This window comes from Schistocerca cancellata, chromosome 6 (genome assembly GCF_023864275.1).
Source record: "Schistocerca cancellata isolate TAMUIC-IGC-003103 chromosome 6, iqSchCanc2.1, whole genome shotgun sequence".
Taxonomy (NCBI): Eukaryota; Metazoa; Arthropoda; class Insecta; order Orthoptera; family Acrididae; genus Schistocerca; species Schistocerca cancellata.
The window spans coordinates 456,522,698-456,594,786 of NC_064631.1; positions in this window are offsets into that span (position 1 = coordinate 456,522,698).

Genomic DNA, 72,089 nt, shown 5'->3' on the forward strand with positions numbered 1-72,089 from the left:
TAGACGCGGGGCAGTCGGCAAGTGCTGGCTGCTGTTGTGTGTGACAGTGTCCTGAAGGCAATGGGCTGGGTTCCACAAACCGACATAAAGTGTAGTGGCCTGTCCCGACTAGGTGGTCTTCAAAGGCGACTGTTTGCCCACACAATTTTTAGCGTTTCCTTGTAACTTCTAAGAAACAAAGCCCTGAAAGTGTCGTCAGGCAGATGTACTCTGAGCGTCAGCAAGAAATGGCCAATCGTAGTGCCTACTTTCTGCTCTGAAGGCTGACTGGCCGAAATATCAGCAAATGAAATGAATATCGTGGAACTGTGGGCAGCTCGCGTAATCGAGGAGTTTATCGGTGGCACTGGTAGGGTGTAGGAGGTAAGTTTGAGCCCCCTGGGGGTGGGGGTGGAGGCGTATTTCGGAAGTTCGTAGTCAGGAACCTGTAAGGTTCTTCTCGCGCATGGAACTTTCAGAAATTGTTCGAAAGTGAGTTCCCTTTCGTACACATGCGAGACGTTTTAATCTATTCCTCGTTTCAGAGAAGGGGGGGGGGAGGGGGGGGATGTTGATGATAACGAACGTCTATGGGCTGTTAACTAAGAGGCCGCCTAACAGAGTGTGGAAGGACAACTGGCTGGCTGGTGTCGTGTAGTGAACGAAGCGGGCTTGGCGGGGGTTATTAGAAGAAGAATAAATGAGGTTTTACTCAAATAGAAATCTTAAATGTGGAGTTTCGTGTGTGTGTTTACCCTCGTTGGCATTAGACGTGCTCCTGTGTTGTTCACAGAAGAGTTGTGAGAAAACGCCTGGCAACGGCGTGGTGACTGATCGCGGTGTTTGTTGTACAATCCAGTTGTCGGACTTGGAAGCTTTTGAACATACGCAGATGTCTTCAGGGCACTGCATAGCAGCCTAGCGGATGTGACTATTTTAACCCTGTATCGCGGGTCTAAGCGAGGATGGCGGTTCTTATGTGACTTAATGGCCTAGGTGTAGATGGGCTTAAGAAGGTCCACCGACATGAGTTTGTGAGGGAGTCAGCGGAGCAACACGTCGCATGTTTCGTATGGCGCTCCGCACGGCGCTGAAGTTCGTGGACTCTGTTAGAGGCCGTGACGGCACTTCACCAGATGCTGCAGAAGTTCCGGGACGACAGCCGTGAAGGAACACTAATGACGTTAAGCGCGAGGAATAAGTATGAGGAAGAATAAGGAGATATACCAGAAGAATGTACAGATATACCACCCAGTGCTATTCAAGGAAAAATTGTTTGCTCAGTTACAAAATTTCACGGAATTTATCGAATAAAAAAAGAGGCGATACTGTCTTTAAAAAGGTTTTTGCTCGTGAAAAGTGGTCAACTTATTTCAAATCACATCATAATGAAGAATTTTATTCGGATTATATTCAAATTCGAGTTACTTTTCTATCCCAGTCCATAATGCCAAAGTCAAAAAGGTGTTTTGTTTCATAAACGTCCAGTGAACAAAATATCACAATAAAATGCAGACCGAAACAATCGGAAAGATGAAGTAATTTAAAATTGTTGCATCAACAGTTCCAAGAAATAATTTCCAAGAAAAGTAACGTTCTTCATCTACATCTACATCTACGTGGATACTCTGCAAATCACATTCAAGTGCCAGGCAGAGGGTTCATCCAACCACCTTCACAATTCTCTATTATTCCAATCTCGTATAGCGCGCAGAAAGAATGAACACCTATATCTTTCCGTACGAGCTCTGATTTCCCTTATTTTATCGTGGTGATCGTTCCTCCCTATGTAGGTCGGTGTCAACAAAATATTTTCGCATTCGGAGGAGAAAGTTGGTAATTGGAATTTCGTGAGAAGATTCCGTCGCCATGAAAAACACCTTTCTTTTATTGACTTCCAGCCCAAATCATGTATCATTTTTTTGACACTCTCTCCCATATTTTGCGATAATACGAAACGTGCTGCCTTTCTTTGAACCTTTTCGATGTACTCCGTCGGTCCTATCTGGTAAGGATCCCACACCGCAGCAGTATTCTAAAAGAGGACGGACAAACGTAGTTTAGGCAGTCACCTTAGTAGGTCTGTTACATTTTCTAAGTGTCCTGCCAATAAAACGCAGTCTTTTCTATGTGTTCCTTCCAATTTAAGTTACTCGTAATTGTAATACATACGGTTGGTATTTAGTTGAACTTACGGCTTTTAGATTTGACTGATTTATCGTGTAACCGAAGTTTAAAGAGTTCCTTTAAGCACTCATATGGATGACGTCACACTTTCGTTATTTAGGGCCAACTGCTACTTTTCGCGCCCTTCTGATATCTTTTCTAAATCGGTTTTCAGTTTGTTTTGATCTTCTGATGACTTTATTAATCCATAAACGACAGCGTCATCTGCAAACTACCGTAGACGGCTGCTTAGATTGTCTCCCAAATAGTTTATATAGATAAGGAACAGCAAAGGGCCTATAACACTACCTTGAGGAACGCCAGAAATCACTTCTGTTTTACTCGATGTTTTCCCGTCAGTTACTACGAACTGTGACCTCTCTGACAGGAAATTACAAATCCAGTCACATAACTGAGACAATATTCCATAAGGACGCAATTTCACTACGAGCCGCTACGTGTCAAAAGCCTTCCGTAAATCCAGAAATACGGAATGATCTGAAATATCTTGTCAATAGCACTCAACACTTCATGTGAATAAAGAGCTAGTTGTGTTTCACAGGAACGATGTTTTCTAAACCCATGTTGACTGTGTGTCAATAGACCGTTTTCTTCGAGGTAATTCATAATATTCGAACACAATATATGTTCCAAAATCCTGCTGCATATTGATGTTAACGATATGGGCCTGTAATTTAGTGGATTACTCCTACTACCTTTCTTAATAATGTGAGTTCAAACGACAAATGTCAATACTTAATTACAGGAGAGGAATCTGTGGCGGGCCGCGTATAAATATGAGCTACAAATTATTGTTATGCCTTTATAAATCTATCTGATACGACCAAATTTATTGAATATCTTTTCGTTTTCCATCCAAGTAGCTTACTTTTTTAGATTCGGCCTACTAGGGACCACGCGGCTCGTCTTAACTCTCAGCTAGGGTCTTCTGTTTTTTCTTGGCCCAGTATGCCTTCATATTCTGGCTGTGAGCCTGATTCTTCTCTTCTGTTCACTCAGGTTTGGTGGTGCCTGTACACTTCTTGCTTGTAGGAAACAGTGGGAGGACTCCCTGCAGGATGGCCTGTCGGTATTGAGTTCGATTCTCGGTTGTCTTCTATGGGATCTGCAGTTCATCTGATTTAACAGAGGTGATCCACTTTGGACGCCTTCCCCCTACTTGTCACTGTGAGAATTCTGTTGGTGAGCCTGGAGTGATTCTCTGACGATTTTTTCCAGAGCACAGTTGAAGAGGATGCAAGAGAGGCCATCCTCCTGCCTGACTCCTGTCTGGATGGGAAAGCTCGCGGAGAGTTCACCCCTGGACTTGACTTTGGAGGTGGTGTTCCTTAGGATAGCTTGGACCAATCTGGTAGTCTTCCCATCTAGGCCTAGTTCCCACAGGGTAGAGAAGAGGATCTCTCGATCTAACACCCTTGAGTAGATATCTGTTTGTTTTTTTTACTAAAGAACTTTTGGTTTATTTTAGCATAAGATTATCTTGAGGAGAAGACAGAGAATTTAAGAAGACTGACCACTTGGTTGCTATTGCAATTGCTGAATTATTGGGCTGTTTACTGTTTGTTATTATTTTAAGCACGTTTAAAGATGATCTCGCAAAAAATAGACTAAACTTTTTTGTTAATGAACGACTGAAACTACCCATCTAAATCTTTCTATTTAAAATAAGTATTCCGGCTTCCAGGGCAAAATGTCTGGCTAAATATAACGCCGAGTCTACCTTCTATTCTTGTACCTGGCAAATCCAGGTAGAGCTGTATTTCATACGAAACTCCTCTGTGTGAAATGCGGATTTACATTTTAGACGTGCATCGATACAGGTTTCACGGAAGTGACTGCTGCAGTTGAGTTTATCTTATTTTTCCTGCATTTACTCTAGTGCGTTCTGCGTATTTATTGGCTCTAATTCTAGGAACCCGATGACACGTCATGACGCACAGAGCTGCAGTTTGCGAGACAGAAACGTGAGTCACACTTGGGCAGACCACGTCCATACTGCGAGTAATGCTGCACTGAACACAAGCCATTGCGTGTGAGTTTCTCAGATGGGTTTTTGGGCAAATTTTCACAAATGTGCCTGAGATATTTAAAAGCCAGGCAAAAAACAGTATGCGTGAAAAACAAATAGCATATATAACTCTTTACAAAGCATGGAGACGAACAGGATTGCCAAAATACGTTTTTTTATTTGTTTTCCAATACAAAGTTGTGACAATGCAATCAGAGAAGGTAATTGTGACTATGTAGGAGAATACATAAATAGTTTTAACAGATAAAACAAATTTCAAGACCATACCAGGTCGAAGAGTCACTGAAATACTGCTTTGCGCTGTCTTCGTCAGTGGTCTACAGTGCAACTGCTAGTATAAATGTATGGTACATCTTCACACCATTACTAAATGTCCTGTTAAATTTACAATGTTCTACGCAAAACTGGTTTTCAGAGAGAGCAAACAATCAGCCACTTCCTTGGGAGTTAAAACATTTGCACGAAGAGATACTTGGACGGAGTCTGGGGCTCTTGCGGCCTTTTCACAGGTACAGGCACACTAAGAAGTCTAGCAGTTCAGCACAGCTTTTCGTACGAGCTGACTGGCGCTCACATCAAAGCAGTGACCAGCTTCACTGAAGAGCCAAACAAACTGGTACACCTGCCTGATATTGTGGAGGGACCCCACAGGCAAGCAAAAGTGACGCAACACGACGCAGCATGCACTCGACTAGTACCTGAAGTAGTGCTGCAGGGAAGTGACACTATGAATCCTGCAGGGCTGTCCATGAACCCGTAAGAGTACGAGGGGATGGAGATCTCTTCTGAGCAGCACTTTTCAAGCGATCCCAAACATTCTAAACAATGCTCATCTCGGGAGAAAATTAGAAATTTGTGGCAAGTTCCTATGGGACCAAACTGCTAGGTTCATCGGTCCTTAGGCTTACACACTACTTAAGCTAACTTAAACTTATTTACACTAAGGACAACAGATGCAGCCATGCCGGAGAGAGGACTCGAAACGGGGAGGGGAGGGGGAGGGGGAGGGTGGGAAGGCGTGCGAGTCGAAGCAAAGCAAGGCGCCTGAGACCGCACGGCAACCCCGTGCGGCTATCTCGGAAGAGTTTGTTGGCCAGCGGAAGTGTTTAAACTCGGAAGTGTTTCTTGGGGCCACTCTATAGCAGTTCTGGATGCGTGGGGTGTCGCATTGTGCTGCTGGAATTGTCCCAGACCGTCGGAATGGACAAAAACATGAATGGATGCAGGCGATCAGACAGGATGCTTACGTAAGTGCCACCTGCCAGAGTCGTATATAGACGTATCACGGGTCTCATATCACTCAGACTGCACACGCCCCACACCATTACAGAGAGTCCACCAGCTTGAACAGTCCCCTTCAGACGTGCAGGGTCCATGGATTTATGAGGTTCTCTTCACAGTCGTACACGTCTATGTGCTCTATACAATTTCAAAGGAGACTCTTCCGACCAGGCAAAATGTTTCCAGTAATCAACAGTCGGATGTCGGTACTGACGGGCCCAGGCGAGTCGTAAAACTTTGTGTCGTGTAGCCATCAAGAGTACACGAGTGGGCCTTCGCCTCCGAAAGCCCATGCCGATGTTGTTTCGTTGAGTAGTTCGCGTACTGACACTGGCTGATGGCCCAGCATTGAAATCTGCAGCAGTTTGCGGAAGCGTTGCATTTCTATCACATTGAGCGATTGTCTTCAATCGTCGTTGGCCACGTGCTTGCAGGATCTTTTTTTCTGGCAGCGGCGATGTCGGAGATATGATGTATTACCGGATTCCTGATATTCACGGTACAGTCATGAAATGGTCGTACGGAAAGATCCCCTCTTCATCACTATCTCGGAGATGCTATGTCCCATTGCTCGTGCGCCGAGCATAACACCACATTCAGACTCATTTAAATCTTGACAACCTGCCATCATAGCAGCAGTAACCAATCTAACAACTGCTCCAGACACTTGTCTTATATCGGCGTTGCCGACAGCAGCGTCATATTTTGTCTGTTTACATACCTGTGTATTTGAATACGCATGCCTACACAAGTTTCTTTGGCGCTTCAGTGTATGTTTCGCGTCAGGGTGGCTCGCTATCGCGTTTCGTGGCAAATTACGTATTTTTAAGACTGATGTGTTAATGAGAACCGACAGAGAAATTCAACATCTCTTTAATGTTTTGATGATGCAAGGAACGGGGGACGTTAAGTAAGAAACATGGTATTTCTTACGACTGTTGCAGCCATACGATCACTGCCGTTTTAGGACGAAATTTAAACGTTAAAAATACACAGATTGTCGATGACTATTACTTATTTTGCTTTTTTCTAAAGGATCAACGTCTGGGAACACTTTTCGAGTTATGCAATTCGAAGACAAGCTCTTAAGTTGAAGTCTGCGAGTGAGATGCTGTGGGTGGATTTCGTTCTCTTCATTGCGTATAAAAGCAGTATGTGCATATAAGTCTAAATATCAACACAGTCGTAGTTGCAGACTTGTAAAGACGCGAAAATTTACTTTAGGAAACAGAAGTCTACGAGGCTAATTGTACTGTAAAACTAATCACGCAAACATCGCTCACTAGGTGCATAAGTTCTACCGTAGCCTCGTTTACACACTGTCAACGTCACCCGAAAACCCACGAAACCGCGCAACTCCTTGCAAGGTGAAAAGCAGTATGGTAATTTGATTTAACTACAGATTCATTCTTTGAGTGTTCCTCATGGAAACAAAAAAGGATTTTCATAGGGAAAATTTTGAGAAAATTATTGAGACGTTTGTTTCTCTGCTCGCTTATGATGAATAATTTCTTCAGTCATATTGCTTAAAAGCTTTTTTCTTCTTTTTTCGTTGTGTTCAAAGTTTTGAAGCACATAAGTAGAATACTAAGCATATCAAGACACCATCGCATGAAATAAACATATAGACTAGCCGTCCTGTACACATACGTTTATGTTGATGTGTCTGACCGCTTTGAAGTTCCCAATCTGGCCATCGTGCAACTTTTCATCCCTTTAAATACAGCTACTCTCCATTTTGTGAGTCCGCCCCCAGTCACCGAGTGGTGAGCGCGACCGAATGTCAATCCTAAGGGCCTCAGTTCGATTCCCGACTGGGTCGGAGATTTTCTCCGCTCAGGGACTGGGTGTTGTGTTGTCCTAATCATCATCATTTCATTCCCATCGACTCGCAAGTCGCTGACGTGGCGTCAAATCTAAAGACTTGCACCCGGAGAACGGTCTACCCGACGGAAAGCCCTAGTCACACGACCTTTACATTTCCATTTTTAGAGGACACGCCACCCTACAACTTTATTTTTTTAAGGGAAATTAATAGCTATTTCAAATATTTAGAGTGCTTACTTGAGATCCCAAAATGATTTGGCTGTAGTCGTACTACAAGCACGTCTAAGAAATATGGACTGCCTAAGGAGTTGCGGCACACCAAAAGATGTCAAAAATAAGCTGTGATTTGTATCACTATCAAACAAAACTATATTTACTCCGAACTTTGCATAAAGCAGACTGGTAAAAAAAAAAAAAAAAGTTGCAAGAAACGAAATAATTGGCAGCCTGTCGTTGGAAACGAATTACATAGCCTACTGACTGTGTAAATACAAATTTAGAGAATACACTGAAGTCATGTTAAATACAATCTACAAGCTTCAAGGAAATAGGCGTTGGCTTACAACAAGATATCCCTACCATTGCACCTCATCAAGAAGACAGTGTGAGCTTTTATTTAGAAAATTCAAGTAAAAGGCTACCCTGATCTTGAAATTACTAGAAGAAGCCTCATACAAGCAGTAAGGGAAACGTTGTGGTGCTAGTGAATTTTAATGGGAATATGTCTTGTAGTAACATTTATTTTTTAACAAAATGTTAAAATCCAATTTACCATAAATTTGTTTCTTTAAGTTCAGTGCAAACTTTTCTATCATAACTATTAACAAATCTGAATGAAATTTCTGCATGCATTACTGTTATCGAAAATGTTATTTGTTTATTTTATCATCACATTTATGTACCGACAATTAAAGAAAATTTAAGGTTGAAATTTTAAATAAACACTGAAAAACAGTTATTAATATTTCACAATAAGTGAATGCAAAGAACCGTTGAACTGTGCCATGCGACTGTAACTATGATACAAATTGTGGCATGTGAAAATTGTGGTGTTAGTAGAGAAAATTGGTTATCAAGAAGACTATTAAAATCATATTAGAAATTCGAAACTCGGAAACCGATGAAGTTATCGACTTAAAAACCTGGGTTTTGCTACATCTTTACGTAATGACACAATTTTAAAATTTGGTTGCTATCGGCGAAGTAGCAGACAAGCTAAATTTTTGTTGGAGTCTTCCCTTAAGCAGTGCGCGATATATATTGTATATTCTATGTAAGGCTACGCCGAACGTAATTTTGGTAATTCATCTGAAGGCAACATATTCTTTGCATTTCTCTTGCGCTACCAGCCGGCCGTGCTGCACTACGTAAAGACGTCTGACTCTGCCGTTTCACCACGACTGCATAAGCTCTCTTGCTCCCCTCAACAGGGTAGCTACAGTCTGCGACATGTGTTCCTAGAAATTAATTTTAACCTTTGCTGTAAGGTTGCAAAACTGCGACCAGTCACTTTTCTAATGATAATTTTTTTGCCTTTACTAGTTTCAAGCTAGTTTGTCCATCTAACGGAGGGAGAAAGTATGGATTTAATTGCACGTCATTTGCCTGCATTTCCGCTACAAAGACTTTGTACTCGGTGTCTGCCCATACATATTTTGATTCTAAGAATCTCTCAAGGTGAATATTTGCAAAAATTCCCTCGAAAAGATCTGGCTTCGGTAACATTCTGCGTGGTTCCTGTTTGTTCTATATCGTGTCTCCCTACCACTTTCGCGCAACGACGCTCTGAGCGTGTTTTTTAGGGAATTGACTAGTTTGAACCTGGGACCTGTTGCTGGTAAGGAGACGCCAGACCACACATGACATGTAGAGTTCAGAAGAGTTCAGTGAGACTAGCGATGATATAACTAAATACTTAATGATTTCAGCGTCAGCTGCACTGCACTCCCTGTAAAAGAATCTTAATACTAACTAAATTTAGTGGAAGGTGTTCAAGGCTTTCCTATTTTTAGTTAGCTGGTAAAATAACGTCGAAAAAGCAGCTAAGTTTACCATTGGAAATTTTATTCTACTCACAAAACATTGTTTATAAATTGCACTATTGATAAAAGGAAATGTTTTAATACAGGATGATAAAAACCAACTGCGTTCAACAAAAATGTGAACGAATATTCCCTGAGTGGGCTTCCAAGTTCTACAATGGATCAAAGGATGACCTATGCCATATCACATCTATAATCTAGGTTTAAATTAAGTTTCACAAAAGAGAAAACTATCAAAATGGTCTACAGTGACCCTCAATTATCTTCAATTACTTATCTAACTTGTCGTAAATTACAGTGGCTGATGTGGCTTCTCAATAACTATATAACAGAAAAATCATCGCGTTTCAGATTTTTACTTTAAGTTGCAAATGTGAACACCGTGAGCTTTAATTGACGATCGACACTAGTATTACGCAAAAAGGGGGTGTAACAGATGAGACTTCTACAGTTCTGAGTGAAGCTTTATGCGCTGTTATGCGGCATCGCGTGCGTTCATTACCTTGTCGGTGTTCGTCAGGGGGCGGCGGACAGCACAGCTCTGCTCACCTCGCCGTCTCAGAAGCAACTCTCTCCTAACTTCTCCTTACTACAATTTACCGAAGTAGGTTTAAAAAAAATATCTGGCTGTGTTTTCATCTGACTAATCAGGGTCTCAATGTTAACCTTAAGCTCCACCTACAAAAATTCTGTCTATCCAATGAGAAACGTTATACTTTTCGTGGTGGGGCAATGTTTTTAAAGTTTGCAGTGTAACAGAGACGTGAAAAAGTCTCACGCTAAAACTTGTGGCTGGGGTAGCCCTTTTTGTGTTATCGTAAGATCTATACTGTTCTTCTGGAGGGCTCTAGCTTTTAACATGGTCTGGGGGTGGGTGGTCCTAGCGGTTAGCTGGCGACGTGGGTGTCCGTCCCTTATCGTAGAGCCTTCCAGCTTAACATCGTTCTGCTCTCAGCTTCTGTTCTCGTTTCTTCCCTCGGAACTGCGTCTGTCTCACGGTGGGAAGGTATGACATGCACCTATGCATTCTTGTGTTAGTCTGTGGTTTTCCATTTGTTCACTCGTTACCCGTATTACTTTGGTTAATTTAATGTCACGATTTATTCGGAGCTATGTGACATACTACTGGGTTTGCTTATCATGTCAGGGTTTTCATGGAAGGTGTTGGATTTGCCTGACACCTTACATATCACCGCCCTTCGAACTTAATTTTTGCACTGAAGTTAGGCAATGATTGAATCGTTGTCTAAGTCAGTCAAAAATTATTCCGTTATCTAAATTTTGTTGCCTACTGTTCAGCCACGTTATTCTGTTCTATGCTAGTTTGTATTACTAATTTATATTTTTATATTCTTCCACATTATTATCAAATATATGTTTATATTGACAAGGGAAGAATATTTTTATTCTATTATAATTATTATTTTCTGTCTTTATTTAATTGTGAAGTTTGTTTTTTAAGAAGTTTGTTATCGAAGGTGAGGAGTCTTTCACATCGATTTTCTTAGAAATATTGTTTTTATAAATGTAGTAATTAAGTAAAATCTATTCTTAACACATTTTATAAATATCATGTACAAGTAAAATGTTTTTGTTTCTAGACACTCATTTCAACATTGTTACACTAACAAATAAGAATTATTTCCAAGAAGTGCTTTGACAAAGAAATATACATACACAAGTATTGAGATATTATCCTAACAAATCGTACAAATGTTAAAAAAAAGGGAAAACATCCAACAAGATAATTTTTTATTCTTTGTTTTTATAAGGAGAAAATAAGCAAAATATAGTTATTCTTTTATTTTTATGAGGAGAAAATAAGTGGCATATAGTTTTAGTGTTTATTATACCTTACTTTTGTTCTTTATATGCTGTCCATTTCAGAACTAATGACTTATTTTTATCGATATTCTATTTTTTACTTAAGTCCATAGTCAATGACTGTTATTTTGTAGTTTATTAGCTGTCTGGTGTGCTTAACTTATTTAGTTTTCCACACGTTTCTTTTGCACAATTCCTACATCACATAATTTGATTTCACACATTCACACAATCCTATGAATGTTTAAGCATGAGGTGTCAAATGTTTTTGCACAAAGGTGATGGACTTGAGCGAGATGGATGTGGGCAAGTATTTGATGTACAGCTTCGTTCATCATTCCTTGTTGGCTTTGCAAGTGTGTGTTGCTGTTGTGCAGGTCCCATAATGGAATGGAGCTGTATATGCAGAATCTCCTGGTTTACTGGCTTTGTATGCATGAAAGGTATCGTTATGTGTCGCTGAAAGCGGTCGTTTTTCGTTGTAATACTTTGCAGGCGACTAGTTTACAATAGGATAGGAATTTGGGAACGTATGTCGTCTATTCTTCACCCATCTTCTTACTTGGTCTCAATCTTGCGAATCTTCAACGTCTGTTCTTCCTGCTTTTTCTCTGCTTCTTACTTGCTTCTTGGTTCTTCTCTGGGCAGGATATGGAAATATTTGTTGATAACTAGTCGCTTTGAAGTTCTCCTCTTAGTAACAGTTTGATAAATTGTTTGGGTGTGTCATTTTTACTTTGTGGAAGTTTTCTTCAGTTTCGTGCATCAGCCTGCTGTTTAATAGCAGTAGTGTGCCTTTTACACATATTTTTTGCCAGTGGTGGCTTGCCCAAACCATCTTCTCGTCAGGCCGCTTTTTGCTCACTCCGCTGAGTCCCGGCGTCCTGGGGTTTATGAGCAGTGAAAGTTGGGTGTCTGCTTGTCAGTCCCTGCATCCCTCCCTTCAGCAGTAGATTTACAAGTGCCTTTTGTTGGTCTCACTGTCATTTCCCTTCTATCGACGCTTCTGCCTTGTAGGAATCATTTCTTGCTAATTACGTCCTTTTCTTTCTTGATACTGCTCACGTTGCAACTTGTGGGTTGTTGCATCTCGTCCTTGCTGGAGTTTTTACAATGCTTCTTACAAAAAGTTTTACTTATAATCATCTAACATATGTCTAGTACCTACATTGTTTTACACCTTCTTAAAAGCTTTACAAATTTCGACACCCTTTCCATGTTACAATTCTAAGATATTTTGAGTCTTAACATCTACAAGATCCTCAAATTCGTTTTTTACTTTTGTGTGGTGCATTGGTGTATAGCATTTTAGTATTTCTTGCTGTTAGACTATCTACGCTTTATCGCTTCACCTTAATGTATGGTACTATTGGTGTTATTTTTGTTTTTGTTTTTATTGAAACTATTTTCTTTTTCCCACCTTCCTCTCTCTTCATTCTTCTTTCTCCTGACGATCTTATCTGCAACATAATCTTGAAATATTGTGCTGATTATTTACCAGTAATAAAATTAATCTTCAAACCTGTACTGAAAGCGTTTAATACTGCCAGTCTTAGGTAAAATACCCTCTAATTCTCTTTTACAGTGTTCCGAAATACCTTGAACTTATTGGAATTTTTCGTCGATTTCTTTATGAACTTCTAACATGAGTTGAGGTGATTCCCCTTTTGTGTATACTATTCTAATTCTTCATCCTCTTTATCTCACATCATTCTTAATTGTTTGTTTATAACTGGTATTTCTTCTAATTTTAGCTTTTTCTCAAAGAGAACTGTGACATTCCCGAATGTTACGCTACCTTTCCCCATATCTACACTCCTGAAAATGGAAAAAAGAACACATTGACACCGGTGTGTCAGACCCACCATACTTGTTCCAGACACTGCGAGACGGCTGTACAAGGAATGATCACACGCACGGCACAGCGGACACACCAGGAACCGCGGTGTTGGCCGTCGAATGGCGCTAGCTGCGCAGCATTTGTGCACCGCCGCCATCAGTGTCAGCCAGTTTGCCGTGGCATACGGAGCTCCATCGCAGTCTTTAACACTGGTAGCATGCCGCGACAGCGTGGACGTGAACCGTATATGCAGTTGACGGACTTTGAGCGAGGGCGTATAGTGGGCATGCGGGAGGCCGGGTGGACGTACCGCCGAATTGCTCAACACGTGGGGCGTGAGGTCTCCACAGTACATCGCTGTTGTCGCCAGTGGTCGGCGGAAGGTGCACGTGCCCGTCGACCTGGGACCGGACCGCAGCGACGCACGGATGCACGCCAAGACCGTAGGATCCTACGCAGTGCCGTAGGGGACCGCACCGCCACTTCCCAGCAAATTAGGGACACTGTTGCTCCTGGGGTATCGGCGAGGACCATTCGCAACCGTCTCCATGAAGCTGGGCTACGGTCTCGCACACCGTTAGGCCGTCTTCCGCTCACGCCCCAACATCGTGCAGCCCGCCTCCAGTGGTGTCGCGACAGGCGTGAATGGAGGGACGAATGCAGACATGTCGTCTTCAGCGATGAGAGTCGCTTCTGCCTTGGTGCCAATGATGGTCGTATGCGTGTTTGGCGCCGTGCAGGTGAGCGCCACAATCAGGACTGCATCGACCGAGGCACACAGGGCCAACACCCGGCATCATGGTGTGGGGAGCGATCTCCTACACTGGCCGTACACCACTGGTGATCGTCGAGGGGACACTGAATAGTGCACGGTACATCCAAACCGTCATCGAACCCATCGTTCTACCATTCCTAGACCGGCAAGGGAACTTGCTGTTCCAACAGGACAATGCACGTCCGCATGTATCCCGTGCCACCCAACGTGCTCTAGAAGGTGTAAGTCAACTACCCTGGCCAGCAAGATCTCCGGATGTCCCCCATTGAGCATGTTTGGGACTGGATGAAGCGTCGTCTCACGCGGTCTGCACGTCCAGCACGAACGCTGGTCCAACTGAGGCGCCAGGTGGAAATGGCATGGCAAGCCGTTCCACAGGACTACATCCAGCATCTCTACGATCGTCTCCATGGGAGAATAGCAGCCTGCATTGCTGCGAAAGGTGGATATACACTGTACTAGTGCCGACATTGTGCATGCTCTGTTGCCTGTGTCTATGTGCCTGTGGTTCTGTCAGTGTGATCATGTGATGTATCTGACCCCAGGAATGTGTCAATAAAGTTTCCCCTTCCTGGGACAATGAATTCACGGTGTTCTTATTTCAATTTCCAGGAGTGTATTATCGCTCGTCTCTCATTTAAAAAATCTGCACCTATAATCAAATCTACTGTTAGTTTAGGTATAATCACGAAATTGGCTTCGATCTTTTGACCTTGACACAAAAGAGTTAACCTTGTTTGTCTCGTAACTTCCGCAGCATTGTTTCTAATAGGAACTCTTACTTTAATCTTACATGTTTTCAGAACTGGCAATTCCTCATTGGCATTACACTGCATGAATAAATTTTCTGAGATCGCAGTCAGTTCACTTCCGCTATCAGTTACAATATTGACTGGGATATGCTTTACCATGGCCTTCACAATTGGTTGAATTTGAAAGGGTTGGTTCTGTTCTTCTTCTTGTATCAACGAATCCGCCACTGAATCATACATGAGTCTTTTTTGGAATTTCCCTTGTGAATTCGAACTTTCTGTAGGATAAGCTTCGACTGCTACGTCTCTCTCTTTTATATCCTCTTCTCTATTTCTTCCTTCATTTATGCTTTCTTCAACATCCTCTACTTTCTCCTCATCCTCGTCTATCCTCTCCTTCTTCGTCGCTACTTCCACATAATCGCATCTAAATGCTCTCATTATCGCTTCATAACTTCCTTCATTATATACGTTGGGTTGTGTGCTCACTCGTAACTTATTTTCAACTTCTGTCGACTGCGCATTATCCCCATTGAATTCGCTTTCCCTGGTTTCCATCTCAAATAGCTCTGCAATACTCATTACTTCGTCCTTTCCTCCTACATTCATTGTGCATGCCTCTGGTAATTTATCTTCCTCGTCAGTATTCTCCCAATTAATTTTGTCCCAACACGATATTGTTATTTTCCTGTCTTCGTTTTCATCTGGTCCCTGCGGATTTGTTTCTTCCTTCTTCTCTTCTCGTGATAAGGTATTTACTTCGCTGTTCAAGGTGCTGCAATTGTCCTGGGTCGGTGCGTCATTCTCTTTGGCATGGGCGCTTAGCTGTCAATTCGAATGTTTATCGGGGTTTGGTGGTCTTACCTCCACCTCTTCTATCTGTATTCTCCTTTCTTGTTCAGCTTGTTGATAGTGGTTTCTTTGTTGATAATTTGTCGGTTATTGGTTCTCCAGTACCCGTTCCGGTTGTCGTTATTCCCTCTGTAATAGTTGTTGCCGTTCCTGGGTGAATTATAATTATTGCCATATTCTCTTCTAAATCCATAACCGGTTCTTTGTTGAAATCTATTGTCGTTTCTTGGAGCGAAGTTGTCACGTGGTTCGTAATTATTGTTTCTTCGTACTGTGTCTTGTGGATTCCACTGCTTTTTGCTTTCGTTTTCACGTGCACTTCGTCTTTTTCTTGCGTCATCTTCCGAAAATATGAACTCTAGTTCCCTTAGAATACCTTTAAATGCTTCGATGTCATTGCCTCCGCGACCTACTAATGATTGCTGGTATTTCAATGGTAGCTTCATCGCGCATAATTTAATCAACTCTCCGTCACTGTATGGTACATCTAAGCATTGATTTTTCTTTGCCATTAATTCGAAAAATATCACGGGACTCTTCTCTCCTGAATTTTCAAAATATGGGTTCTGTAATAATTCGTACTTCACTCTGTTCTGTGCTTCGCTGGACCAATATCGTGAGAGAAACTTCTCTCTGAAATCTTCGTACGATCGGCATGTCGCTGCAACATTTTGCATGGTTTCTGCGACTGTTCCTGACATGTGTGCACATATAAAGTCTAATATGTGTGCTAGCGTCCAGTGTTCAGGTAATCCTACTCGGAATTGATCAATAAAAGTTCGTGGATGTAATGAGTTTCCTGCTCGAAAGTGTTGAAATTTTCTGACTGTGAGGAAATGATCGTTGTCGTACTTCGTCATAGTACCATATGAAATGCGCGATTCTTCGCCACTTTTGTTTCTGATCATTTCTGCCGTCGTTCTTTCCGGTTGTGGTAGATCCATTGGATATTGTCCACTGTAACTTTCGCCTACCCTTGCGTAGTATCGTCGGAGTGGTACGCAATAATTTTCTTCCATCGGTTGTGAACGTGTAGCTGAATGCATTGCACTGTACTCTTTGCGACCTGGCTTTCCATTGTCAGGTATTGGTTCGGTATCTTGTCTGGCTAACCTTGCTGCTTCATTGCACGATCCAAACTGTCTTGAAACATACATTTCTGGTTCCGCATGTGTTTGTGATGACGTTTGTTCATCAAGAATTTCGAAACGTGTTTGTTGCTGTGCAGGCTGTCTGATTTCACCTATGTTACTTTCCGCCAGTGATTGGAATCGCAAATGCGTAATATCTTCGTTCATTACTTGTTTTTCCGGTGCTGTTACAGATACAGATGTGGTTGCGGACTCTGTGCTTGTTCGATCCTGTTCACTACGCTCTTCAATGGTTTGCAACAACTCTGTTCGCAATTTCTGAAATTGTCGCTTCGTTTGCGCTTCTATTTTGAATATGCGGTTATCATATCTTTTCAGCGCTGCTTTTGTGATACGTTTAAGTAACACACTGGTTTCAACAATTTCACGCGCTGTACCTGCTGCTTGTCTAGTATTTCGTTTATCTGTTTCTCTAGTTTCTTGACTTCTCCCTGGGTGTTGTTACGTAATGTTTTGATCTCGTCCTGTGTGTCATTACGAAGTATTTGTACGTCCGCTTGTACCTTTTCGATGTCTGTTCTCAATTTATTGTGACCTGTTATTAAGTTTCCTATCACTTCTCGAGATTCTTTTGCCTTGTCTTCAATACGACTTAGGTGTAACTGAATTTTTTTGTTTTGTTCTTTAATCTCACGCATTTGTCTCGTGCTTTCTGCATTCTGAATTTGAATTTGGTTCGCTATGTCTTTATTTTGCCTTGTCATGGTTTCCGTAATTTGCTGTAATAATTCTGCCAAATTGGTGGGTCCTATTGCGTTTTCTTCCGACGTCCTACGCTCTGTGATTTCGGCCAAGTGTTGGTTCGCAACCGATTGCATTGAACTGTGCTGTGACACGTTTCTGCTCGCATTCCTTGTACTCTGTGGTGAGGGAGCTCTGATTACTTGTACAATGGGTTCTATGTATTCAAGACGCAAGTTAGAATCCTCATCGACTGTCTCTCTACTTTCCTGCTCTTCTGTCATATGCTGACTTATGTTTTCTCCTCGTTATGGTGCGTTATATGTCCTATTTCTCGCGATACTGCATCGTCTGTTGTACTGTCCTCTATTCTCTGTCCATTTTCATGCTGGGTCTCTACCTCAATTCGGTCAAGGCCTCGATCTGCCATTGCTAATCTTTCAGAATCCCTTATTATCTGTTTTAAAAGCAATTCACGCGCCCTACTTCGCGTCAACATGCGCTCATAAGATCTCACGCGTTTCATAAACTTTTTGCGCACACGACTTGACAATCCATTCACTTACTTGTTAGGTCAGAACCAACTTGTCAACGATGTATCCGCCACCTGTGCGCTTACATTGGAGAGAAATCTTAATTCTAACAATTTTTAAAATTCATGACTTAATTATGCTATGGTCTCTGCTAGAATGTCGCACTTTTTACTGAATACTTTATTACTATCTATCGCTGCAGCTACTGTTTTCAACTATTTATGTCTTTCAAAAAAATTTTTTTTATTACGAAAAATTTTTAACAGGATATTTTTCTGACCTAGTTAGGCATGTGGTCGACCTTCAATCATGGTATTTTACCATCCTGGCAGGGTCGCCATTTTCTAACATGCTGCGTGGTTTCTGTTTGTTCTATATCGTATCTCCCTACAACTTTCGCGCAACGACGCTCTGAGCGTGTTTTTTAGGGAATTGACTAGTTTGAACCTGGGACCTGTTGCTGGTAAGGAGACGCCAGACCACACATGACATGTAGAGTTCAGAAGAGTTCAGCGAGACTAGCGATGATGGGGCAATGTTTTTAAAGTTTAGAAGGTAACAGAGACGCGAAAAAGTCTCACGCTAAAACTTGCGGCTGGGGTAGCCCTTTTTGTGTTATCGTAAGATCTATGCTGTTCTTCTGGAGGGCTCTAGCATTTAACATGGGCTGGGGGGTGGTCCTAGCGGTTAGCTGGCGACGTGGGTGTCCGTCCCTTATCGTAGGGCCTCCCAGCTTAACACGGTTCTGCTCTCGGATTCTGTTCTCGTTTCTCCCCTCGGATCTGCGTCTGTCTCACGGTGGGAAGGTATGACATGCATTTAGGCATTCTTGTGTTAGTCTGTGGTATTCCATTTGCTCACTCGTTACTCGTATTACTTTGGTTAATTTAATGTCACGATTTATTCGGAGCTATGTGACATACTACTGGATTTGCTTATTATGTCCGGGTTTTCATGGAAGGTGTTGGATTTGCCTGACACCTTACAATGTTAATAAGGGAATATTTTACAAATTTCAAGAGACATTTAGCCGACTTCCTGTCTTTTCCAGAGAACATCACGAGGAGATGGTCTCTTTCTGTCCCCCAAAAATGTATTTGCAGTATTGCCAATGATTACATTAAACTACTTTTCAGTATTTACAAAGTTTTCAATATTTGACGTTTTCTTCGTCATTATAACGTCTGAGTGAAGGCAACGCAAGCCAGAAATGATTATATGTTTCCATCAGTTTTGACTTCTTTAAAGCGGTTGCATTCGCGTCGTCCGTCTGCACTGCTGACTTTTCTCTTCTTTTCCTATCGAAGTTTAAAAATGATCGATCAAACTGGTGGATTTTTTTCTAATGAATAAGTAGTCGGATGAAACTTAGATATTAAAGCATTTATTCTTCAGTTGCATCCTTATGAGACGTTGTTAGTGCGATGGCGCCTTCCAATTAAGTTTCACTTCTCTCTTGCCATTTGTTATTTATCGAGCGACTGGTCCAAAAAATAGTCATAAAAATCCTGAAGCTTTCGGTTTTCAGACGTGCTCTCGTGAATACAGAGCTAACCATCTTCCTACATTTCCAGGGGAAGATGTGCTAGAGAGAACACGTTCTTATGTGACGGCGTATTTTCTCGTTTTCCTTATAAGCTGGAACGACGCCGCGACACTGACGTTTTTTCACAAACACTGAATAAAATGATAATTGCAACCAGTAATATCCGTTTCAGAAAACAAATCCATAGCTGCTTGTAGATGGCAGTTTCGGAGTCCATCATCAGTGACGCAGTTATCGATCCAGGCACGTTAGTTTTAATAACTTTAAAGAACGTTCATTTATTTATCAGGAAAGCGTTGTCTACTGGAATGGTGTTCGTTTCCTCCAGAGAACTATTAAGATCGGCATGGAGTACAAACAGCTGTCTGAAGTACTTGCTCTAACCCTTGAACATTCCATTCGTAAAGAATGATTCGCAGTTTGATAAACACTGGCAAACAATAGTGTTCGGTTCCCTATTATCATTTGCAAGTAAAAAATTGCTGCCATCGTTATCAGTAAGTTATGTTCTTGGTAGGATATTTCCCAAGAATCTGTGGGATCTTGTGTAGTTCCCGTACATTTTCGCCTATTCCGAAGTCTCACACTGCGTGTGATGGTAATGATGTTACGAAGCCGTAGCCTCGACTGTGGAGTTACCCTACTTCTTCAACGTAAATCGATGAAATTGAATCGCCTGTTTCTTTTGCTCGATTTTTTGCTTTAACGGAATGTTTTCACACTTCATTAATTGCTTCATCTGGAACACAAATATGGCTACCTTCCCCTAATGCTGTGTTATTTTTTGTGGATAGCCTTCCTTTGCATTTATTATTTTCAAAGTTTACACAACGGCCTTAAGTCACTTCTTGTTTCTTTGTATAGTTCACTATGTACTGATGCCCACTGTACACCAGAGAAGACTTTCCTTTCTGTCAGCACTGAAACACCAAACGCTATTTGCCCGTCAGAAGTCAACTGCATTACTGAACTCAACTAGAAAGCCATGCACACTACGAACTGATGTGGGGACAGGCAACTTTGCTCAGAAATGGGCTTAGGCCTTCTCCAGAATACGTCGCAGGTAGCGGCGGACAGGCCAGTGTATCCTACTTCTGGTAAAACCTGTCCACTACCTGCAGTTTCCTGGGCTCCGTGCAAATGTCAACACATTCCCCTTCCGTACAAGCGTCACTCCGTGCAAGAGTCAACCTCCTTCCTTGTTGCTTTTTCAACTGGACGTGTGCCTGCCGGCTTATGAACTTGCCGACAGCGCTCAGGCAGTTTGCAGTCCGCATGTCATGAATTACCCAGCATAAAAAACACTTTAGCAAGGCCGCTTCCCCGACCTCATAGCAATCTGGATTAATGTCCATTTGCGATGCGAGAAACTGTCCATGTTCTGCAAGTCACAGTCAAACTTCTTCTCGTTCATTCCACAACCCAATAAGAAATGAGTGCCACAGTGAACCGCCGAACTCACTGTGTTGAAGACAACCTTCCTGCACTTAGGTTAACAGCTGTGTGCTAAATATTAAGATCGCTTCATTCACACAACCTTATTCCTTCCTTAAGGAATTGTTTCTAACCACTGCAAAGACAACTGCAGAAAACTTACCTCTTCGTTGAATAACGCTTGTTCTGCTCACAGTAGAGAATCTTTCCTCTCCTCCTTGTTAAAAAGTCAACCAAATCTGAACATTTATTGCTGGTACAACGACACAAAATCAGTAAAATTGTAATTCCCCATGACTCCATTGCAGTGTGATTATGCCCATAAGCTGACAATATTGTGCATACTTCCTCGAAGAGATCCTTGTGGTACACTTTCTTTCTCCAGAGTGAACACAAAAAACCGTAGATAGCATTTCTACAGTTTTATTAGAACGACAGGACAAGACTTGAAGGAAAAGGATTTTGTTTTTCACTCGTATTTTAAATTGTCAGAGTATTTTTTTAACTACAATGGCATATTTCATTGTGCTTGTACACTAATATAACGAATAATAATTTCATGTTTTGTTTCCTTTTTCTAAAAATAACTTTTTTTTCATTACATTTTGTGCATCCAATTTTTCCACAACAGGTTGGATTCTTCAAGTCATTTCATTAGCTGTGTAGGTAATTATTTAATCATTAAACATGTTGAGCATCCCCATAATGCTCTCGTGCTTATTAAATGATCGTGTGACGGAAAGTGTCACTCTTCGATAAATCTTGTCTGTCTCTTCTTTTTAAAGCTACCTGGTAAGCGCCGTACGGTATTAGCCGAGCGGTCTAGGGCGCTGCACTCATAGACTTTGCGGCTAGTCCTGGCGGAGGTTCGAGTCCTCCCTCGGGCATGGGTGTGTGTGTTTGTCGTTAGGATAATTTAGGTTAAGTAGTGTGTAAGCTTGGGGACTGATGACCTTAGCAGTTAAGTCCCATAAGATCTCACACACATTTGAACACGTTTTTCTACCTGCTAAGCGCTCTAGACTGATGAACAACACGCAAGAAACGTCCGAAGAAATGTTTTGTGAGCCACATTATTCGGGGGTGAATTACAAGTCCTTAAGATTTTCCACTGAATCTCAGCCTGGCATTTTGTTTCTCTGTTTGTTTTACGCGCTCATTCTACTTTACGTCGCTGCGGATGACTACTCCTACGTATTTTACGGTTGTTTTGTGTTCCACTGAGCCGGCCACTGTGGCTTCAGTCTGGAACCGCGCTATCGCTACGGTCGCAGGTTCGAATCCTGCCTCGGGCATGTATGTGTGTGTCCTTAGGTTATCAAAACTAGACATGATTGTCTCAATGGGTTATGACAGGGAACCGAGTGTTCTGTACGGACAAGTTACTCTTTAACTACAATATATGATCTGAAGATGGGCAGCTAGCCCGAAACCGGTAATTGAAAATAAAGAATAGCGATCGAAGACTGAAACGCCATATTTTATTTTGTCTTTAGGTTAGTTAGGTTTAAGCAGTTCTAAGTTCTAGGTGACTGATGCCCTCAGATGTTAAGTCCCACAGTGCTCAGAGCCATTTGAACCATTTTTGTTCCACTGACTTTCCACCAATACCATAATCGAACAGTAAAGGATCTCTTCGCCCCTTTTCCCACAACGTTTCCTCTACAGATCATTCTGAAATTCGCAACAGCCTAGGGCTAGTGAAAAAATTCGATATAGCGAAACATTTTCCGAAAAACTATCGATATATACCGGCGACAGTTTTTCATCTAATTATCGATATTTAAATGGCAAAATCATGCCTGATATTTCCATCTTATATTTTTTTCGCAATTTTCGATAAGTATTCGAAGTTGTTCTTTTGTAATTGTAGTAGAACATAATTTTACTTTCACTGTGTGAAGGAGTCTTACTACTTTTTGAGCTTTTATCACGTCCAGTCTTTCTCTAAGACTGTGTGCATCAAGTGTAGATGGCACGAAGAAGAAGTCCGATTTCATTAGGGAGGGGTGGCGGTGTGAATGGATTAACAAAATATCCGCTGTGAAGAAATAGCACAACAGTTGCGTTAAGAAGCAATTTTTAAGCAACTAGTGTTCTATTACTTCACCTCGGATTTCTTCAAAAACAGCTGCTGACACTGATGAAGAAAAATGTAAATTACAAGACTGATCTATGCGGTATGTGGAGACGTTTGAGGGGAAATGCTGACGGTCGGCTCTCTGCGCCTTCAGTAGAAACTGCAACGTTTAACTTCTCAACACGATTTTGACACTCCAACTGGAAGGTCGCTGGCGTTTGCAGAAATGAAAAAACAGGGAAGTCGACATGAAGTGTTCCAGACAAATCCGACATGCGACGAATCCGAACGTCGGACTCCTCAGACACCTTTTACTGTGCCACTTACCTGCAGTTACCATCGTTATCAAAGTGGTTATCGCCAGGCGTGAACATGTATCATTTTCCTTTCAATCCTTGTTCTAAGGGGAATAAGCAGGCTGCTAGCTTGTTGAGGAACAGAATATCTAGTAATAAAGCAATACTTAAATATACAGCTCTAAAATTGGCAGTATATTTACAATGTGCAGCCGATATTTCTTTTGAACGGTAGTCGAAATTTTTCCAATCGATTTATGGACATGTCAGTATCGGTTTTCTACTTGTCGGTGGCCGATAGTGATATTTTCTTTAAATTTCGATGTATCGGATTCTTGATAATTTTAAAAATATCAACAGTCCTACGTACAGCCTACTGGCGTACCGTTTCATTAACCAGTTCTTACATCATGCTTCAGACTTCTCCTTTTTAATTTTTCAGACACACACACACACACACACACACACACACACACACATATATATATATATATATATATATATATATATCCCTAGCCGAGCCTCAGGTACAGGGCGGGTCGCAGGTGGCGGATAGCGAACGATCCATCAGATATGGTGGACAGCTGCGAATAAGGGGAAACCCAAATAAGCAGTCCCGGACCGAGGCGGCAGCATCACGAGGGTGTGGGAGGGTGACTTTTGGCAAGGGTCACACTCATTCAAAAACCACAGAACCCGAAGACGTTGCTGTGTCATGGCGAGTAAGTGCCGCCATTACAATAAGCATTGTCAACACCCAAATCCAGGACGCGTCTGAAGTGGGAACCATCGGCATCCTGGTCAGCGTCTGTTCACACAATGTGCGGCTGGTCATAATGTGCCAGGAACTAACAATCCCTGGTTCTAAACACCCAGTGGAAACACTGGACCAACTTGATTACAAGCAAGTATGACTCGTGCAAGTAATAACAACATTACCCCAGGTGGTAACCAATCCACCCATCAACAGATGGCAACCAGGAATTCGGATTCTGGGGAACCTGGACTTACACGATTACATCAGAGAAAGTCGGAGCTCTCTGGCAAACTTCCACTCAAAACACCTACATACATTGGAACCTTTAACATAAATACATTAATCCAACCAGGAAAACTTCTAAACCTTACAACAGAACTTGAAAAGCAAAAGATAGTAATACTAGCTTTACAGGAGACGCGTTTTACAGATGAAGAAACATCAGATTATGGCAACTATCGCATCTTTAAGAGCAAGACGGATAAACGAATCGGAAGAGGAGCCCCCCATCTCGGGATGGCGTTTGTCATACACAAGAGCGTGCTCAGCTCCATCAAGGAAGTTACTCCCGTAAATAATAGGATAATGACGATGCGCTTACAATGTGCCAACAAAACATACACAATGGTTAATGTTCATGCTCCCACAAACGGAGACAACAAGAAAAACCCCATAGAAACAGAAAAGTTCTGGGAAAATTTGGAGAATATAATGGCCAAGATTCCAAAAGATGATACAAAAGTTCTACTCGGCGATTTTAATGCCCAAATTGGTAGAGAGAAAATCCACCAAAAGACCGTAGGCAAATATCCTGCACATAAATTTACCAATAAAAATGGTACAAGGCTCGTCGAACTATGTAAGCAGAATAACCTGAAGATAATGTCAACATCTCTAAGAAAATGTCCAAGAAAACAAAAGACATGGAGATCTCCTATACAACAAATTGGCGAGTTTCAAATAGATCATGTGGCGATTTCATACCCAGTACAAAAAGAAATTTACGACGTCCAAGTACGCAGAGGAGCAAACATTGATTCAGACCATTACCTAACTAGAATTAAAATCAAGTTTACAGCACGAAGAAGTCATCAGAAGAAAACAGAAATACAGAAATATGACACCAAGAAGATTAAAGAATCTAAAGTAAAAGAAGAATGGGAGAAGGAAAAGGCAAACACATGGGAAGAATTTCATTCTAAAATCACGCGAATAGCTAAGGAAACTATTCCCTTGAAAAAGATATTCAAACACCCTTGGTGGGATTCAGACTGTGAAAATGCATTGGAAAGGAGAAAAAAGGCATTTCAAGAATATAACAGTAAAAAATCACAAGAAAGTCTACAGTTATTTAACGAGGTTAGAAAACAGGTTTCAAAATCTATTAGGCAAGCAAAAAGGAAGTACACAAAGGCACAACTGGATGCCATAGAAGAAAATTTCCAAAACTATAATACAAGAGACTTCTACAGAACTTTCGCAGATAAAATACGAGGATATATCCCTCAAAATTTATGTTTCAGAAAACCAGATGGTAAATTAGCCCTAACAAACCAGGAAAACTGTCAAGTATTGGCTCAATATTTTTCTAACCTACTAAATTGCCCAGAACCTAGTTTAAGGTTTCCCAAAGAAATCAGTGCCAACGCTCAACCGGATTCATTACCACCAACACAGGAAGAAATCAAATGTCACATTAAAAACTTAAAAAATAATAGAACATCTGGCGAAGATGGCATTGTTGCAGAGCTATTAAAAAACCTAGGACCAAAGACGTTGCAAGAGCTCACAAAAATAATAACAAAAATATGGGAAACAGAAAAATTACCAGAGGATTGGAAATGTGCCCTTATTCACCCGTTACATAAAAAAGGAGACAGAACAAATGTCAATAACTACAGGGGAATCTCACTTTTACAAGTCACCTACAAAATTCTCTCAACATGCCTGCTGAAAAGAACACAAGAGCAGCTGGAACGCCAAATTGGTGATTATCAAGCAGGCTTCCGCCCCGGTCGCTCATGCATAGAACAAATATTTAATTTAAAGACAATATTAAAACACAAAGCAATTAGAAATGCCCCCATAATTTGTACATTTGTAGATTTTAAGAAAGCCTATGACTCAATAGACCGGCAATCTTTGTTTAACATTTTAGAGGAACTTGGACTTGACTCCAAAACACTAAGGCTTATCAAAGAATCACTGACAGACACTGTATCTAAAGTTAAATTCAGGGGAGAAATCTCTGAACCTTTTCTCATAAAAACTGGAGTACGTCAAGGTGACGGGCTATCTCCACTTCTGTTTAATATAGTCCTGGATAAAGTCATTAAGGAATGGGAAAAAGAATTAAAAAATCAATCCTACTGGAAACCAATCCATCTTGGTAGAACCAAAGACAACGTGGAGATATCTTGTTTAGCATTCGCGGACGACTTGGCCATACTTGCAGATGATGAAGAAATCGCCACCAAACAAATAGAGATCCTTAAGGAATGCGCGGATAAAGTAGGTTTACAAATTTCGTTTCAAAAGACAGAATTTTTCTGTACAAAATTACATATACACAGTTTGAACACAAAATATGGAAAAATAAATAGAGTAAAACATTTTAAATACCTAGGTGAAATTTTGGAGCCAACTGGAGGAGAGAAAGTTGCACAGAAGATCAGACAACAGAAAATGAAGAGAGCATATGGTATGACACATGAAATATACAATAAAAAATGCATCTCCTCGAACACAAAAATCAGACACTACTGCGCAGTAATTAAGCCAGCAGCACTATATGCTAGTGAAACGCTCACACTCCACACAAAATGTGATTTAGAAAAAATACTAAAAGAAGAACGCAAAATTATGAGAAAGATTTTAGGTCCAAAATTAACAGAAGAAGGATATCGGATACAATCAAGAAGAACCACAGAAACTATATCAAACCTGGCAGCAGACATAAGAAGGCGAAGATTAAAATTTTATGGACATGTCACTAGACTTCCCCCCACACGACTCACCAACAGAATTCTCACTTACATAGAAAAAGTCAAATCAACAACACCATGGATTAGCCAAGTAAAATTAGATTTACAAAAAGCAAATATTGAACTTAAAGATGTCAAAGACAGAAAAACTTTTAGAAATAAGGTGGAAAAGTGGATTGTATTGTCGGAGAAGGAAGCACTAAAGAGACCAGGAACAAAATGGACAGAAGAAAGAAAAAGAAAACATGGAGAACGGATGAAAGAAGTATGGAAGAAACGACGTCAGAAAGCTTTGCGTGATCCTTCTGGGTCCATTCGCGATAAGTAAGTAAGTAAGTATATATATATATATATACTCCTGGAAATTGAAATAAGAACACCGTGAATTCATTGTCCCAGGAAGGGGAAACTTTATTGACACATTCCTGGGGTCAGATACATCACATGATCACACTGACAGAACCACAGGCACATAGACACAGGCAACAGAGCATGCACAATGTCAGCACTAGTACAGTGTATATCCACCTTTCGCAGCAATGCAGGCTGCTATTCTCCCATGGAGACGATCGTAGAGATGCTGGATGTAGTCCTATGGAACGGCTTGCCATGCCATTTTCACCTGGCGCCTCAGTTGGACCAGCGTTCGTGCTGGACGTGCAGACCGCGTGAGACGACGCTTCATCCAGTCCCAAACATGCTCAATGGGGGACAGATCCGGAGACCTTGCTGGCCAGGGTAGTTGACTTACACCTTCTAGAGCACGTTGGGTGGCACGGGATACATGCGGACGTGCATTGTCCTGTTGGAACAGCAAGTTCCCTTGCCGGTCTAGGAATGGTAGAACGATGGGTTCGATGACGGTTTGGATGTACCGTGCACTATTCAGTGTCCCCTCGACGATCACCAGTGGTGTACGGCCAGTGTAGGAGATCGCTCCCCACACCATGATGCCGGGTGTTGGCCCTGTGTGCCTCGGTCGTATGCAGTCCTGAGTGTGGCGCTCACCTGCACGGCGCCAAACACGCATACGACCATCATTGGCACCAAGGCAGAAGCGACTCTCATCGCTGAAGACGACACGTCTCCATTCGTCCCTCCATTCACGCCTGTCGCGACACCACTGGAGGCGGGCTGCACGATGTTGGGGCGTGAGCGGAAGACGGCCTAACGGTGTGCGGGACCGTAGCCCAACTTCATGGAGACGGTTACGAATGGTCCTCGCCGATACCCCAGGAGCAACAGTGTCCCTAATTTGCTGGGAAGTGGCGGTGCGGTCCCCTACGGCACTGCGTAGGATCCTACGGTCTTGGCGTACATCCGTGCGTCGCTGCGGTCCGGTCCCAGGTCGACGGGCACGTGCACCTTCCGCCGACCACTGGCGACAACATCGATGTACTGTGGAGACCTCACGCCCCACGTGTTGAGCAATTCGGCGGTACGTCCACCCGGCCTCCCGCATGCCCACTATACGCCCTCGCTCAAAGTCCGTCAACTGCACATACGGTTCACGTCCACGCTGTCGCGGCATGCTACCAGTGTTAAAGACTGCGATGGAGCTCCGTATGCCACGGCAAACTGGCTGACACTGACGGCGGCGGTGCACAAATGCTGCGCAGCTAGCGCCATTCGACGGCCAACACCGCGGTTCCTGGTGTGTCCGCTGTGCCGTGCGTGTGATCATTGCTTGTACAGCCCTCTCGCAGTGTCCGGAGCAAGTATGGTGGGTCTGACACACCGGTGTCAATGTGTTCTTTTTTCCATTTCCAGGAGTGTATATATATATATATATATATATATATATATATATATATATATATATATAATGCCATCCGTTATGGGCGAAATATTCATTCAAGCGCGAAATAGTCATAGCGCACAGCTAATACAACACCAATGGCAAACGCTGCAAGAGAGGCGTTCTGAAACACTGTGTATGATGAAGTTCCGAGAGCGTACGTTCCTAGAAGAGTTAACAGATATATTGCTTCCTTCTACGTACATCTTGCAAAAAGACTATGAAGATAATATTGTAAAGTTTTCAGTTAACCAACAATTGTTCTTCCCGCGAACGCTTCGCAACTGGAACAGAAAACGGAGAAAGGCATAGTGGTACGAAAAGTACCCTCCGCCACACATTATAAGTCGGATTGGGGAAAGCAGCTGTAGGAACAGATGTAGTATGCACAGTTACGTGTGTGGCTGGAGATTTAGTTATACCGGGTGGTTATAAATAAAGTGCAGCTACTCATGGAAGTGCGAGTGTGGGCTGTAGTTATCTTATGGCAGAGTGGAAGTACATGTGGGGTGTAATTACCATATGGCAGAGAAACTTTGCAGATATGCTAATGCGTTAAAGCGGAACCGATATACGCTGGAAAGAATTAGTTCCAGTTCTGGCCGCCATGTGCAACTCTGGCACTGTACACTGTATGCGGGGATGACAACCGCGCTATCATTTGACGAGTCGCAACGTGAGTGAACAGTATGGGTACCGAGAAGAGTGACGCCGCGCTGTTAGTGAAAATGTTTTATGTGAACGTCAACAATGACAGTGCTGCATTAGAGGGTATCACCGACTGGGAGGTCTGAGGAGCAAGGCCAGATGCCATTAAATGGTTTAAAGAAGATGTTGACGAAATTAGAGAACATGGGTGAACTTGGCATGGCACCTGGAAGAGGAAGGCATCCATACCGATGGAAGTTTTTGACGAGATTGCTGCTGCTGTAAAATGACAAATGACGTACAGGAAGTTTTGCTACCAGTTACACTTGTACCATACATGACGCAGATGGTCCTGCAACTAAAACCTCATGATACGCAGCAACGTTCTAAATTTGCCTTTAGGTTTCTGACACGGACAGAAGTCGATTACATGTGGCCGTACATTCTGTGGAGCGACGAAGGACATTTTACACTATAGAATGCAGTGAATACACAGAACTGCCAAATTTGGGGTACTATTAAGTCACACACTGTGTACGAACAGCGTGTGAGACTGTGTGATCTATATTCACAAGCCCCTCTATTCTCAGTCCGTCCTTCTTGGAAGAGATTACACCCAGAGGGCCTCTAGAGTTTACCGTGACATCTGCACGTAATTGAGACCTCTTTGTACAGCTTATGATTCCTCCTCTAGAAGAGCATAGCGTTGTGGAAATAACTCTTTTCACACAAGATGGAGCAACACATCACGTCTCTCGCACAGTGAAAGATCTGCTTAATGCAGCCTTCCACGCACCTGTTATCTTCAGAGGCTTCTCGGGTCCATGGCCTGTAAGATCATCTGATCTCAATCCATGTGACTATTGGCTCTGAGATTTAAAAAAAAAAATCGCTTGTACCATTGACACTTTCTGTCTCTATCTGATCTGAAGGCCAGTACACAGGAACATGTTGCTTATATTCCACTGAAACTGCTGCGAGCAACTGTTGATCACGTCGATTTGCAGATGCAGCATCTCGTCGACGCCACCGGTGTTCATATTGAACAAATTTTGTAAGCGGCGATCAATATTAAAGTGGTGCTCAAGTCCATAGTGCTTTTGTTTCGCTTGTTGTTATTCCGATTGCTGTGGGTGTATTTATCGATTGCTTTTTTTTTTTAGTTCACTTTTACTGTCATTCGGAGATAGTGATCTCAGATGTGCACGCTAGAAAACGGAGTACCAAGTGGAGAAATAGGAACATTTCCGACATATTCTTCTATTTGAGATCAGCAAGGGTATGGCAGCATCGGAGGCAACGAGAAACATTTGAACCGTTTATGGAGATGATGTCATTGGACAGGATACGGCAAGAAAATGGGTTTTTCTCGTTTTGTGGAGGATCGTTTTGACATTAATGACTCTTCACGTTCAAGAAGACTTTCGGGGTTTGATGAAAATCGTTTGAACGCGTTAATCCTCAACGAACGAAGACAATATACTCGATAACTGGCAGATATGATGAACTTTTATCATTCCACGACGGTGCGAAATTTGCATGCAGTAGCGAAGGTTCAAAAATCGGGTGTATGGGTAACACATTCTCTAAGCAAAAATCAGAAAAATCAGCGGGAGGGCCTTATGTGCATCTCTGCTTGTTCGTCATGAGTTGTCTAATGAACAACATCGACCATTCATATCCTGTACCGTTATTGCTGACGAGAAATGGTGTATTTGTGCTGACATAAGGAAAAGAAAGGAACGGCTCAGCCAACAAAGGAGAGCAAGTCCCGCACAAAGACCTGCACTCATCCACAAAGGATAATGTTATGCATATAGTGAAACAGCGACGTTTTGGTCTAGTACAATTGCTACCCCGAGGTGTACGAACACTGCTGACATTTATTGTCAACAACTGAGACATCTTTCTTAGTCATTCTAAGAACAACGAGCGGAAAGATTTGGTGAAGTCATGCTAACGCCCGCCCGTATTCCCATAGACTGACTAAAAAACGCTGTGCAGGAGTTGGGATGGGAAGTCACGCCACACCCACCTTAATTAAACTAATTTAGCGCCCTGAGAGTTTCACCTCCTCCACTCTTCATCGAACAGCCTTCAAGGAACCTCCTTCCCGGCCGAAAATGTGCTCCGAACGTGGATCGACAAGTTCTTCGATTCAGAACCACGTGATCTCTACAGTCGTGATACGGGTAAATTACCCCAGCATTAGCAGACAGCTATAAATAGTGAAGGAGAACACTTTAATGATGACTAAATTCTCTCCTACGTGTGTCAAAATGGTTCAAATGGCTCTGAGCTCTATGGGACTTAACATCTAAGGGCATCAGTCCCCTAAAACTTAGAACTACTTAAACCTAACTAACCTAAGGACAGCACACAACACCCAACCATCACGAGGCAGAGAAAATCCCTGACCCCGCCGGGAATCGAACCCGGGAACCCGGGCGTGGGAAGCGAGAACGCTACCGCACGACCACGAGATACGGGCCCTACGTGTGTCTAATGTGTTTATTAAACTAATAGAGGAACACTACGAACTTAGGCACCAACTCTGTAATAAAATCAACATTACGTGTTTCTGACTGTTTGATCATTTCTGCCTAGTTATGTTCCTAATCAATCACATACGAAAACATTTCCATAAATATTTCTTGCACTCACAACGCCAGGTTTGCATCTGGTGGCCAAAATGGGAACTAATTTTTTCCAGCACAAATCGGTTCCGTAATAATGCATTAGAGCACCTAAAAAGCGAACCTCCCCATCGCACCCCCCTCAGATTTAGTTGTAAGTTGGCACAGTGGATAGACCTTGAAAAACTGAAAACAGATCAATCAAGAAAACAGGAAGAAGTTGAAACTTCCTGGTAGATTAAAACTGTATGCCCGACCGAGACTCGAACTCGGGACCTGGAAACATCCCCCAGGCTGTGGCTAGGCCATGTCTCCGCAATATCCTTTCTTTCAGGAGTGCTAGTTCTGCAGGTTCGCAGGAGAGCTTCTGTAAAGTTTGGAAGGTAGGAGACGAGGTACTGGCAGAAGTAAAGCTGTGAGTACCGGGCGTGAGTCGTGCTTCGGTAGCTCAGATGGTAGAGCACTTGCCCGTGAAAGGCAAAGGTCCCGAGTTCGAGTCTCGGCGGACACACAGTTTTAATCTGCCAGGAAGTTTCATATCAGCGCACACTCCGCTGCAGAGTGAAAACCTCATTCAGGAAGAAGTTGTGTATAACTATGAAAAAATAAGCAAAATATACAACCTAAGTTGTCCATGCGCAAGACAGGCAACATCAAGTTGCCGGCACGGTAGCTCAGAGTGTTCGGTCAGAGAGTTTAGCTACCCTCTGTAACAAAAAAACTGAGTGGACGGATCAATGAACAACCTGAACAAGTGTCATCGGACGTCCACCAAGAACAAAGTCAACGTGTAGTATAGAACAAAATGAGATTAAAAAAAAAAAAGAAAAAAAGGACAGTGTGAGTTGAGGAACGTCGTGGTCCCGTGGTTAGCGTGAGCAGCTGCGGAACGAGAGGTCCTTGGTTCAAGTCTTCCCTCGAGTGAAAAGTTTACTTTCTTTGTTATTGCAAAGTTATGATCTGTCCGTTCGTTCATTGACGTCTCTGTTAAGTGTAATAAGTTTAGAAGCTGTGTTTTACGACCGCACCGCAAAACCGTGCGATTAGTAGACGAAAGGACGTGCTTCTCCAATGGGAACCGAAAACATTTGATCGCAAGGTCGTAGGTGAACCGATTCCTCCACAGGAAAATATTCATTGACCTTGTTATAGAAGTCGCGAGCTGTATTTGCTGGATTCATATTGCAACCGGAATACATCTCACGTATTTAATGCACTCTCGTCCAAAGTAGCGAACAGTCAACTGCCAGCCAGTGAGTCTCGTTAGCAGGAATACTCTCTCTTCCATGCTCTGTAGTCGACTGACGTCGTGTGTTTCGATGTTTGTTTAGGTGTAGCGTCCCCATACTACGGCGCAGTTACCTCGCATCGAACGGACGAACAGATAATAATTGTCTGAAAATAAAAAAGTAAACTTTTCACTCGAGGGAAGACTTGAAGCAAGGACCTCTCGTTCCGCTAATGCTCACGCTAACCATGGGACCACGGCGCTCTTCAGCTCAAACTCTCCTTGATGGTCGGCCGCGGTGGCCGTGCGGTTCTAGGCACTTCAGTCCGGAACCGCGTGACTGCTACGGTCGCAGGTTCAAATAATGCCTCGGGCATGGATGTGTGTGATGTCCTTAGGTTAGTTAGGTTTAAGTAGTTCTAAGTTCTAGGGGACTGATGACCTCAGATGTTGAGTCCCATAGTGCTCAGAGCCATTTTTTTCTCCTTGATGTTGCCTATCTGGCGCCTGGATTACTCAGCTTGTATATTTTGCTTATTTTTTCATAGTTCCACACAACTTCTTCCTGGTTTCTCGATTGATCTGTTTTCAGTTTCTAGAGGACTATCCACTGTGCCAACTTATAACCAAATCTGAGGGGGGTGCGATGGGGAGGTTGTAAGTAGGCTGTTTAGATTTCTTATTGGCAACGTTACGTAGCGCTCTGTATGAAAATCACTGGCTGTGCTGTGTGCAGTCCGTGGCTAGTTTGCATTGTTGTCTGCCATTGTAGTGTTGGGCAGCTGGCTGTTAACAGTGCGTAGCGTTGCGCAGTTGGAGGTGAGCCGCCAGCAGTGGTGGATGTGGGGAAAGAAATGGCGGAGTTTTGAAATTTGTAAGACTGGATGTCATGAACTGCTACCTATATTATGACTTTTGATGATATTAAGGTAAATACATTGTTTATTCTCTATTAAAATCTTTCATTTGCTAACTATCCCTATCAGTAGTTAGTGCCTTCCGTAGTTATGAATCTTTTATTTAGCTGGCAGTAGTGGTGCTCGCTGTATTGCAGTAGTTCGAGTAACCAAGATTTTTGTGAGGTAAGCGATTTGTGAAACGTATAGGTTAATATAGGTTAATGTTAGTCAGGGCCATTTTTTGTAGGGATTTTTGAAAGTCAGATTGCATTGCGCTAAAAATATTGTGTGTCAGTTTAAGCACAGTCTTTTATAATTCTTCTAAGGGGACGTTTCAAGGTTCCCATGTAAGAAGTTTCACTGCCATACGACAGTTATAACCCTCACTGGACCTTTGTGAAAAGTACCAATTTAGTTATAGCCACCCGGTACATATAGCTCATCGCCTGCACCCGAACATGACGCCCAGCAGTGAATAACTTTCCGTGTCTACCCCCGAAGAAAACCCGCGGTGGAATTTTCCGTTTCCACGTAGCGGGACGATGAGCAAGCAACAGCTTTGTGGCGAGCGGTGGGACGCTTACCTGGCCGCGGGGAGTTTGGGGGCTGGGGCAGCGCTACCTGTGCCAGTACCTGTCCCTGTCTGTCCCTGCCGCCACGTGAAAGCGGGCGGCCCGCGCTGTTTGCTTTCAGGGAGGGCTCAATGCCAGCCAGACCCGCGCCCGCTGGGCCGTCCATTAGCACGGGCCCGACAACAGCGCGGCCAGCACCGCGCTTTGTACGTGCTCGTCACCGCTGCTTCCTTCCTCCGGTGCGGGCTGAATCTCCGCCTGATCTCGCCCTGTGTCCGTGTAAAGCGGCGCACGGAGTGGTTCGCCTCTTCTGGGGAGAACTGCGCTGCCCCTCAATGGAGAGACGTGCACGTCCACCGCACAGGAGACCTCTGTCCCCGCACGCCTCTCTCAGCTCTGCAGAACACGAAGTCTGCTAGTAGCCACCACCCCATTTACACTGCTTTCAATTAAAATTACAGCACTGGGAATTACAGCAGATGCGAAGGCCGTTTTATCAGTAAAGCAAACATTTTTTTCTCTGCCAATTTCGGTTTAAAAAACTTGGAATTATCTGTGGGACACCGCCTTACCCCTATAGTTTCATGAAGTCCCGATAGGTGGCAATGCTGTATGTAGCCCTCAGAATGGCGTCTGTAACGGAGGTGCGTTCGAAGCTAAGTGTTTATTATGGTGGAATACCAGACCATTGCAATAATCTGTAAGCGCTTGCGAAGTGTCTACAGAGACATGGCAGTGAGGAAAAGTAGGGCGAGTCGATAGTCCAACCGTCTGTCATCGTCACAATAAGATCGCGCAAACCTGCCCGATATCCCACGTGTCGGTTGGGGGCACACATCTGTGACAGCTGCAATGTTAGAACGTGCGGACACCCTCATTCGAGATGATCGACAGATCACAGTCAAACACCCCACTGCTCAACTGGTCTGCGAACCTGACGTGAGCTTCGTTGGACTGTTAATCCTCATTCACCGTACAGCTCGGATCTGGCACTTCTGGACTTCAATCTGCTCGGTACAATGAAGGACATTCAATGGTTCAATGGCTCTAAGCACGATGGGACTTAACATCTGAGGTCATCAGTCCCCTAGACTTAGAACTACTGAAACCTAACTAACCTAAAGACATCACACACATCCATGCCCAAGGCAGGATTCGAATCTGCGACCGTGGCAGCAGCTTGGTTTCGGACTAAAGCGCCTAGAACCACTCGGTCACACCGGCCGGCAATGGAGGACATATTCCACAGGAAGCAGCACGTGGAAGATACGGAGGTTATTGTTGCAGCGAGACGTTGGCTCCAACTTCGACCATTTAGTGTGGTACCATTCGGGCTTACACGCCCTCCCGGTTAGGTGGCCTGAGGTCGTCGCATTAAACGGAGATTATGTTTGAAAATTGGATTCATTTAGCAAGAAGAGTGGGGAATGATACGACGTATTCGAATCCTGAATAAAGCCAACCCATTTTCAGAAAAAAAAAGAGTCGCATTACTTATTGAACGCCCCTAGCACACAGCAAAATTTTACTTACTGTGAGTATACAGCGTAGCAGTAATGTACGAAGAATATATTTTGGAAATGATTTGGGGGTATAATAGGAGTGAAATGTAGTAAGCAAAGGCTCTCTTTCAGATAGCAACAACGGCTGTATCCTGGCTGGTTTCTAGTAGCACTGACCTTTGACGACAGATACGAGTGGACCATTCTTCACGTCAGCTTGTGGCGAATATGTTGTCGGGAGGACTTGTTCATTCTTCGTGATGATCTAGAGTCCACCAGCCTGCCGACCCGAACCTGGAAACACCGAGATTTTGTTATTGACACAGGTCAAGTTTTTAATAGCTAATAGCCCCTGAAATATTCTGGTACGTGCGTGACGCTGGAGTAGAGAGATCGCTCCTACGCCCAACTTCTGAAACTGCGACTTCTACGGAACTTCTAGCCATCCTTAACTATAAATAGTCTGTCACTTTTACGTAAACATTTCTCACTCTCAAATAAAATACTCATGAGACCAAACTCTAACAAGCCAGCACTTCAGATAACAAACTTCAATGATCACCAGCTACAACTCAGAAGAATGTAATTAATCTTCATATTATGAATGAATAAATACAGTGTCTGCGCCATGATATTCTCTATCTACTTCAGTTTCGAAATCATTTTCAAGCAGTGTTATATCAGCCATCTATCGTGGTGGTCGTGACTATACAATGGAAGCATGAAATGGGGATATAACATTATTATTACTCCTACTACGTAGTCGGACTGCCGTCATATTATCGCATCACTGTCGTAGGAGGGCTGCTAACTGTCAGCTGCTCTGGCTCCACCGCCGAGAACAGCGTGACTCAAGGAAATGATAGCGTTCTGCAACATTTCGGTACACATAAGCAAACATAAAATTCCCCATTTTCATTTTATCCATATCTTTCATGTTATTGCACAACGTATGTTGGAAAGGAAACACATCATCAACAGCCTAGAAAACGATTTGCTAGTACCACATAATGAAGCCAACGCCAATACCCTAAATCTGTTAAAACAACTGGACATATACCTCCATAAAATCAAAAAACCAGAATCTATGCTAAATGAGCAAACAGATTTTGCAAGCCACGGTTATTTCAGTAATTTTAAAGACCTATTCTAAAGTTATTCCCGGCATATGTCAGTTGCTAATTTGGCACTACGAATAAATTCATCTTTGACCACACATCCACAACAACTTACGTGAAGTGTTTACGAACATGTGTATGCAGATGTGACTCTTGAGTGATGTGATATGGGTGAACAGGATGGAGAAGAGAATGTACTACGGTGTTAAAAAGTTAAAAACGCTTTTCTTCGAATATGTGATAAATTTACACTGTTCATTTTTTCTACTATTTCGCACATATCTTCCGCATTTGACATACGAAATTAATAACCCAATATCAAAACTTTTCATGACAGGAATATGCATTTCACGTCATTCAAGAGTAAAATTAAATCTTGTTTTAAGACAAATTACACCTGATGAGGGACCCACAGGGTCCGAAGTGCATCCTGTATTTAATAAACCACGAAAATTTGTGACTGAAGGCGTTTTTTAAATCATACTTCCAGTGTATAAAATTCTCCATACCGATAGACCGTTGACATCTCAGCATTAATGTTACACAGAAGTCTAGGTAAATAAACCGCGTGCCGAGCGGTTCTAGGCGCTTCAGTCTGGAACCGCGCGACCGCTACGATCGCAGGTTCGAATCGTGGCTCGGGCATGGATGTAGGTGATGTCCTTAGGTTAGTTAGGTTTAAGTAGTTCTAAGTTCTAGGGGACTGATGACCTCAGCCGTTAAGTCCCATAGTTTTCAGAGCCATTTGAACCATTTTGAACTAAACTATGTGCTAGTGAATGAAAATAAATTTCACCGGCTCTATAGGCGATAACCTACAAGCCACATGTCGGAAATTGTTGTGGTGTCTCGGCGCGGTACGTTTGAAGACAAGCCAGATGGTGTGGACGTCGCTGACGACCTCTGAGGTGCACTGCTGTAGCCACCGATGTGAGCGCCTGTCCGGGCGTCCTATCAGGGCTCCTGGCCGCGCTACAGGGCAGCAACGCGGCCGGTCCTTCTGATAGTCGTGATTTCTATGCATCACCATGTAGACCTCCCTACACACCGTTGTCGTGATGAACGGGGTGTGTAGGACACGACTAGGACCCCACCGGACGTCAAAAAGCAAGACGTAACTCTCAATCGTTTTCGGGAACATCGAGTCTGAAAACTGTAGGTGCGTTTGTGTACTTCGTATGGCGGCTAGTATTCAAGGAGTGTGCAGCCGAGAGTCTAAGCGCTTATAGGTCTCGAATGGCGTTACCGGTAGTATTTTTTTTAATCAGTCTCACGTAATTATAATAACATAAATTATTGACATCTTGCAAATTATAGTTATTTGATCATTCCTTTACTATTATTCTAGTCTTTATCCTGAGAAAAGGGAAAATCTTTTTTCTTAAGGAGATTGGAAACAAAGCAAGATACACGAGAACTTCCAATCAAATGACTATAGTCATTTTATTTATGTTATTGTATATGCAAGTCCAATGTGTAACCTATGGTGAACTACACGAATCAGGGTGGTACTCATCGTAGAAACATAGAAAACAATAATTATTGCGGCATTCAGCAAATGTAATGAACGCTGAATTTTTGCGTGTGCGTGGTTTTTCAGCGAGTCTATTTTCAAACAAACTTGGTTTACATTCGTATATGGTTCTCTGTCGTCAAAAAATTTAGCTGCGTACCGCACATACCGATGCGTATCACTGGATATTGATGCAGATAGCTCACAGAAAGAAGAAAAAAATTAGCACCAGCAGCGAAATTAGATTCCAAGACCTCGTTCCTATGAAGGTAGAGGTTTACTCGCTCCGCTGCCGACTCCTTGCCTATTAGCGACCACACAAAATATATAAAATGGTTCAAATGGCTCTAAGCACTATCGGACTTAACATCTGAGGTCATCAGTCCCATAGAACTACTCGTACCTAACTAACCTAAGGACATCACACACATCCATGCCCGAGGCAGGATTCGAACCTGCGACCGTACCAGCAGCGCGGTTCCGGACTGAAGCGCCTAGAACAGCTCGGCCACAACGGCCGGCCAAGACACATAAACATTCTTGCCGTTTTCAAATTTGATTTTTCTCGAAAACGGTTGAGAGTTGAGTCTTCCTGTTAAGATGTGTTGAAGCCCCAGTCATGCCCTACTCACCCGGTTAATATGAATCAAATCGGAAGGGGGAAATCCGTACAGACCCCTTGTTAGTATTCTATCTTGATTTGCCCTTTGGACTTGGTATTCTACCACTACGTCTCCGTTGTCTGTCGTTCTTAAGTGTTGTCCACCTGTTGTTCTCTGGTGATTCAACCGCGCTGTTGCTACGGTCGCAAGTTCGAATCCTGCCTCGGGAGTGGATGTGTGTGATGTCCTTAGGTTAGTTAGGTTTAAGTTGTTCTAACTCTAGAGGACTGATGACCTCAGATGTTAAGTCCCGTAGAGCTTAGAGCCATTTGAACTATTTGAATCTGGTGATTCGCTGTCGACGCTCTCTGCCAGACGGCCAGCCACCGCTGGAAACTTTCCCGGTTCTGGTCACTATACTTATCACTGGCCAGTGCTAGCGTGTCAGATTCTCGACAACCAGGCACCGGATGGGTGAGACATCTGGACAACATGCTTGCCAGGCAACGGTCGAACACCCACTGCGTGCGGTCTTGAGTTATCTAGTTGACGTCACGGAGAGACCCCGAGGTTAGACTAGAACCACCGACTTTAAACGGTCAGAAACATAACGCCTGCTGTCCAAATTACGGCTATGAGAAGCAGAAGTGATCGTATTGTGTGTCCCATAGCACCCATGCCATCACGCCAGATGCTGCGTCTGTATGACGCGTACTTCTATCGCAATGCTATATGCAGAACAAGGACACATCTGAAATGTTGGGCCCAGTACTGACGTTGGAGTGACTGTGGTGTTGTTACACCTCGCCTGTCCACCGATCCTCCTAACAAATGGTTCCTGACGAAGGTGATGTCAAGACATGTGGCGATGGCAGTATCTGACTCGATCTTAATTGCAGGAGTGTAGCAAGCAGTCAGTCTGATTGATCGAGGCTAATCGTGGGGAGTCACATAAACGGTGTTTCTCCCAAAAGTTGCTATTATTGATGTTTATATTAGCTGACAGTCATCTGAACAACTACTTGTCTGTGAAGTACATGTTAAGGTGTTGCGTATATCAGCCATTCTTTTTTTATTACTGAATTATCATATGTATGTAATTTCCTTAGAGTATGACAGTTGACAGTGCAAAAGAAATTGTGTTGCAGAACTCATGTTTGCGTTAGTTGGATGTAAGTGGCCGTTAATTTTGAAATAAGTCAAAGTTAGCGCTTTTGTCACAGCTCTGACGACAGGCCGTCGCCAGCCTTCCATCAGTTTTGTCGGTAACAGATTGTCGTTCGCCTCTGCAGCTATTTCCGTGAAGCAGCATTCGTCAACTTCACGCGCTGTCGACGCCTGCATTCCTCTATTTCCCTCTCCTGGCGCGCGCTATCACTTCGTTAGAGGGCTTCCCTCAACTCTGTGCAGTGTTCGCCAGTTTTTACTCCGTCAACCACAAACGTTGGTTACGGATATTTTTTCAAATTCGCTTTTGGAATCTATAAGTCACCTATTCTATGACGCTATGGTTTGCCACGTTGTTAAATCTAATAGCGTCCTACTACTGGCACTTGCGATCTCTTCACACTACTGTTAGTCTGTTGTTCAACATTCTTTGCGTTGCTGTCTACCAAAAGTAAATACTTTTGAGAAACAATCACATGCAGACTTTGTCTGATGAACAGCTATTGTAAACAAAACATACAGCTTGGTTTATGTGCCGCGAGCATTTGCATTCCTTCTGTTGTGTCCTTTATATTCTCTGAAATGACTAATACCTCAGCCGCAAAGACAAAAGTGGTTGGTGTCACAATGGAGCTCAAGTCCTAAACTAAAAGACATACTTTGAAAACGGCATACCAATATTTCATACAACCTACAAAAATAAAAAATTACCTTAAAAACGCAAGTTGGATGAAGCCAAAGAATAAAAAACAAATCCTATTCTGTGCAGCACTGTTATACCAATATACGAGGCGACATTTGTACATGCATGTTATAAAAGTGGATGCGTATATGTATGCTCCACATCTCCCACTAAACCACTCGATCGATTTCAACCAAATTTGGTACACATCACTTACTGTCACCAAAGAATGAATTTGCTGAAAAGAGCCACTTCCCTCTCAAAGGGGTAGCGGTGGAGGAGAGGAAGTATCCTAGCTCGCCGCAAGCAAATAGCCAGACTATGTTTACCTTGTATTTGTGTATCAAAGTATCAGAGCACTTAGTGGCTTGCAGCGAGTTTTATACGTAATTTTATACCTTTACGATACTTTTTCTTGCTTACACCTCCCACAAAATGACCAAAGCAGAAAAGTTTATCGCTTACTACATTTTCACTGTTCGTGAAGTACTAGTAAATCGGTCGCAGTAGGCATGACGTTTTAAATTATTGCTTCTTTGCTACTTACTCTATTGGCAACATGTTTCGCACACAGTATCCACATATAACATTAGATATATCCGCAAAATTCAGGAGAAATGATGCCATAAACATTGAGCTACGTGACAACGAAACTACAGGCTGGATTTCGCTAGAGATAAAGCTGAAACATGGGTCAGTGAAATACTTTAAATATATGTGAAAAGTGCAGACATAGGCAAAGCCACGGGTAAATTGCAATTCCTTAACCCATGAATCGATTGCACTCATTACATACCATCTGGAAAGAAGTACTATTGATAATGTGGAGGGAAGGGGAGTTGGAGATGGACAGAGAGAGGGAGAGAGCGGGAGAGGGGGGAGGAAATGGACAAAGAAAGGGAAGAGTGGGGGGCAGACAGAGGGAGAGCGTGAAAGAGAGAGAGAGAGAGAGAAAAGGAGAGGAGCAGATGAACAGAAGGAGAGGGAGGAGGAAATTGAAAGGGGATGGAGATAAACAGAGAGACAGGGATGAGGAGATAGAGGGGCAGACAGAGAGTGGGGAGGAGGTGATAGAGGGGGGAGAATGAGATGGACAGAGGGGGGAGACAGCAGATGGAGAGGGGTAGAGGGTGGAGCAGAGAGAGGCTCCAAAGAACATGTACAGAGAGTGGGTGTTAATTAGATGCAAACAGAGAGGGTAAAGAGGAAATGGAGGCTGAGGAGGAGGAGATAGAGGCGCTGAGAAGGGCGTGGAAGAGGAGAATGAGATGGACAGAGTGGAGAAGCAAATGGACATAGGAGGGAGGAGTAGATGAAATGAGAGAGGGGGCAAGGGCAGATGGAAAGGTAGAGAGGGAGGGGCAGGTGGATAGAGAGAGGGGCAGTAGGGGATGATGAGAGAAAGGGGGAGGGGCTGGAGGATGAGGAGTGATAGACTAGGATAAATACATGCCCAGGAAACGCTGGGTACTCAGCTAGTAGATTGTATACAGTTCTAATACTCAAGCAAGTGATTCAGTTAGTGTAAAGTTTCGAATCATGGCAGTAACAGTGGGAGATGGTGGAGAAAATAACAGGTCTCGTAACAATAACCGTGGCCTCGAGCTATAGCAATCAGTGCTGTTGTTACATTTGTTTTCAGACTGAAGACTAGTTTCATGCAACTCTTATCGTCGGTTCCTATTTTCTTATTTGCGTACCTAATTTACCTACTTTATTTTGCCTACTGCATTCAGCCCTATCCTAACCCTGCAGTTTTTAGCACCGGACTTGCCTCCATAATCAAAACTGCTATTATTTTGGTGGCTCAGGATATGTTCTGTCAACCTACCGCATTTTTAATCGGGTCGTGCCATGTAGCAGTTTAAACGCTAGCTAATTCGGTTCAGTACTTTTTTGGATTTACCAATTTTCAATATTCTACATCATGTTTCAAAAGTATCTTTTCCCTTCTGATCTGTATTGCTTGTACCGACGTTTTATGTACGAATGTTTACTTTTCCCATCATCACATACTTTGTAGCCACAAAAAACAAATCTCGTCCACTACTACTGTAATATTGTTACTTTAATTTTGTATGCTGAAATCGGTGCTAATTGACAATGAAAGTGGGTTAAAAGCCGTGATCTGTCTGGGGACGTTAACCGTGGATTACTGGGCAACTGTTTCATCAGATATTTAGTCTAGGTTTACCAAGCAGACTAACATTAATGATAATCTTTTAATAGTCATACAAAACCGGTAATATATATATATATAAAGGATAATTTAAATAAAAAGAAAGAAATCAGTTTATACTTGGAAATTTATTTTAAGATTGTTCATTGAAATTTCAGCGTATTATACGTGAGTTATAACTGAGCTGGTGCCTTATTTACGATTAAAAAAAATGTGAGATTGTAATTTTACGGAACACATAAAATATGGACCCAAGATTGGGAGACTGGATACAACACTGCATTCATAAAATAACACACGAAGAACATTGAAACATAAGCAAGAAGAAATTAACCACAACCAACAGATTCAGTTTTTACCCAAAGAAATTACGTTCATACCACAATCCTGTCCGTCATGTAATTACCACACACTGGTATACTAAATTCATATTAACTCTTTGTGAAATCTTCGCAAAAAGAATAGCTGAGGGCTACTTTGATGATTACGCCACATGCTTCACATGGTCAACTTGGTTTACACAAAGCGTACAACTCCACAATAATTTTGATAATTAGATCGAAAAGCAATTGACAAAAGAAAAACCTTGAACTGGTTACTAACGTCTTACTATTAACCTGATGGGTCAAACAGTTGTATAAGCACGTGGTAGTGGTCTCGCAAAGTACACCCCACATGGGCTGAACATAAAGAAAATCACACGAGAATTATACTGCACTGCAATTTAAGATAACATCGGATATTTTAGATCTAAACCCGAAATAAAGGTGATTAAATTTTCAGTTAGGCTGAACTTAAGAAATCCATTGTCCTACGGACTTAACAGACACGCGCTTAGCCAGAGATCTTACCACTTCAGACGCTCGCCACGGCCACACTGCAACTGCGCTACTGCCCTCCTGCCCAGCGTGCTTCCTGAGGGTGGCTCCCAAAGACCAACGGAAGTGGCCAGAGGGGCAGCTTCCTATACCAACATGACAACGGACGGACAGGACCATACTAAGGATAGAAACCTCTTTGCTTTTAGGAAGCGTAGCTACCTGTTCCGACGTTGGTCCTACTGTTCTCTAGCAGACAGCCTTGTCTACTACCCTCAAGCATGCAACTAGAAATACATATGCTCATTCATCCTCTCACACAAAAGGGAAGGGGGATGACAGTATCTTATCATATACAGTATATAAAAGAAAGCGGATGTAGGTTCCGTATGAGACTGTGTGACATGAATTACATATAAGAATTACATATAATCTGTGCTTTAAAGTGTAGTAGTGTGACAGATCGTTCTTGTTTATGTGTAAAAGTAACACGTTCCACTGCTCAGTCTCCTCCCAGATAGTCAGAAACGCCACAGTACATTTAGAAGAGGAATTTATTCCATAAATGGCAACAGATTTAAGAAATTAAACATGAAAGGAATCCAACAGAGACCTTTCACTACTAGCGAATATGTCTTATAGCCTGTGCTTAAGACACTACCCATGCCATTCAACTGATATTCCTTGTCCATTCCCAACCATGTAGATGTAGAGCTGATAGAATTGCAATGTCACCTGCAAATCTGAAAGGTTTTATTGTTTCTTCATGAGCTTTCATTTCCTTTCTAAATTTATCCTTAGTTTTCCTGTGAATGGTGCTGTAGGAAAAGATTGGAAAGTGGTGGAAAGCTGGCGGAACAGGGTTTCGATATTTATACCAACTTCCCAATCATTTGTACTAATTTTTAGAGACTAAAGAAGTGCAAAGTGTGACAAAAGGCTTAAGCTTCTATCCTAACTGCGTCAGGATGCACGTCTCTTTTACGTACTTAATGCTGGGACATACTCACCTGTAAATCTAAGAGATGACAGAAAATTATTTCACGTAATAAAATATTCACGAACTCAAAGATTTATCTGTAGAGTACAGAAGTGCAGAAAGGAATATGATCTGAAAATTTCAGAACGAGAGTTGATAGCTGTGATTGCCAGATAGGAATAATATTAAAGAAAAAATCAGAGCTCAAAATTAGATCAAGTCATTCATATTTAAATAATTTGGATGGGGATGGAACAATAAAATAAATAAAGATTCTCAGTAATATGTGGCAGTATGAAACAAATTTCGAAGAATAAGGCTTGGAAAAACTAATCTCAAGTTGTATGGTATTATAGCTCCACTAGTTTTCTTGTACGAAATTGTGAAATGCTTGTCTAGGTAGAAAGAAAAGACTTAAGGTGATTTTAAGCTGTGGGAATGAGGGTGACAAGAGCGGTCAAATGCTGCACTCTGAGAGACAGACAACACACTGACGCAATATGTCATGGTTCAAATAGCTCTGAGCACTATGGGACTTAACTGCTGAGGTCATCAGTCCCCTAGAACTTAGAACTACTTAAACCTAACTAACCTAAGGACATCACACACAACCATGCCCGAGGCAGGATTCGAACTTGAGACCGTAGCGGTCGCGCTGCTCCAGACTGTAGCGCCTATAACCGCTCGGCTCAATATGGTATGAACTGGGGCGGAAAGAAACAGACAAACTAAACAAACGTCGACGGCTGCGTCAACACTACACACAGTGAATCACTAGCGAAAAGCTGCCACTTATTATTTGCAAAATTATTGCTGTTTCTCTGATCTGGTATCGACAAACATAGATCTGGCAATCCGACCTTCCACAAGTAGTTTGCAGTGGTATTCGCAGTGGTACTCAGTGACGAGCTAACTGACAAACACGCTTCTACAAAAATCGGAGAAATACTTCGGATTTTATTTATTCCGAGTACGTAATTAAAACTTCTTTGTACGAAGTGTGGGGGTGTTGTCTTCAGTATACTTCACATGGTCGTAGCGCTCGTAGTCTAAAACACATTACTCGTAAAATAATGCAAAATAAACACCTTACCTTGTATCTCTCTTCGCTATAACATCGTACAATGGTTGTGGTGGCTTTCCTGTTTAGCATAATTAAGCAATTAACCATGTCAAAGGAATCGACAGCTTGTGGTAAAAAGTGAACAAAACAACGAGCTTTCTATTTGTGAAAGTAAATTATAAGAGGCAGTGTAAGGATTTAATTATTATCTCAAAACGTGCTTTGTCAGCACTGATGAAAACTGCTTGCTGAAGGTTGTTATGAAATCACACGTCTTCCCATCGTATCCTAGACACGCTCTGTGGGTAAAGTCAGAGGACCAGGTAAGCCAGTCAAGGATCTGTACCTTCCTCAAGGCGTCTATGGTGCCTCCCGCAGTGTGGGATCTTGTATTATCCTGCAGGAGTAAACCATTTGGTTATCTGGCCATTAAGTGTATGACAACACGGTTTACCATTCTTGAAACTTATTGATGGGTATTCACCTTCCCTTCATCAATTACCAAATCTGTCCAGTTGTCATATTCGCATACCATTACGTGAGGAGTTGTAGGAGAAGCAGGTGTCTTGAAAAGCACTGCTTCCTGTGACTTGCAACATCACATTACGGGTACTCTCTTGTCATTCTGACCGCTACAGACAGATGCGAGATGAAGGCTGAACACCACAGAATGCTACTCAGTGTCCCGTTTCACTGTCGCTGTGCATTTAGGAAATCTCTGTTGCCTGTGGCCCACATTTCAGTAATCCGTTCCCAACAGTTAGTGGTAACACCCTGTCTGTAAGAATGCTGGACAGCTGCGATTGCGGACATTTGCGGTCGGCGGTGTTTGCCGGACACCTGCAGACGCCGCCTTCGGAGGTACTTTGAGCAGCGATCACTCAGGCAAGGGACGTCCTTCCTTTCAGTCTTCGTGTCCGCTTTCAGGCCGCTGTTTTCGCATCTTAACCGACACAGCCAGTAGGTAAGGGGTGTCCTTTGACATCTTAGCTCCTTGAAATCATTTTGCCAAATGAAAATACTGATATAATTATTGATTGTGCCGCACTACGTAGATGGATTTCTGATACGGTATTTGCATCTAATAACAACGTAATTGCAACAACCGTTCCACACAATATCCAGAAATCGAAATATTTAAAATTTTTGCGAAGCCAAAGCAGCACCACCGACTTTGTCAATATGCAAAATAAAAACAAACTAAAAACAGTGCTGTGTGAGAAAGTGTGGTGTGTAAAACTTAAAACTAAAAACGCGACCACAACGATCAGTGTTTAAAGAAGAGAAGCATCAAAGATGTGCTGGCAGACCGCATTTTCCGGTGTAGGCGAGAAATCAAACGGAAATCACCGTAAGTAAAAACCAACGTATTGTTAATGAACTGTTTTTCGATCTGAAAGCAAATAAAAATGTAAATAACTTAATTGCAGACCACTGAGGATCCTTCACCCCAATAAAGAGAAACGCGTCTGGTGGAGAAAATACTCATATTTTGTAGTCGCAATGACAGAGCGAAAATACCTTCGGGAATTGTAAAGTAACTGCGGACAATATGGCCACACAACTGAAGAATTTAATCACTATGACTGACAAATCAAAAAAAAGTAAAAGGAAAAAAGAAATATGTATGTGAATGGTTGAGAAGAAGAACGATACACTCTATGTTACTTTACGCACCAAAATCCGATTTCCCTTCCAGCCAAAAATCCGTTAGTAAAGTGTAGCGTGACAGCATTCAAAACGGAGATTGAAATTGTGGTCCCTAAACATGAAATCAGGGTTGAAAAAAGTTAGATATAACAGCAATTTCTGGTAACAGGAGACTCATTTAAGTGACGATTAATGTTGGCTTCGCTAAGCCAGTCCCCGCTGCTTATTGATCTAACACTAGTGAAACGAGAAGCGACCAACTAGTTTCATCATTAAGCTATTTAGGGATACTGTTGTGAGGCATGAAACACCCTTCCATTTTTAAAAGAAGGCTGATTCTCAGCACACTTTGCACAGGCATTTGCCTGTCATAATATAAATGACCATATACGTTTTTGGCGTGTTTAAAATCAGCCTAAATACGCTTCATCACTTTTATCCAAGAACTACAGCTACAACTTAATATTATCGGTGATAATTCTGCTCCAATAATCTTAATAAATTGAACTAAATAATCTGCAAGGACTCGGTGGTCTGCGTGGATTTTTAAGGCAATACTTTTTAACATATTTTAGTCCAGTTCCTGAATAGAGGCAGTTACTTTCAAGGAGAACTTAACGTTGCCACTCACTTCATAATTTTTTATGATTCTTTCTACTCTGTCGTCCAGTTTCAAGTATTTCTCCCTTCTCTTCTTCCTTTCTAGATTCATCTCCAATTTCATGTATATGCACTTTACGAACTCCACTTCCTTTTTCTAGCACGCCACCAAATAGGTGATGCTAGGACGAGGGTGTCCAGTAACATTATTTATTTTCTTGTGTTTCACTTTCAAAGCATTCCTCCTTCATTGCCTTTTTCCGTGGAAATTCGACATTGCTATGGGGATATCCTTATTCTGTAGCCAGTTGTCCACCAAGCAGTCAAAAAACTGAGAGAGCCTTCAGTCATCAGGTGTCTGTGCATGAATCTCAATCCATAGGTCACTAATGTCCTCCGGTTTTACAAGTGCCAGCGCTGCCCATGTGCTGCCGTGAAGTTTTAAATCTTCGTTCTCGCGGTAATCCTCATTTAGGTTGAGATCCTGAAGCGTTCTCCATAAACTCTTCTTCATTTGTAAATAACATCATTTACTTCACTTGATAGGAAAACGTGAGAGGGAGCTGATAGCACAGCTGCTTCAAAATCGACGTTGACCGAGGACCTACTTGCTTAATCAGACGAAACAGGCGAGGACATGTGTTTTTTTATTCGGGAGCAGTATAAAAAAAACAGCAGAAAGAATGTTTAATCACTAGGTCCTCCTAGGTCTACGGGTATGGTATAACTTTGTGCAAACTGCTTGGTGCAACTCTTAAACATTCCATCCCTAAAAGAAGGTGAAGATGTTTTGAAGTTTTATTTTCCTTTGTTTCCGCTAAAAATAATTGTCTTATTGTGCATCCTATTGTCTTCTAGACAACTATTCATTTTAAAGAGGTCTTCATGAAGATCACATTAATATCAGTTCTTCGTCTGTAACTGGTTCCCCCGCGTTGGACGACGCAAGGTCCTCTTCATAGATTCTGGCATCACTGTAGCAAAATCATAGCCTTTATTGTGAAAATTCCCCATTTCATCCACGTACACATCGGAAAATTTCGTAGTTTCTTTTCGGGCCCTCATCTTCGCTTCACTCTTCTTGACTTCTCTCTTCTTCACTTCCAGAGCGGCATCGTCGTGTGGCCAAGAGAGACATTCTTCGAATGCATGCTTCCCTTGCAATTATCCAATTTTTGGGTAAGCACGCCCACATAACACATTCTTTAGATTCTTTCTGTTAGGATACGTGTAAGAGCTGTAATGAGCAGAGTGCCTGCCCTTGGTTATTATAACTTCCATACAGACTGATGGCCAGACTAGGAACTTTGGAAGCAAAGTGAAGATAAGGACTTGTGCTTCGACTAGCGTGGCGTTATCTCGTCTCAGCAGGTAAAACCGCATGTCCGTAGTCGTAAGCGCCCTCGTTCTGAGGTGTCCGGATACCGTCTGTAACTTATGCATGGATTTCAGCTGTTGTCATCCGTCTCTAGGTCAGAGCCAATGAAAAACTAAAATGATCTTCTCATGGTGTAATCCTTCGGGAAGGACCCATGCTTACTCTCCTTGCCGCACTGTTGTGTGTGAAATCTTATGAGACTTAACTGCTAAGTCATCAGTCCCTGAGCTTACACACTACTTAACCTAAATTATCCTAAGGACAAACACACACATCCATGCCCGAGGGAGGACTCGAGCCTCCGCCGTGACCAGCCGCCGCACTGTTGTCTGCAGCCATAGCACTACAATCAAATGTCGTGCAATCTGTCGATATAATAACCCGTTATGTATTCCCATTATTCTTCTACCGTAGCAGTGATTTTTATGTGCACTGAAAGTAGGTTAAAAGCATATTTTAATGAACATATCCCACAGATATGGGAATATTGGAGTATGATTTGATATCGCTCGCTTAAGACGTTCACGTCATAAGGCATTCCACTCGTTTAAAATACATCCAGAACGAGTAAATATACCGAGTAGTGGTTTTCACTAACGTATAGATGCGACGAGGTTTTCGAAGTATGCAACTAATTACACTGACATAAAGAAAATAGCAGCACCCAGGAGGAGTAGTGCTACGTATACCAAAGTTGGTAGCTGTGTTTCTAGAACTGAAAAGTGATGCCTGTTCAGATTTCGTGTCAGTCTCGTAAGAGCCGCGCTAGTGGCGCCCCTATGAGAACGCAAATCAGGTTAGCTTTAAATAAAGCGTTACTTACCCTTGATACTGAACGTGGAATTTATGTTAGTCAAGAATGCCTTTAAGGTGACGAAGACGCCGTTGTCAGCACCTCACTTAGTGTGAATGAGGTCGTGAAATAAGGCTACGAAAATATGGATGTTCCTTCTGCGATACTGCAGGAAAGCAGGAACGTAGCCTCTGTCCACGATTGCTGGCAGCTATCAGTCACGAGAATTTAGTCTGGAGGGCCACATGGCACTACCAAGGAGAACGACCATCGTGTTCGAGGTATGGCTCTGGTGCATCGTACTGCATCCGCAGCAGCAATTTGAGCAGCCGTTGGCACCACAGCGACACAACGAGCTGTTACAAGTCGGTTACTTCAAGGGCAGCTGCGAGCCAGGCGCCCTGTAAATTGCATTCCACAGTCGCCAAATCACCGCCATTTGCAACTTCACTGGTGTCAAGCAAGAACTCACTGGAAAGCAGGGTGGAGGTCTGCTGTGTTTTCTGACGAGGGTGGTTCCGCCTCGATGCCAGTGACACACGTGTGCTGATTAGAACCAGGGCAGGTGAGGGCCTGAAACCAGCCTCTCTGCGTGCTAGACACAATGGATCTACACCTGGACTTATACTCAGGGGTGTGATTTCGTATGACAGCTGGAGCACCTTCGTGGTTATACCGTGCATTCTGATTGCAAATTTGTCCGTTAGTTTGTTGCATCGACCTGTTGTGCTGCCATTCATGAACGGCATTGCAGTGGATGTCTTCCAACTGGATAACTCTCACCCATATATCGGTGTTGTAACCAATCATGCTCTACAGAGTGTCGACGTGTTGCACTGGCCTGCTCGACACCGGATCCGTCACCACTCGATCACATATGTGGTGTCATCGGAAGACAACTCTAGCGTCATCTGCAAACACCATTAACAAACAGTCCCTGTATTGACCAACCAAGTGCAACAGACATGGAACGCCATCCCAAAAATTGACATCTAGCACCTGTACAGCATCATGCATGCACGTTTGCATGCCTGCATTCAACATTATGGCGGATACACCGAGTATTAGTGCAGCAGCAGCTCACATTTGCAATGACTTACCACGCGCTTACATTGACCTATGATCTTGCAATGTTAATTAGTTAAATATTCGCCTAGGGAAATGTATTCCGGACATTCAAATACTCTACATTAATTATTTTTCCGTGTTGCGATTTTTTTCATGCAGTATAATTACCAGTCGACAACTTTACAAACTATGTTCACCCTGAAACTTCCGGGCAAATTAAAACTGTGTGCCCGACCGAGACTCGAACTCGGGACCTTTGCCTTTCGCGGGCAAGTGCTGGTTCGCAGGAGACCTTCTGTAAAGTTTGGAAGGTAGAAGACGAGATACTAGCAGAAGTAAAGCTGTGAGGACCGGGCGTTAGTCGTGCTTCGGTAGCACAGATGGTAGAGCACTTGCACGCGAAAGGCAAAGGTCCCGAGTTCGGATCTCGGTCGAGCACACAGTTTTAATCTGCCAGGAAGTTTCATATCAGCGCACACTCCGCTGCAGAGTGAAAATCTCATTCTGGATATATTCACCCTTGTAATATTGTTTAGTGTCCTGTAGATGAATGTTTAGTACGACTATTCAGTAGGAACAGTAAAGGAACAAGAATATGATAGTAAGTAGTTCCCTCCGACGGAAAAGACATGTTCACTACTGCTTTCCCTGCAGGTGAGCTTGTTTTTTCCAATTTTCCCTTCCTTTTGAAAAGTAGAACGCTTACAGTTCGATACTATTATGGTTTGTTTTAAAGAAAAGTAATGAAATAACACAGCCCGGTTCACTGACGATAATGCGTAATCAATTCCCACTTTGCAGAAAAAAATTAGATCTGCTTGGTTTGTGTCTCGGAATACTTTGTAGGGATATCAGTTAGTTCAGAATACTATTTTTCATTGTACAGTAGTGACATACTGAAAAACTGCAGTTGCTAGAAGTAAGTTACAACTTCATGTTGTTATTATCACAAGGACAAAAAGTTTTGTTGTAAACTCTACCCGTGGGCAAAACGTAGTTGTGAAGGACGAGAAGACTGCTTGGCATATCTTAGCAAAGCCGCGGTTTATGGCGCTGCATTGTAAATGAAGTCCGCACTGACCAGAAATAAGGAGGCGTAAAGATAGTGCCGAAGGCCGCAGCGTGTTTGTGCTGCATACTGTTAACAAAGAATGTCAACAAGTTCGAAAAGTCATAGACAAATGTGCCGTGCTCATTTGAGCCATGCCAAGGTCATCACAAATGATTTACTGTAACAAATTTAACTTTGTAAGTCAACTAATATGTTTTTAGTTCTACAGTAGACTAAAAATCCTCTTTCTAAACAGACACTAACATTACAAATTCGTGATAACAGTAAAATACACTACGGCAAAAAAGTTAACTGGTACTCTACGGCCGAAGTCTGGTATGAAGGTTAGTACACTACTGGCCATTAAAATTGCTACACCACGAAAATGACGTGCTACAGACGCGAAATTTAACCGACAGGAAGAAGATGCTGTGATACGCAAATGATTATTTTTCCAGAGAATTCACACAAGGTTGGCGCCGGTGGCGACACCTACAACTTACTGACATGAGGAAAGTTTCCAGCCGATTTCTCATACACAAATAGAAGTTGAACGGCGTTGCCAGGTGAAACGTTGTTGTGATGCCTCGTGTAAGGAGGAGAAATGCGTACCATCACGTTTCCGACTTTGATAAAGGTCGGATTGTAGCCTATCGCCATTGTGGTTTATCGTATCGCGACATTTGGTCGAGATCCAATGACTGTTAGCTGGAGGGTAATACGGAACGTCGTGCTGGATCCCAACGCCCTCGTATCACAAGCAGTCGAGATGACAGGCATCTTATACGCATGGCTGTAACGGATCGTGGAGCCACGTTTCGATCCCTGAGTCAACAGACGTTTGCAAGACAACAACCATCTGCACGAACAGTTCGACGACGTTTGCAGAAGCATGGACTATCAGCTCGGAGACCATGGCTACGGTTAGCCTTGACGCTGCATCACAGACAGGAGCGCCTGCGATGGTGTACTCAACGACGAACCTGGGTGCATGAATGGCAAAACGTCATTTTTTTGGAAGAACCCAGGTTCTGTTTACAGCATCATGATGGTCGCATCCGCGTTTAGCGACATCGCGGTGAGCGCACATTGGAAGCGTGTATTCGTCATCGACATACTGGCGTATCACCTGGCGTAATGGTATGGGGTGCCATTGGTTACATTTCTCGGTCACCTCTTGTTCGCATTGACGGCACTTTTAACAGTGGGCTTTACATTTCAGATGTGTTACGACCCGTGGCTCTACCCTTCATTCGATCCCTGCGAAACCTTGCATTTCAGCAGGATAATGCACGTCCCCATTTTGCAGGTCCTGTACGGGCCTTTATGGTTACAGTAAATGTTCGACTGCTGCTCTGGCCAGCACATTCTTCAGATCTCTCAGCAATTGAAAACGTCTGGTCAATGGTGGCCGAGCAACTGGCTCGTCACAATACGCCAGTCACTACCCTTGATGAACTGTGGTATCGTGTTGAGCCTGCATGGGCAGCTGTACCTGTACACGCCATCCAAGCTCTGTTCGACTCAATGCCCAGGCGTATCAAGGCCCTTATTACGGCTAGAGGTAGTTGTTCTGGGTACCGATTTCCCAGCATCTATACACCCAAACTGCGTGAAAATGTAATCACATGTCAGTTCTAGCATAATATATTTGTCCAATGGTTACCCGTTTATCATCTGCATTTCTTCGTGGTGTAGCAGTTTTAATGGCCAATAGTGTAGTAAAGATTCCCACACAGATTAACTTGGTCATCTTTCCTAAACTGTTGTTTACTAATAGGATTGCAGCTAAGCACCCTTTGACATGATATCGAAAAATCATTCCTTCTCCCAACGTCTTTCGATTGTTCGTAACATTAATGACCTTAAGAATGCAAAATTATTTAGTTCTTAAAACTGCAGTTCTTTCAATGGTTGTTCAGGTGTGGAAAAAATATGAAATTTACGAGTCTAAGACGAGAACTAAGGGCTGGTTGCTCGAAATCATTGAAATTTGTTGCAACTAGAAGATCAACACCAATTTTTTACTGATGTTCTGCAATGTAGCAACAGAACCGTCTGATGAACCTAGATCCTTAGCAGATGTTTCTCTTTGTATCTGCAGATGTTCTGAGTGCCAGTTTGCATGGTCAGTGAGGCAACAGAAGTTTTAACATCCGATCTCCTCCTTTCCTATCCCCCACCCTTACATGGAAGAAAACAAAAATGGTTCAAATGGTTATGAGCACTATGGGACTTAACTTCTGAGGTCATCAGTTCCCTAGAACTTAGATCTACTTAAACCTAACTAACCTAAGGACATCACACACATCCATGCCCGAGGCAGGATTCGAACCTGCGACCGTAGCAGCCGCGCGGTTCCAGACTGTAGCGCACAGAACCGCTCGGCCACCCCGGCCGGCTTCACCCTAAAGCAGAACTGCCCGTGTGCTGTTTGGACGAGTTTGTTGTACGGAGAGGGAATGTGTTGACATTTGCACGGAGTCTAGGATGACGCAGGTAGTGGACAAGGCGTTCAAGCAGTAGGTTTGTCCGTCGCTACCTGCGACGAATTCTGGGAAAGGCCAAAGCTCATTTCTGCACAAAGTTCCCTGCCCCCACGTCAGTCAATAGAGTGCGTAGCTTTTTCTCAGAGTTCAGTACTGCAATTGGCCTCTGACTGGGAAGTAGTGTTCCGTGTTCTAGTGGTAAAATACTGGAGTTCACCGAGACCACCAAAGGGAGACGTTTACTGATCCACAACAGGCATATGTACACTCCTGGAAATGGAAAAAAGAACACATTGACACCGGTGTGTCAGACCCACCATACTTGCTCCGGACACTGCGAGAGGGCTGTACAAGCGATGATCACACGCACGGCACAGCGGACACACCAGGAACCGCGGTGTTGGCCGTCGAATGGCGGTATCTGCGCAGCATTTGTGCACCGCCGCCGTCAGTGTCAGCCAGTTTGCCGTGGCATACGGAGCTCCATCGCAGTCTTTAACACTGGTAGCATGCCGCGACAGAGTGGACGTGAACCGAATGTGTAGTTGACGGACTTTGAGCGAGGGCGTATAGTGGGCATGCGGGAGGCCGGGTGGACGTACCGCCGAATTGCTTAACACGTAGGGCGTGAGGTCTCCACAGTACATCGATGTTGTCGCCAGTGGTCGGCGGAAGGTGCACGTGCCCGTCGACCTGGGACCGAACCGCAGCGACGCACGGATGCACGCCAAGACCGTAGGATCCTACGCAGTGCCGTAGGGGACCGCACCGCCACCTCCCAGCAAATTAGGGACACTGTTGCTCCTGGGGTATCGGCGAGGACCATTCGCAACCGTCTCCATGAAGCTGGGCTACGGTCCCGCACACCGTTAGGCCGTCTTCCGCTCACGCCCCAACATCGTGCAGCCCGCCTCCAGTGGTGTCGCGACAGGCGTGAATGGAGGGACGAATGGAGACGTGACGTCTTCAGCGATGAGAGTCGCTTCTGCCTTGGTGCCAATGATGGTCGTATGCGTGTTTGGCGCCGTGCAGGTTAGTGCCACAATCAGGACTGCATACGACCGAGGCACACAGGGCCAACACCCGGCATCATGGTGTGGGGAGCGATCTCCTACACTGGCCGTACACCACTGGTGATCGTCGAGGGGACACTGAATAGTGCACGGTACATCCAAACCGTCATCGAACCCATCGTTCTACCATTCCTAGACCGGCAAGGGAACTTGCTGTTCCAAAAGGACAATGCACGTCCGCATGTATCCCGTGCCACCCAACGTGCTCTAGAAGGTGTAAGTCAACTACCCTGGCCAGCAAGATCTCCGGATCTGTCCCCCATTGAGCATGTTTGGGACTGGATGAAGCGTCGTCTCACGCGGTCTGCACGTCCAGCACGAACGTTGGTCCAACTGAGGCGCCAGGTGGAAATGGCATGGCAAGCCGTTCCACAGGACTACATCCAGCATCTCTACGATCGTCTCCATGGGAGAATAGCAGCCTGCATTGCTGCGAAAGGTGGATATACACTGTACTAGTGCCGACATTGTGCATGTTCTGTTGCCTGTGTCTATGTGCCTGTGGTTCTGTCAGTGTGATCATGTGATGTATCTGACCCCAGGAATGTGTCAATAAAGTTTCCCCTTCCTGGGACAATGAATTCACGGTGTTCTTATTTCAATTTCCAGGAGTGTATATAGTGGACTACACAAAAAAATGAGAAATGGCTTACTGTCATTGTGTAAACTTTAAAAAGAATAAATGAAAAGGAAGACTATCCACAAAAAATAATACTGATGGGCTCAGAAGATATGGCAGGAAGTCAAAGCTGGAACAAGAACATGACCTAGACATTAAAATGAATTTGATTGTTACCACGCAGTCCATAGAGGCTCAGCTCGGTAAAAGAAAATACTGTTTTAGGGGGAAGGTAGCGATATTTGTATTCCAGATGAAGCAGCAAAGCAAGTGTGAAATTTTTTGTCAGCGCAAAGAAGCGAGTAAAGGAAACAGACGCTATAGTTTCATCACATTACGTTGAAGAAGTAGGGCAGCTCTTCAATCGAGTTTGGGACTTACCAACATCGTTATCATCACAAAGAGGTGCGAAAAAAGTCATTACATCCCATTAGGCGAAAATATATGGGAACTACACAAGATCCCACCGATTCCGGAGGAATATTCTCCCAAGAAAATAATTTACTGATGAGTGGTGGTAGCATTTCAGACAGAAAGACAGAATACTGGGGTTTGCCAACGAAAAGGGCGTTTATCAAACTGCGAATCAGTCTTTGTGAATGGCATGTTCAAGAGATCGAACAAGCAGTTTGGACGGTTGTTTGTATTCCAGGCCGACCTTAATTGTTCCTGGGAGGAAACAACCACCATTCCAAGTGTTTACGCTTTGCTGCCGAATAAAAAGCGAGAGACAGAGGAAAGTTTTTTTAAAGCTATTAAAACTATCGTGCGTGGATGGAACCCTGCATCTCTGACGATTGACTTCGAACGACTGGTCATGCAGGGTGAGTGCAGACAATGTGCCGAATTCAGGAGGCTGCCCATAATTAGGGTTGGCGTAGTGCGTAAGGGAAGACTTCGTCCAAAAAATTGAACTTTTCTTCTACTTTGCCGACAGTAACCAAATTTTTGAAAACGTGTCTTTTATGTAAAGATATAGCAATACTCAAGTTCTGAAGTTCATAACTTCATTGGTTTTCGAGTTCTCAATTTTTAACATGATATTAATGGTATTCTTGAAAACCAACTTTTGATACTCACACCAAAATTTTCACATGCCAGATTTTGTAGGTACGTTCACAAGACATAGTTTAGCGTTCTATGCTTTCATTCTATAAGAAATATTACTAATTTGTTTCCAGCGTTTATTTAAAATTTCAGCCTTAAATTTTCTTTAATTATTGGTACATAAACGTGATGATAAAATAAAAAATTATATTTTCGATAATACTGATGCATAGACATATGCAAACTCATCAAGACTATTTCCTACAAAAATTTCATTCATATTAGTTAATATTTATGATAAAAAGTGTTGGTACTGAGTTTAGAAAAACTAACTTTTCCCATCTTGCTTATGTGAGGCTTCTTCTTGCAATTACAAGATCAGGATAGCCTTTTTCTTGAATTTTATGAATGAAAATGCTCTCACAGGCAGTGGTAGGAATATTTGATTGCAAGTGTAAGCCTGTTTCCTTGGAGCTTCTTGGTTTTACTGAATAGGACTTCAGTGTATTCCCTAGATTTATACGAGTATTTGCACAGACAACAGGCAAAGTAATTGATTTCCGACGACTAGTTGCCAATTGTTTCACTTGAGTTTTCCTAGAAATCTTTGCAACTTGTTTTTCCCAGTGTGAGTTTATGCCAAGTTCGTAGTAATGAAGATGGTGTTGTTTGATGGTTACAGAAATTAAAAAAAAATTATCTTTGGCATCTTTTGGTGTGCCACAGTCCCTTATGGAGTCCGATTTCAAGCATTTCTTAGACGTACTTGTAATTCGAATACAGCTAAATCGCTTTGGATCTAAGAGTAAACATTCTAAAAACCTGAAATTGCCTTCTTTTTTCTTTTTTTGTTGAAAAAACTGAATTTTAGGAGTTGTATTTCCCCTTAAAATAGAGGGCAGCTGTTTTTTTAAAGGGATGAAAAGTAGCATGATGGTCGGGTCAAAACGGTCAAACACATCAACATCAACGTATCAGTGCAGGATGTTTACTGAATGCAATTGTGTCTTAATACGCTTAGTGTTCCATTAATGTGCTTCAAAACTTCGAACAAAACGAAAAAATTCGGTGTATAACAACATTACAATAGATTCCATGCCAAAGAATATGGACACTTGGAAGGTGAACAGCGAGAAGCCGATGTGAATACATTTTCAATTTAAGGAGGAATACTCAACAAAATACAACGAATGAATCTGCAGTTAGATCAAGTTACCATACTGCTTTTCAGCATGCAAAAGGGTGCTCAGTTTCATTGATTTTTGGCTTATGTTGGTAATGTGCAAACTCGGCTGCAGTTAGAACTTATAAACCTGCTGTGTGATGTTTGCTTGATTAGTTTTACAGCAAAATTAGTCTCTGTTTCCTTAACGAAAATTTTCACAACTTCACAAGTATGCAGCTATGATTTTGTCGATGTTTAGACTTAAATGTACATGCTGCTTTTTTATGTAAGGGAGAGAACGAAATCCATCCACAGAAGCTCAGCGGACCTCGGTTTAAGAGCTTGTCTTCAAATTAGCATTACTCGAAAAGTGCTACCAGACATCGATTCTTTACTGAAAAACAAAGTAAGTAATATTCATCGACATCCTGTGTTTTTATGTTTAACGTTTAAATAAAATTCTAAAGAAATATAAATTTGTCAGTGTAAGTTTCGTCGTCAACGGCAGCCATCATATGGCTGTAGAAGTCGTAAGAAATACCATGTATCTTACTTGGCTGCCCTCTGTTTTTTGCATCATCGAAACATCAGAAGAAACGTTGAACGTCATTGTCAGTTCTCATTACGTTGAATTTCGTTGTCAGTTCTTATTAATACAACAGTCTCAAAAATAAATTTGCCACGAAGCGCGTTGATGAACCACCCTGAAGCGATACAAAGTTGCTCCCAGCTGTGGTGCGATAGCGAGCTAGCTTGCACGAACAGCTGTACTGAATTGCTAGACTTCGTAGTGTGCCTGTACCCGTGAAAAGCCGGTTAGCCTGGCAAGAGCCCCAGGCTCCGTGCAATTATTAATACGTGCAAAAGTCACTCTACACAAGAGTCATTCTATGCAAATGTCACTCTGGGCAAGTGTTCCAACTTCTGTTTGGACAATGTTAACCGTTCCTGTATCTGAGGTGTGAATTAACTCTGCCATACTGAGTAAATGTTTTCTTAAGCGAAAGAACAGGAATGTTCCGTGGAGAAAGAGTCATACCTTTTAAACCCTCTGAATCAAATGAGTCTGAGAGAGTAACGTGGAGGTATTTCTCAAAGAGTAGGCCGCAATAAAATAAAATGAAATATAAAATTGTAGGGACATAATAGTTTCCCCAACTCCTTTCCTGTGACTTCTGTTCTTATCAACTGATAGGCAGCTACGGAAAAATAAGACCTAAGCATCTTATGTCTTTCCATATTCTGCCTCATTTATGAAAGCACAGGATGAGATCCTGATTTGACAGTTTGGAGTTTCCGTTGCAAAAAGTTTCACAATGACGGAAGTTAAACCAAATGCCAGCAACAACATGCGTGTACGTCAAGATAATGGTGTTACAAGGCGCTTTATGCCCACACTGTCACGTAACCAATTTTTATAATGTTAAATGCAGATACGAATAGTCACACTGAGTAAAAACTGCAGACAATATTCATTACTGCCAATGATTACGCTGCTAATTACTCCTTTCCTCCTTATTATTTCTGAGAGACTTGTTATTTCTGCAGCTGGGGTGTCGCAAAATTGTTGAGTACTGAAGCTGCCTCTGCACCTGTATAAAACTGGGAAATGTCTGCCTCTCACGTTCACTCAGCAAAAGCATTATACTTTTTTATAAAATTATTCTTGTGCTAACTCGCAAGGTTTGCTTCAGTTGGCCAGCGAGATCCCTACCGTGACAAAACCAGCTAAGTTTGAAAGAGTGAAGTCCGTGAAGGCACTTGTTGCAGGGACATCCAGCTTGTTTCAGAGAACTGGAGAATGGGCTGTCTCCTCTTAGAACAAAGTACAGAGACCGGGCTAGACTCTGAATTTCCAGTCAGTACTGCAGCCATTTCCTTCATTTGGACCACTGAAGAGGGGCAAACATGAATCGTCGATGCAGCCCCTGAGACAAGAGGAAGAAAAAGCTGGTTAATGTGCATCTGGGCTCCATTGGGCAGATTTAACATTCACAGCCAGCTAGTTGCATCCATCATGCACTTTGGAAGAGTATTGGTATTCGCTGTTGGTTTCTGCGGATCTTTCATTAAAACACTGTCCATTTTCGTAGCATTTGGCCATATATATAATACAGTTTCATATTATGCTTTCATGTATCCTCCCACTTGTGCCAAGCACTTATTAAAAGTATGTGTGCTTCTTTCAGGGGGTAAATCATTATGTTTCGTGTCTATTGGCAATAAACCAAGTTGTTATAGTGACTACTAGTTTCAATTTGAATATCTCTGTGCGGTACTCATTGTCATATACTTAATTGGGCCACCCTAGAAATTTTCTTTTAACTTGAAGTTATCTATTGCACAATGTTATTTCTCTTAAATATTTGTTATCTTATGGGAAGCTTCCCATACTGTAGGTCACCAAGGATTGTCTCTGTAGCATCTTAAGGATATGCGAAAAAGCTCAACATACACTTCACACTGGGTACACCAGACCTACTCCTCGGTTCAGCGTTAGATTATAATATGATTCTGCAAGTTCATCGTGAATTTTAGCAAATTACAGTTACTGTTGCTTAATATATTGGTGATAGTATGGGACACACTGTAGTACTAAAGAGATGATAAAACAACTCACGATTTCAACAAGGAAAGTAAGTAAAATCTAGTACGGTTTGGAGCACCCTGTTACTTATGGTTGGCATTATGGAATGAAGTAATTAAAGTGTGCCTTGATATGTCCCTTGGAAGTATCATCCACGAGATTTGGCAGCGAGTTCACATTGCCTCAGTGGTGATTGCTGGAAGACAAGATGATGCAGTTGCCGACTGACCAGACTTCTTCAAATGGGCGGAAACATGTGAACATGTAGCCAAGTGATACAGTGACACCTTCGTTGAAGAAGGTTTGTTCATTCCTCACAATATGTGCTTCTTGTATATTGCAAACGTAGCTGTATGGTGGAGGTGCAGTATCTATGGGTGTAATGCTTCGATCAAGTGGCGATTGCTCTTCAGATTGCCTTCAGTAGGTAACGTTTGAGATGGTATATTGTGTCCAATCCCGCCAAAAACCATGACAATTGGTGGTCAACTTTACAAGCTGTTCTAGTCACACAGGCAACGTCTAACATTTATAGCGACCATCACTGTTGGACAGGAGCTACAGCGACTCACCCAAAAACACCTTTTACCACGCCAGAAATGACATTCACAAACCTATTGCAGTGGGTGATATTTGTAGTTTCTGAGTAATGGAAGCCGAAGTGCAAGCATTCATTCCACAGAAAACAGCATGGATTGTCGGCACAGACATATGCACATCTTTTAACGTTACAAACTGTAGATCACTGGCGGCGAGGTGAGTTGGGCGCGGCGGAAGAGGACTCGGCGTGGCGTTGTATACATTCTGACGTAGGGAAACCCTCTCCCCCACCAATCAATACGAAGAAGAGGAAACGCACATTTTCGAAAGAAGATCTACAGTTTAATTATATTTTTCAAGTACCATTATAAAAAATTTTACATTAGTGTAAATTATTTCGGTTCATGGCCCACTCAAAAAAGATTACTTATATGTCATTATTTCAAAAATTGTTCTATTAAAAAGTATATTCGCCATTAATATGTACGGTGAAAAATAACATGCACAATTTTTATAGATAGACGGCACTTTTCACTGTTTCCAATCAGGTTTCTCCAAAACTGCGATATAAGCTTTTAATAGATTAAAATTTACTTAAGTTTTGACAACGAACCGATAGTTCTGTACTGACAAGTTACTCTGTAACCGCAATATATGGTATATTGGCATTTAATATATTCCAAAATTTATTTTTTTGTAAACTAAGGTATTTCTATCAGTAAATGTATCTCTCTTGTTAATTATATTTTTAATTTTGTCTAACAGATCTGAAGATGGGCATCTAGTCTGAAACCGGTCATTGAAAATAAAAAACAGCGATCAAAGACTGAAATGCCATATTTTTGTTTAAAGAACGATCGCGGAAGTCCCATTAAGACAATCATGTCTAGTTTTGATAAACTTTTTACTATAATATTCGACTGAAGTCGCAAATTATAAATGCCTTGTAATCACATAATCACACGAAGGAATGCGCTCCCGAGACCACCATAAGAAGCTTCCGACATTTTCTACAGTTTTTACGAATTTTAGGCATGAGGTTGTGATTTGCGCAGCAATTGTAAATACTACACATTAAAGTGTTGTATAATTTATAAGAGATTTTAGGAATATACCGCCAGTTCTTCAGGTACAGAATTTTATGGCGAGTAAAACGCAAAATATTTTTAGAACTATTTATACAACATGTGGACGGTTGACAGTCGTGCGCTATCTTGTACCTTGAAACAGATGGTCTTTTACCATGTAACATATGATACCTGCAAATGCATCGAGTTTGTTTAATGACGTAAGAGTTTTTGTGTTGAAAACGGAAATGTATATTATTTTCCAGTGGCTTCTGTTTCAAAATGTATTTAATTTGCAACTGGTTTTTGATAATAATTTTGCTTGATTTGACTCCGATTACTAATTATTAATAAATAGGAAAGTAATAATGTAGCAATCCTTAAGTACAGTATTGACAAGGTTTTCTCGCTAGCAACGCTTTTAAATTTTAGTCGAATATTTATTGCAACGTACACGACCATGTTGTACCCTGGAACATGTTTGCAAATTTGTAAAAATCTGAATTTTCAGGAGTCATTTTTGCAATTTCAGAGAACTTGTAGCTAATACCCTCATTTAAAAATGGAGTAAGAGAATATATTAAACTTCTGTTACTGGGCTTACCTAGAGGCTAAAGTCCAAAGGTGCACCAAGAGACAATACCGAGAAGAACAACTGCGTGTGTGTAGCGGCCTGTAGAGTGCTGTTTGCTGCAACGTTTTGTAAGTAGATTTGTTATCGTATACGAAATTTTTAACAAAATGTAACCTAAGATAGAGAACACGCTACATACAGGTAATGAAATACTCGCATAATACACTGATCCACGTGAAGACGAGAGTGTAAAAGTTCGAAACGCATCTTTGAAGAAAATAAGAACTAACAGACATACCAATTTTTTTAATACATCTTTTTTTACTTTAACTCTTTAGATTAATTCCTAATTGTTTTTCATTCCTGTCAACGGCCACCAGTACTAAATTAGCGCTGTGAGCAATTCTTTGAGTAGCAGCGCCCATTTCTCAGCCGGTGGAGAGCTTACAACCGAGGTCTACACGGATGCGAATATGTGCAGCAATATTTAGACTAAAATAAAATCAAGCTATCATCAAACCGGTTGGTCTGAACACCGCAGCGCTTTACTAGGCATGGTCGTATTGAAAGTAGTATGCTTTTGCCTTTCTCTGACCATCGGACAAACTTACCCATCCATTTATAATAGAACCTACATTTTAATGTGGACTCCAAACTGATGTTCTTTCACCTCCATCTACTAAGCGGATAAAAGGATGCGCGGATGCGGATATAACTGCTGAACCTCCAAATAATAATTACTTTTCCGTTACAGGTTAAATGATGATGTCAATATTTTACACGTTTTTCGTCAAATTGTGATGCGGTCAAGGAAACCGACTGCATGAAGGAGTAGTTGTTACTTCTAAAAGTACAGTACGTTGACATGATTTGATATCACGGTGAATTAATTTACATATCGCAAAAGAACTGTGTGACCATCTTTACGTAATGTGCAGCGTGTGACAACTTATACCACGACTTCATTTGATATGCGATGTCGCAGAAATGTTCCACATACAATTCACACACTCTGTTTGAGTGATTACGACCAAATTTTATAATTTATGGAATGTACCGAGAACATACGAGGCTATGTTGTATTAAAATGTGGTCAAGGTCGGCAAGTACGTTCTCATGCTACGAAATGTAAATTACGAGGTCCGTCTGTAAAATGTTAAAAGGCAGGTATGAAATTTCATGTCAGTAAAAGTCTTGAACGTAAATGTAGTTCCTGGTATTGTTTGTTGGCGTCTTCAGTCCGAAGAATGGTTTCATGCAGCTCTCCACACTAGTCTATCCCGTACAAGTCTCTTCATCTCTTCACAGACATCACAATTCACTTTCATTTGTACCTCCTTACTGTATTCAACCTTCCGTGTCCCTCCATATTTTTACCCCTTTCCCCACCCCCCACCCCGCCACACACACACACACACACACGCACACACACACACGCACACACACACACTTCACTCAAACAAAAATCTGACGAGACCCATTGTGCCTCAGAATGTATCCTGTCAATCGATGCCATCTTTTGGTCATGTCGTGCCATATATTTCTTTTTCCCAAATTCGGTTCCTTATCTTCTCATAGTTGCTCTAACAACCCACTTAACCTTCGGTATTCTTCTGAAGCACCACATTTCAAAAGCTTCTAATCTCTTCTTATACGAACGGTTTACTGTCCTCTTTTCACTTTCATACAAGGGTACACTCAAGACAAATCTATCCAGAAAAGGGTTCGTAACACTGAAATTTATGTTGGAGTTCTCCATTTCAGAATGGATTTTCTTGCTATGTCCGCTCCACATTTTGTGTCCTCTCAACTTTCGTCAAGTAAAAAATAATATGGAACAGAAAGTTTTCTCTCCTCCAGAAAGAAATGAATTTAACTGTTATGGAACGGACGTTTAAATACACTATCTGATCAAAACTAACTGGACACCTATACTAAATTACCGAACTATCAGTTTAATAAGTCACAGTTGCAAAATACTAACACGAATTCTTCACAGACGAATGGAAAAATTGGTAGAAGCCGATCTCGGGGAAGTTCAGTTTGGATTCCGTAGAAATGTTGGAACAAGTGAGGCAATACTGACCTTACGACTTATCTTAGAAGAACAATTAAGGAAAGGCAAACCTACGTTTCTAGCATTTGTAGACTTAGAGAAACCTTTTGACAATGTTGTGGAATACTCTCTTTCAAATTTTAAAGGTGGCAGGGGTAAAATACAGGGAGCGAAAGGCTACTTACAATTTGTACACAAACCAGATAGCAGTTTTAAGAGTCGAGGGACATGAAAGAGAAGCAGTGGTTGGGAAGGGAGTGAGACAGGGTTGTAGCCTCTCCCCGATGTTATTCAATCTGTATATTGAGAAAGCAGTAAAGGAAACAAAAGAAAAATTCGGAGTAGGAATTAAAATCCATGGAGAAGAAATAAAAACTTTGAGGTTCGCCGATAACATTGTAATTCTGTCAGAGACAGCAAAGGACCTGGAAGAGCAGCTAAACGGAATGGACAGTGTCTTGAAAGGAGGATATAAGATGAACATCAACAGAAGCAAAACGAGGATAATGGAATGCAGTCGAATTAAATCGGGTGATGCTGAGGAAATTAGATTAGGAAATGAGACACTTAAAGTAGTAAAGGAATTTGCTTTTTGGGGAGCAAAATAACTGATGATGGTCGAAGTAGAGAGGATATAAAATGTAGACTGGCAATGGCAAGAAAAGCGTTTCTGAAGAAGAGAAATTTGTTAACATCGAATATAGATTTAAGTGTCAGGAAGTCGTTTCTGAAAGTATTTGTATGGAGTGTAGCCATGTATGGAAGTGAAACATGGACGATAAATAGTTTGGACAAGAAGAGAATAGAAGCTTTCGAAATGTGGTGCTACAGAAGAATGCTGAAGATTATATGGGTAGATCACATAACTAATGAGGAGGTATTGAATAGAATTGGGGAGAAGAGGAGTTTGTGGCACAAATTGACAAGAAGAAGGGACCGGTTGGTAGGACATGTTCTGAGGCCCCAAGGGATCACAAATTTAGCAGTGGAGGGCAGCGTGGAGGGTAAAAATCGTAGAGGAGGACCAAGAGATGAATACACCAAGCAGATTCAGAAGGATGTAGGTTGCAGTAAGTACTGGGAAATGAAGAAGCTTGCACAGGATAAAGTAGCATGGAGTGCTGTATCAAACCAGTCTCAGGACTGAAGACGATAATAACAACAACATACTAAGGAGTCTGAAATGAAATGTGTTGCTAGGGCCTCCCGTGGGGTAGACCGTTCGCCTCGTACAGGTCTTTCGAGTTGACGCCACTTCGGCGACCTGCGCGTCGATGAGGATGAAATGATTATGATTAGGACAACACAATACCCAGTCCCTGAGCGGAGAAAATCTCCGACCCAGCCGGGAATCGAACCCGGGCCCTTAGGATTGACAATCTGTCACGCTGACCACTGAGCTGCCGGGGGCGGACACTAAGGAGACTAAAGTCGTCGCATAGTGATATGAGCCTGTACAGAGGGCAGTAGTGTCGTGTGCGCAAGATATAAAAGGGCTCTGCATTGGCTGAGTTGTCGTTTGTACTCTGGTGATTCATGTGAAAAGGCCGCACGATAGGAGCTAACAGACTTGGGGAAGCTAGATGCATGGGACATTTCATATCAGATATCCGTAGGGAATTCAATATTCCAAGATCCACAGCGTCAAAAATGTGCCAAAATTATCAAATTTCAGGCATTACCTCTCACCACGGGCAACGTAGTGGCCGACAGCATTCACTTAACGACTGAGATCAGCGGCGTTTGCATGGAGTTGTTCAAATGGTTGGCACTGAGCACTACGGGACTTAACTTCTGAGGTCATCAGTCCCCTAGAATTTAGAACTACTTAAACCTAACTAACCTAAGGACATCACACACATCCATGCCCGAGGGAGGATTCGAACCTGCGACCGAAGTTCTGAACAAGCAGCTGATGATGGTTGCATAATGGCATGATGTGTGTTTACATGGAATGGACTGGGTCCTTTGGTCCAACTGAACAAATAATTGACTGGAAATGGTTATGTTCGGCTACCTGAAGACCATCTGCAGCCATTCTGGCTTCTTGAAACCAAAAATCTATGGAATTTTTCATGGGTGACGATGCACTATGTCACTAGACCATAACTGTTCACTGCTGGTTTGAAGAATATTATGGACAATTCGAGCGAATGATTTCGCCACTCGTCGAACATTTATGAGACATAATCGAGAGGTCAGTTCGAGCTGAAAATCCAGCATTGGCAACTCTTTTGGAATTATGGACGACTGTAGAAGCAGAATGGCTCAATACTTCTGCAGTGGACTTTCAATGAATTACTGAGACCATGACACGTCTAGTCGCTGCAGTATACTTGCCGGATGGAGGTCCGATATGATACTAGGAAGTTTTGTCACCTCATTGTATCAGCGGATATTAACATGAAGTGTGTTCACCCTTCGTCTTTATGGTATTTTGAACTCCGCTGGTCACATTGTCAGTGAGGTGTCGGCTAGTCTGTGGAGGAAGGACAGAGCATTCTTCCTTAAGAGCCGAAACTGGAGAGGCATTGATGTTGGACGAAGGGGTCTGAAGCGAAGTCGACGTTCTCATTCCAGAAGTGTTGCATTGGGTTCAGGGCAGCCACGTCTGTTTCACGACTATAGTGTGCACATACCATTGTCTTCCAGATGCTGCTTTACGACAGGGTGCATTTCCATTAAGATACATACATTGTCTCTGAACTGTTCCTCTACTGTACGCAGTACACGGTGTCGTGAAATGTATTCAAGTTCTTTCGTATCTAACAATTTCTTAAGCGCAATAAGGGAATCACACTAACCACAAAAAACACCCCTATACCTTCATACCACCTTCTCCGTACACTTTCGGCAGGTAACGTTCTCCAGGCATTCGCCATCCTCAAGCACTTCTTTCGGAGTGCCACCCTTGTGTCACTTAGCCTTCACTACAGAAGAGTGTGGCTTATTTGGAACCAGCCGACCACTGTACCGCATTTCTTTTAACTCCAGTGTACCATCTGGACTGCTGGCACCACTTTGGAACACACGAACGATTCCTTCCGCTGATTTCATGCGATCTTCTACATACACCCTCCGCAATGCTCGATCTTCCCTGCCTAGAACGTGAGATATGCTTGTTGTGGTGTAATTGTGGTTGTTCCTTCGCGTTTTACTTCACAATCACATCACCTACAGTCGACTTGGGCAGCTTTAGAAGGGTTGAAAAGTGCCTGACGCATTTCTTACTCAGGTGACAAGCAGGCAAAGGTCCCGAGTTCGAGTCTCGGTCGGGCACACAGTTTTAATCTGCCAGGAAGTTTCATACCAGCGCACACTCCGCTGCAGAGTGAAAATCTCATTCAAGCAGTGACTAGTCCGCATTAGAAGTTACTGAGCTCTCTCATTCTGCTTGTACTGTTTCTCTACTGAAAACACAGAACTCCCTGCCCCCTTCTATACAGGCAGCGCTCAGTTTCGCATTATACAGCGAAGTCCTGATACTTTTAGTCAGCTATTGTGTGACCAGCCTTAATTCGCAGCAAAATAGGAGTATCAATGTCGAAGGCGGACTTCAGCAGACAAAAATTCAGAGCAGTCGCAGGCTATATCGACAGAGGTACGCCACCCGAAATGGTTAAAGTAAGACTACAATAAACTTTATGGCGAGGCCAACCACAGCTCAGAGATATTGTCAATAATAATAACAACACTCAACACTCAATAACCATTCAAATTATCATAACAATTACGAAAATTAAGAAGTAAGAATGGTGAGGTTGTTTCCAAAGCAGCGTAACTGTATCAAGGTTCTTTATTCGCACCTACAGGTTACACGTCAGTATTGACGCATCTTCAGGTTCTCAATGGTTGTATTTCCATAATGTAGACGTACAGATACGGAGTCCCAGCTTCCGGGAAGTTATCCACGTTAAGTCTAACCATAATGGTGCGTTGTCATAATAAAATTGAGTACACCCAAAAGATGCTTGTCAAAATGTACAAAGCATGATTGCTGAATGAGCCTTGCCGGATAGCACACTGTAGGATATAAGATCTCGTAGATATCAACTGTATAAAACCAATGAAGTAATAGATACTACGGGATGTTTGTACATTTTGACAAGCATCTTTTGGGTGTACTCAGTTTTATTATGATAGTACACTATTGTGGTTTGACTCCTAACGTCGATAACATCCTGAAAGCTGGGACTCTGTAATTGTCCACCTACATCGTGGATACACCGGGTGATCAAAAAGTCAGTATAAATTTGAAAACACAATAAACCACGGAATAATGTAGATAGAGAGGTAAAAATTGACACACATGTTTGGAATGACATGGGGTTTTATTAGAACAAAAAAAAAGTATTGTTAGACGCCTGAAAGATCTCTTGCGTGCGTCGTTTGGTGATGATCGTGTGCTCAGCCGCCACTTTCGTCATGCTTGGCGTCACAGGACCCCAGATTATTGGCTTTGGGGTTACCTGAAGTCGCAAGTGTATCGTGATCGACCGACATCTCTAGGAATGCTGAAAGACAACATCCGACGCCATTGCCTCACCATAACTCCGGACGTGCTTTACAGTGCTGTTCACAACATTACTCCTCGACTACAGCCATTGTTGAGGAATGATGGTGGACATATTGAGCTTTTCCTGCAAAGATCATCATCTTTGCTTTGTCTTACTTTGTTATGCTAATTATTGCTATTCTGATCAGATGAAGCGCCATCTGTCGGACTTTTGTATTTTTTTGGTTCTAATAAAACCCCATGTCATTCCAAGCATGTGTGTCAATTTGTACCTCCCTATCTACATTATTCCGTGATTTATTCAGTTTTCAAATTTATACTGACTTTTTGATCACCCGGTCCAATCATTGTAGTCCTGAAGATGCATCTCTACTGATTCGAAACGGAAAGCACCTTCATGGAGCTATGCGCCTGTTTTGAAATATTCATCATTCTTGACTTTTTGTTATAACTTTTATGTCAGTTTGAATGGTTAATGTCTGTTGTTATTGTTATTCATAAAATAAATTTTCTATTAACCTTAAAATCCGTAGATGTGGATGAATGATCTACTGATGTATTTCCGTAATTCGTGGAGACACTGTGTGTAGCTGTACCGAACGCACCGCAGCAGGTAGTCCGTCACTGGCTCTGCGGCAGGCGTCCCCAACCCCCGGGGAGGTCCCCCTGCGGCACGGCCTTGGCTGGCGCGACCTTGCCGCCAGCCAGCCGACATGTGGTTTCCTGTCAGGCCCACCACCAACAGCAACAGCGGGTCGCAGCTGTTCCCCCTTCCAGATCCTCCAGCATTCCAGCCGGCACGCACATCCTTCACGGTGAGCCGGCGGGCCAGGCCTCCTTAAATTAAAGCGTTGTCGACGATCACTCATCTCCGCCGACAGTCCCATTACAAAAGCCGGAAGGAAACGTGCGGGGGAAAACCTCCCGCCGCCGAAATATTTCGCCCGGACGAGAGGCATTCAAATTAACCCGAGTATTTCACCGATGTATCACCGACAACTAGGAATCTGTTACGCCGCGTTGCGCCGAAATTTATAGTCGCGCAATACTGGGGTTCTTAAGGCAGGCGGCCTAACTGCTCCAAATTCAAAACATTTCCCTTAACAGTTTTTTTAAACCCCTAAGCAGCTCCCCCATGCTTTACGAAGAAATACGTTACTACCGAAACACCCTGAAAAAATAATTGGATTTTCATGCGTCGAAGCTCTAAGAAAACGATCGCCTTGTTTCCTCTTCGGTAGACGGGCGCTGGCTTCAGTTATGGGGTTTTTGGGGAGGGTAGGGGCGGGCAAGACATCAGGGCTAACAAAGTAATTATACTTCGAAGCAATTAACTGGATTCAGTACAATATTTATTTAATCCTGGCATTCTTTACAAGATTTACCATTTTTTCGCAATCATCCTATAATGTAGACTCGAACAAAGTACCAGTCGCATATTCTAAGTGAAACACGGTGAATTTAAGGTATTTTCACCCACTGTCAAATGTAGTGGAGTTAACATCTTTAAGGATACGATGTCTGCATGTGTGTTCTTGTGCAATATATCTAATGTATCTTCT